At 33.5% G+C, this 60,948-nt stretch overlaps 3 protein-coding genes across 5 annotated transcripts; 1 reads left to right on the forward strand and 2 right to left on the reverse strand.

Annotated features, from left to right (window-relative positions):
• Positions 1-375: 375 nt before the first annotated feature.
• LOC133312681 (protein DYAD-like) lies at positions 376-3,799 on the reverse strand. 2 transcript variants are annotated; one of them, XM_061513924.1, is made up of 8 exons: positions 3,705-3,799; positions 2,360-2,722; positions 1,897-2,283; positions 1,751-1,808; positions 1,582-1,665; positions 1,149-1,444; positions 899-1,016; positions 376-804 (listed from the first exon to the last, which is right to left on the reverse strand). In XM_061513924.1, exons 2-8 carry the CDS (start codon positions 2,620-2,622, stop codon positions 709-711), a joined length of 1,302 nt encoding a protein of 433 aa, XP_061369908.1. In that variant the 5' UTR covers positions 2,623-2,722; positions 3,705-3,799; the 3' UTR covers positions 376-708. The 2 variants fall into 2 exon arrangements, with proteins under 2 accessions (XP_061369908.1, XP_061369907.1); XM_061513923.1 differs by having other exon boundaries at positions 1,745-1,808.
• Positions 3,800-17,386: 13,587 nt separating this feature from the next.
• On the forward strand, positions 17,387-31,166 carry LOC133312678 (uncharacterized). 2 transcript variants are annotated; one of them, XM_061513917.1, is made up of 15 exons: positions 17,387-17,475; positions 18,281-18,431; positions 18,748-18,845; positions 19,460-19,521; positions 19,619-19,710; positions 19,804-19,927; positions 20,402-20,488; positions 21,019-21,109; positions 21,807-21,914; positions 22,155-22,255; positions 22,490-22,555; positions 22,646-22,733; positions 29,997-30,057; positions 30,647-30,710; positions 30,899-31,166. In XM_061513917.1, the coding sequence occupies exons 1-15, from the start codon at positions 17,412-17,414 to the stop codon at positions 31,028-31,030; spliced, it is 1,389 nt and encodes a 462-aa protein (XP_061369901.1). In that variant the 5' UTR covers positions 17,387-17,411; the 3' UTR covers positions 31,031-31,166. The 2 variants fall into 2 exon arrangements, with proteins under 2 accessions (XP_061369901.1, XP_061369902.1); XM_061513918.1 differs by having other exon boundaries at positions 17,395-17,475; positions 20,402-20,473.
• An 11,044-nt stretch (positions 31,167-42,210) lies between these two features.
• Positions 42,211-43,659, reverse strand: LOC133312689 (transcription repressor MYB6-like). The gene is made up of 3 exons (XM_061513932.1): positions 43,513-43,659; positions 43,240-43,369; positions 42,211-42,950 (listed from the first exon to the last, which is right to left on the reverse strand). The coding sequence occupies exons 1-3, from the start codon at positions 43,643-43,645 to the stop codon at positions 42,251-42,253; spliced, it is 963 nt and encodes a 320-aa protein (XP_061369916.1). The 5' UTR covers positions 43,646-43,659; the 3' UTR covers positions 42,211-42,250.
• Positions 43,660-60,948: the final 17,289 nt, after the last annotated feature.

Below are 60,948 nucleotides of genomic sequence, written 5' to 3' on the forward strand. Positions count from 1 at the left end.
TTTGGGCGTGAATGAGTGCAGTAAATTTGAATATAGTTTCCAAACTGCTACCTATTTGTAATTAATTATTAAAAGCGTAATATTTTAATTTTTTTGCCTGGTTATATGATATATTATAGACTGTTATATCTATTAAATATAAATTATATTATATGTATAAAAATATTATTTAATATCAAAACGTGTCCCAACGTGTCGAAATATGTCATTTTTTAAAATTAACGTGTCGGCTTATCATGTCGTATCACATGTCAGTGTCCGTGCATCATAGGGCCAGGCTGTAGGCCCCTGATATGTTGCCTGGACCATTTATACCACTAATTAGAAATTGTATATATATATATAAAAAAAAATAGCAACTTATCCCCCAAATAATAAGGTTAAATACATATTTTCAGAAGTCACTCTAGCTAATAAGTTAAATAAGTCCTATCATAAAACAAAACTAATAAACTGCCACTTAAAATAACAATCCTACTTTACTGTAAAAGGCCAGTGAAGTATATCAACAACTTGCATCCCATTCTGTGGGTGAGACTCAGATGCGGCTTCTATTAACTTGAGTGGTTGGAAAAGTATTTAAGGATTAGTATGTTAATGCTGTATAATATCTAAACCCTAACCTCTTAAGAGTAAGAAAGGAAAACAAATCCGCGAGAGAGGATGGTTAGAATCCTAATATTAAGGCTTGATGCTACGAAGTAGAGTCTACTTCATTGCCAGCATACCATATACAGTATTTGATACCTGCAGTAACTGCTGCTCCATTTTATCCTTCCATGTAAATAAATCCATAAACATTTCCTGTGAGATAATATTACACAAAAGACATTAAGCTGAAAAATATAAAAATTCAAAAAATATTATATACAAGGCATGCACATACTATTGACATCACCTGAAACAATACCAATGAGTTGTCAATGCCTGATATTGAATTGACAATCGTAGAAGAATCAGGGGTCACATTAGGTTGATGTTCCTCTAGCTTCTTAGGTACTAACTCCACCAAGTCGCTATAATCATGAAATAAAAAAAATGAGGGATACTGAAAGAACAGAAGCAGCATTTTTTTTTTCCTCCCTTGTTCTCTTTTGTTCCCTGAAAGCGAGTAGGGAAGGGATTTTAAAAAATTCAACTCGTATTACCTCTTCATGTCTGTCAGTTCTTCACTGGGCGGCAGAGTTGGTAGGGTTGAGTTGGGATCTTGAAGTACAACCGCTTGTGGAACATTAAGTAGCTCAGGATTCCCAAACCAAGGTGCAAATTCGTCTCCCTGAATATTGTCTAGGTTGGTGCTTTCTAGCCAATCTTCCCATCTTACCGAAGGAGGACTAAAATTGGTGTGTTCACTCGATCTTTGTAGATCACTCAATTTATTTGTTATTTCCACTAGTTGTTGCTCAATTTTGGTTTTCCAAATCAACATGCCATCATACATGCCCTGTCAATATATAAAACTACAGTAAGCAGGAGATCACATTTGTTGACAAATTAACCAACTAAAAGAAAACACATTCCACATAACATGAATCCCATTTCTTAATGGGTAAAAAGTGTGGCAATATACTTCTTAGATACCTGTATCCCCTTCAAAGAAGTCATGATCTCAGTTACACGGCGCTCAGTCATAGCTTTCCACTTGCCAAAATTTTTCTGTGTCCCCTGCCAATAAATCTCAACATAAATCATTAATACAGTGCTACTCGAGACAGAAAACCATTGAATTATTAAATTATTCAACCTTCACCTCCATCAGACACATTTCGCTTTTCTTTTGCTTCTTGGCACTGAGCTCTTGCATATCTCTGTTACGCAAATTAACTTATTAATAGTGAACATATAATAGTAACCATACAAAATTATTTATGAAACTTTAGTTTCCAAGTTCAATACTTCTTCATTTGGGCCATTTCTATTTGAAGCATTTTCAGTTCACCAATAGAATCAGTATTCTGAGAAGGGACACAGCCTGCCCTAAATGTAGATGGTGGTGGTATCCAGCAAGGGTCCTGCACGGCAGCCTCCTGGTGGACCTTTTCCAAATTAGCACTCTCCAACCAATACTCCATGATTCCTTCGGTGTTGAACCATCGTTTGAACCGCTCAGTTCCTCCAGGTGTCACTTTACCATCAATGTGCTCCAGTAAGTGGTCTAATAGTCCAGCATCACCAATGTGCTTACGGGCAGCCATTCTTAGTGCAGGTAGGGTTATTGGGTTTTCAAAAGTTGCACCTTCATCTTTTAAGATATTCCACATGCTTTGCTCAGCCAACTTATACCTACATTACATAATTGTCTCAGCTTAATACATGATAGAAGTCAGTAACAACAGAAAGGATATCACACACTATTTACCTCTCAGCTGACCATATTTCTCTGCTTTCCTGCTTCATTGTCTTAAGCTTGCTACTACTTTGTCTCCCACATAACCCTGCTTTAATCTCTCTAAGACGATCAAGGCTGAGGCGCTTTCTTTTCTTAAATGTTGGCATGAAGATAGGTTCAGTTTTAAAGATTTTTTCTTCATCTTCCTTAGGAATACTGGAAGAAAGTTTCCTTCCATATTCATCATGCTGATCAATGGACATGACTTGATGACGAACACCCCTATGACCCATCCCTGCAGCTCTCAGTTGAACTCTCTTAAGTTCTTTGTTGATCCCTCACAACTTCTGTACATTCCACAAGCAGATATATATCTTGAGTGCAGTCAGTCAGCTGCCTTACAAAACAATAAAATAAAATAATCAAATCTTCAGAACAATATGAATCCAACAATTTGCATCATGGCATCATCATTTAAAAGTTCAAATAAATCGAGAGTGGAACCAAAATGCTGAGAGCAACAGCATTACCTTTTTCAAGTTATATATAATATCACACAGTAAGCACAGATTGTAACTATAAATTAGAACACAATTTTAGGGATTGATTTCAATAGAGTTGAAAGAGTGTTGTTCCTCCCTGTTAAAATTCATACGGAGTTCATCAAGACTCAATGGACAAAGTGAACAAAAGCATGTCATTGGTGGAAGGAATTAAGATCTAATATAAATGTATCACACAATCACCAATCATTTACACTACAGTCAATTTATCCAATATGACTAAATGTTGTCTGAACTACCATCCATCCTGCATAAGTTCTTTGATAGTTCAATCATAATGTGTGTATGTGGCTTCAAAGTTGGAACACTATAATACTACTGCAAAAGCAGTCATCAGCACGCTTTTACCAATTGTTTCTTATAAAATCGGAACACTATAATCTGAAGTGACACACGAGTGCCCAAACAGCCTCCTCTTCAATCTTTGCATTGCATATTCAGAAAGGAAAAAATAGGTAAACGAACCTTATAATAATCAAATGTTGGGTATTCTCAGCAATCAGATCAAACAGTAATAACAGAATAAGAGTTACCAACCCAAGAACTACTCCGTAGGTTAAAAAAAACCTTGAAGTGAACAAAAGTACATTGGCATCAGACCAAACCCCAATTCAGACACGAAATTACAAAAAATAAAAAATAAAAAAATATTCGATTCAGAGACAATGCCGTAATCGCAACACCCCAATACCTGATTGAGACAGCAATCAAGCAGTGACACAACATGAAACCTAACGAATGCAGGAACAAAACGGAAACAAAAGAACAAGAGGAAATAGAGAATCGCAGAGAGGCAAAAGAGAAGGGTTTACGGTAAGGCCGATACAGTGCGATGACTACGCCCGAAATTCTGAAGCTAACGTTACTTCACTAGCAACGCAACATGGTTTCATGCCTTTCTTTTCTCACTCTTTTAAATACTAAACTAAACCCTAACCGCCAAAATCCATAAATTCCTCGAATCATTAATAAGATTATAATAATTTATAAATGGGGAAGGATATTCTCAATTTGTGTTACTACCAAGTGACTACCAATTAATTTTACCGTTAGATTGATTATATTGATCCAACGGTTATATTTATTTCTATCTTTGTATGGTCATAATTCTCCAAATTTAATACTTTATATTTATTTTTACCTTTGTATGGTTATGATTTCTCATATTTAATGCTTTCACTTTAAATATGGGAAATCATGATCATACAAAAATGAAAATAAATATAACCGTTGAATCAACATAATCGATCTAACGGTGAGATTGATTGGTAGTCACTTGGTAGTAACACAACTTAGTTGTCACGATATCCTTCCCTGTAAATAAAAAAATCTAATCAAATTCAACGAGACAAACGCCGTCTTATCTTTTCCGATACTGTAATGTTTTGTTTTTGGGAAATTATTTTCTTACCTTACGTGGCATAAATAATATCACAAACTGGGTTGTAGAAACTTGGCTTCTTTTACGTGAAATACTGAAATGAGATCAATATAACTTTTTATTTTGATTTTACTTATAATCAGGTTAAGATTAAATCAGTTTCATATTTAAAATGGGGATTAATCATTGTTTCTTATTTTGTAGTAGATAATTTTATTTTTTACACATATATAAAAGTATGGGGGCTGTGAAGAGAAGAGAAAAAAAAAAAATGAGCCCTATATATTTTTATGTATGTATAGGAAATAAAATTATTTCCTATAACATAAAAAATATTACTCCCAATATAAAAAGTTAAACATGATTAAGTCATAAAAATTTTAAAATATAAAACAAAAATTAAAAGAATGATTTATAATATATTATCAAGTTAAGCAAATTATATTACTTTCAGTAAGATTTTTTACTAATTATATATTAGAAAATAGAAAAAGTATTTGTCATTTTGAATAACATAATTTTGTGTCATTTTAAATAAAATGACATCGTTTTGACATATATCTGATGATTTTTTACATTTTATGTCTTTCGCAAAATTAGAAAGAGAAAATGGACGAGAGATAAGGTAAAAAAATCACTTATTATGCAACAAAGATTCAAAAAAACGTCATTTCATCTAAATTGACATAAATTTATGTCACTGACAAATATTTTTTCTTTAGAAAAAACATATTTTTTTCATATTATATGTGCAAGGTAAGGTAGTCTAACTTTGAAAATTGGTCTGTGTTTTGTGTTTTTTTTTTTTAAGTTCAAAGTTAAAACACAAAACAAAAACAACTCAAATATGTTCTCTAAATTTGATTCTAAAAACTAAAAAATAGTTATAAATTTTAGAACTATTTTTATAAAATAGACCTTATCAAACCTTAAAATCATAATTTGAAAACACAATTCAAACAAGCTTGTATTTTCTAAAACCAAAACTCGTCACTCTCAAGGAAAGCATTTATTATGCTCCAGAACATCATTTTTTGGGTGGTCCCTTGATGTAAATGAGAGGGTAAAAATAGCAAAGAGGAAAAATAACAAGGATAAAAAGGGAAGGAAAAGATTGATGTTGTGAGAAGGAACACCAAGTTATTAGGCGGTCTTTGACCATAAAAAATATTTCTCACCCTCGATTGAAAATGGTTATTAGGTAAGCCCACATCTTAAATACCCAAGATTAAATCTTGACCACCCAAGATAATTTTATTATTAAAAAAATAGGGATTAATCCTTTATATTAAACCATATACTTTTAGGTGTATGAGATAGTTTATCTTACAATACAAGAAACATTAACATTTAAAAAATATATTCAAACCATTCATCTAAAGCTTTCTTCTGGGAAGGGGTAGATAAATTTTTTTAGACAAAAAATTAGATGAATATAAATTACACCCATGCAAAGCCAAATTATCAACCACGTAGAGAACATAAAGTGCAATTACATATCGCCTTATAAGAATTGAATCGAAATCATGAGTCGATCATCTCATGTGTAAGTTAATATGACCATATCAATTGGAAGATCATAACCTTTTATTGGCAAATCAATGGTGATACGGAATGAGAGAAAAATATATATTAAATAATGAAAGACAAGATCATGACTATTGATTTGCCCATGAATGATTAAGATCCTCCCACATGACATGGTCATGTAACTAATACATGAAATGACTCATTCTCATCTGAATCACAATTACCACGGGCAGGAAATCCATCGCGAGATAGACGAGTCTTTGGCTTGAATGATTTTGAGTTTGAGCAAAGCATTCAATAGCGAAACTCCTATGCTTGGTCGCAGATGTGAATTTAATTGTATAAACCTTGGGGAAAATATTTTTGCAGTTAATGCAGATAAGTTATCTGCATTTATTCCCAAAACGACGTCGTTTTGGTATTGAAATCTTAAAAAATTATGTATAAAGACTATTATAAACCTAAAATAAATTCAAATTACAAAAACACCATGATTTCCGCCCCAAAACGACGTCGTATTGGGCTTACTGCAGATAACTTATCTGCAGTAACTGTAGAAAAAGCGAACCCATAAACCTTTTAGATTTAAATCAGTTCAATATTTTCAATTATAATTTTAATTAATAAAAAATAGTAAAGACATAACATGATCTCAATTCATGATATCTCAATCTAATTGAGATACAAATCCATTATAATAAGTGGCTTACCAAAAAAAAATCCATTATAATAAGCCAAGCTCATTTCAAAGTACAAGAACAAAACCTATTAGAAGAAATCACCCAAATCTACCTATAGATTTAACCACCCCAGTCTACCTAAGTAAATTGCGTCCCAATTTCTAAATCATTGTCAATTGCAAAACACACTTTCAGCTTAACTTCAAGTAAAAAGTACAAGTCTCCAATTATCACTAGGTCTAGATAATTGCTCTTATATTTCCAACTTTGACAATAACTAAACAAGAACAATTTCAGAGTTACCTTGCATGCTTCTAATCAATAAGGTACAAATCAAACCTAAGAGGTGGGCTTAATGGATCTATTTATGTCTTGGTTGTCAAATTATCTTGAATGTGTCTTCAGAAGAAAACTCACAATATATTTAATATGTTTTTTTTTTCTTGAACGCTCACTTGTGAAGTATCGGCACTTCAAAAATCCTAACGTGTCGTGTCCGACACTCCGACACTTATCGACACTCTAATACTTGTTGCAGAGACTCAAAAAAGGTTCAAATGTTACATTGTGTTGCATTTTGAGTTTCAACTATTAGATTCGTTAGATTAAGATTACGATTACAATTTTATTGAGTTTAATATAAACATTTGGGATATATTATGTTCCTTTGTAAAATTGATGGGTATTATAAATTTAGATTTATTTTTTTGTTAAATCATTGAATACTAAATATAATATACACTACATAAATTAAAAATATTATATAATGTCAAAACGTGTCCTAACGTGTCGAAATTTAACATCTTTTAGAATTAAAGTGTCGGAGAGTCGTGACGTGTCGTATCTCGTGTCCCGTGTCAGTGTCAGTGCAACATAGACGCTCACAATGAAGAAAATCTCATAATATGCTTTTTATAGACTTTTTTTTATTCAAAATCAATTACTAGGAAAACTCTATAAATTTTTTCACTAAATGTGTTTTTCAAGGTTATCATAAATTGTTAGAAAATATTTGAAATTTTCTTTTCAAAAATAGAATCAAAATTTCAAATAATTTTTTGAAAAATAACTTTCCAAAATTAAATAAAACAGGATTGAATCTTTTCAAAAAGAAATTTAAATTTTGAAATGAATAATTTTTTTAAAGTCAAAAATCAAATCTTAAAAATTTATTTAGATAAAAAATAAAACTTTTTTTTTATCTTCCTTCATTAGCTTCTAAAACTTTAAGATAATGTAACTCAAGACATGATAAGGATTCACATATCCAACTATCACATGAAAATTAAGATTTTTTCCTATAACTTTGATCTTCACAATTTCATGATAATTTTGTTATATTCACTTCTTCATAATTCATCACATATTAAATCTTGCAATAAATGTTAAAAAACTAAATAAATTATTAAATCACTTAACTCTACTTGTTTGTTATCTTCAAAATCAGATAAAGTGTGATACGTGTGCATCCTGCTACCTTTGTTCATGGTAAAGATGCCAATTTAAGATGCAAGATTAACGGACCCACATGTTATAAAAGATAATAAAATACCAATTATAAATATTTTAATTGTAAAAATGAAAAATGTACATAAGACTCAAGGGGCATTGCTATAATCGATATTGTTGCCAGTTATGCCATCTTAATGTAAGAAGATTATCACTCAAAAGCATTTTCCTTGGCGCACTTGACAAGGATAATAGGATAGGATAATTTATCCTATCCTGCATTTATCAGTTGTTTGGTACTTTGATATGTCAATAAGATATGATAAAGTTTTGTGATTAGCTTTTATTATCGTACCTAAAGTCTGATAACTTATCTCAAATGAGGGCTTGGGTTAGAAAGTGATATGATAGGATAACAAAAATCTAATTTTTCTTTTCTCCATACAACCCTGTACCCATCTTCCTCTACACCAGTGGCGGACTCAGAAAATTATATGAAAGGGGGCGAAAATTTAATAAATTCAACTTATAAAATTTTAAATAAAATATAATTTAACAAGTATACTAAATTGACGAATTTAACACAAATTACTTCGTTGCCATGTGCCATGTCAACAATGAAAAGTAGGAGAATCACAATCTTAAACCAAAAAACATGTACAGCGGTCTCGAGAGATGCACCCATTAAATAATTTTAATAACAAATATAATCACATAACTAAAATAAATCCGAAAAGAGGAGGAAGCTCGTAGAACCCAACCTAAAACTAACATCATAAAGTTCCATAATGCCCACATCACTACAGACCCATATACTTCAGTTATCAAGCACCATAAAGCTAAACAAATAAATTTCAAAAATTATTGCAAACTATAATTATTTTATACCCATTTTTTTCTTTCACTTTCTGTTGGTTTTTGAGCATTCGAACAACATGAAACTACAAAAAAATCAAAACTTTACAAAGAGAAAGTGAAAACACTCACAACAAGAAAATGGGTATCAAGTTTCTTTCTCATGCTAATAGATTTTGGATATCAAATGAAGCAAAATAATAAGACTCAGAAAGTGAAGTCGAAAGCTTTGAACAAAAAAACTGTACCGATCATCAACAAGATGAAATCAATGCAACTCATTTCAGATCCAAAAGGCACACAATACTTGTTTTGCTAAAGTAACCAACAAGTTATGAAAAATGAAATATACTATGTATTTTTTTGGGAATGTAGATATTTTTTTCAGATTTTAGAGGGGGGCAGCCGCCCATGCACGCCCCCCGTGTAGGTCCGCCCTTGCTCTACACCCCTGAACACTTCCCATTATGAAACTCCTCCCCTCCCCTATAAATGTCGTCATCGATTCCAGCTATTGTCCAGCATAATATCACCATTGTACCCGATCAACTCAGCCACCATCTCCCCCCATACATAAGGTCGATTTTGATGAAAACAATGTGCATATACCTTCAGGCTTCGACTCGAATATGGCAACCTTCAATCTCACCTCTATGCTGATCAGTGTTGACTAGCTTTCACCCTTTCCTTTCTTGCTTTTTCTTCTTTGTTGTTCCATACTTTTTTGGATTTGTCAAAAAATCTGGGTTCTCGGCAAAATGGGGTTTTTGTTTCGGTTCTACTATCAATCTTGAGTATTTATACATAGAGGTGGGGGATGCTGTTTGTTTAGGAAAAAATGGATCAACATAAGTGTCTCTTCTGCAATGTTTTTTGTGTGTGATAACTTAGAGGGACTAAGCCCACCAAAAATAAAAAAAAACAGACAAAACAGAAACAAACTACTGAACAACTAACTTACGTGGTTTGCCCATAGCAGCAAGTTCAGCCAAGTACAACAACTGAATTCCAGGAGGAGGCTTTCCACTGACAAAATGATCTAGACTCACATTGTTATTCAGATGAAGTTCGCCGTCCAATCCGCACAAATGTTCCCTTCTCTATAAGTGTGATTAGGGTTGGCAAAACGGGTCAACCCGGCCCGACCCGACCCAACCCGCATTCAACTCGAAAAAAAGAGTCAGGTTAGGATTGGTTTGAAAAAAAAAAAAGCTAGAAAATCCAACCCAACCCGACCCGAGTCGGGTTAGGATTGGGTCAAAAATATGGCTTGTGGGTTGGCTTAAAAAAATAGCTCGCGAGTTGGCTCGAAAATTTACTCGCAGGTTGGCTCGAAAATTTTTCGCGGGTTGACTCATTTTCAGCCTATTTGAATGACCCTGAAGTATTAATGCACCAGTTATGTGACTTCCATTAACTTAAACAAATGGTTACAAAATGAGAAATAAAAGCAAAATATTTTAGTTTCGAATTTTCTTCACAACAAATTTGCATCAACATCAAGAAATAATCAGAATCACTTGCTACCAAGTGGATAAGATATTTGAACCAAACAGAGCCAGCACAGCCTAACAATATAAAAATGGCAGGATGTGAGAAGATTAAAGACTTAGGTTTAGAGAAGGAAGAAAAATGATGACAACATATGTGAGTTTTATCAATTTGTGTATATTATATTTTGTATTTTTTTATTAAAAAAAAAATCTCAACTCGCGAGCTGGCTCATTTGACTCGCGGGTTGGCTCGTTTTTTCACGAGCTAGCTCGGGTCGGGTTGACAGCTCATTTTTTCCAACCCAACTCTACTCATTTTTGGCGAGTTACGAACCAACCCGATGGGTTGGCTCGTTTTTGCCAACCCTAAGTGTGATGAATTTTGACGATCAATCTATTCTGCAATGCTTAATACAATGGATACTTGGTTCTCTTCAATTGTATTGGCATTGTGTGGTCAAGCTTTGACAACGCCACCGTTACCACTGCATCGTCTCATATCTATGTTAATTACTAATTTTGGATGTGGCATCTGAAAAAATATTTTGTTTAAAATTATAAATTGTAGAAGTGAAATAAATTTAAAAAATTTTGAAATTAATTTTAAAAAGTTATATAATATTCTATTAAAAATGATATTTTAGTATATTTATATTACATCTTGATGATATTTGATTCATCTCAAACACATGATATGATAATTTTTTTTCTATCAAATTGTTAAATTAGTGCACATCAAACCCAAATAAGATATGAGCTTATAATGTCCATGTCATTTCATGTACTTATCGAAATCTCTTATCCTATCCATTTTTGTCCTATCATGTCCACCAAACGAGCCCTTAGACTTTAATAATAACCCTACTCATAAGGTTCCTTAATATGGAGCTTTTATGGTGGGTATGGAAGTTGTAACTTGTCACAACAGGGATGTAATTTGTATTTTCAACATTATTCAAAAGCAATTCTAATCATACTAAACAAAATAGTGAATTTTCAACAAATTCTTTTTATAATTTTGTGCATGTAAGTAGATAAAAAAATTTGTAATAAAAGGAGTTTTTTTATAATGAAGAAAAAAGTCAAAAACTTCAAAGAAGATTTTTTTTTTAAGTTGTATCAGATTTTTTTTAAATGTGTGTGTGTTTTTTTTTTAAATAAACAGCTTTTAAGATAAAAAAAATTATATAATCATCAAACAACTTATAACTTTATTTTTAACTCTTGTTGAAAAATAATTTGTAGCTTAAAAAAAAGTTGACAAATTCGTATATTTTCCCCTAAGAAGCTGAAAATTTAGGGGGATGTATTGGATTAGGATTTTAAAAGACTTTTTTGAGATAAAAAATCTTATAAATTTTAAAAGACTATTTAGAATTGGAGAGACTTTAAAGACTTTTTTTACAATCAAGATTTTATAAGATTGAATTTTAAAGAATTTTAATAGAATTTATAAGATTTGAAAGGACAATATGTATTTATAAGATTTTAAAAAACTATATGAATTTTTAACAAAGATTCAAAATTACAAGAGTCAATAAAAAAATGGTAAGGTTATACTTACAATCTATTTTTGTTTACAACCATATCTTAACTGTTGATTTTCGTCAATCAACGGTTATCATTCATTGTAAATTAAATATTAATTAAGGAGTTTGATTTGAGAAAAATAACAATCGTTGATTGACGGAAATCAACGGTTAAGATATGATTGTAAAAAGTTGTAAACAAAAATAGGTTGTAAGTATAATCTTCCCCATAAAAAAATAACAAAGAAATGCAATGAAGTTAATAAAAAAAAAGTAAAACCTAATATAATTTTCTCAATCACGACATAGTATAATTTGTAACAAACTTTCAAAATTAATAAACAACATCTTTTCACATATCTAAAATTATACTATTCCTCCATGCATTAGCATTTTCTCGTTCTTGTTCTTGGGTTGACCAATGGGGTGAAAATTATCTTCTTCATTTGGTATCAAAGCTATACATATCTTATCTTACTATATAGAAAGGAGAACCAAACTTTTGAAAATTAGCTGAGGTGTCGCATTCTCCTTAATTCTCAGCTTTGTGTTCACACTGGAGATATTTTGAAAAGTTACTTCTTTTATAAATGTTTTTTATTTCGCAAATAAAAAAATTCTACAAAGGAGGGAGAGTTTCTTTTAAATCATTATAAAATACTTGGTGGCAGTCAGCTGTATTAATGATGTTCTCAATTCAAAATCTTACTATATAGAAAGGAGAACCAAATTTTTGAAAATTAGCTGAGGTGTCGCATTCTCCTTAATTCTCAGCTTTGTGTTCACATTGGAGATAGTTTGAAAAGTAGTTACTTCTTTTATAAATGTTTTTTATTTCGTAAATAAAAAAATTCTACAAAGGATGGAGAGTTTCTTTTAAATCATTATAAAATACTTGGTGGCAGTCAGCTGTATTAATGATGTTCTCAATTCAAAATTCAAAATTGAAATTTGAAATGGATGGGAAGTGTATTAATTGAAATTGAAATCAGTCACCTAACAATTAAGTTTCCTCCACTATTTTCTGCATTGGAAATGGTGAAGTGTATTCTACAAGCTAAATTTTTTTTTTTAAATAAATAAATTACGACTTTGCCTATAAATAGGGAAGTGTTGCTTCTTTTTTTTGTCTTGCTTGCATTTTTTTTTCGTTCATGTGTGTAGGGATTGTTCTATTGGTATAATTTTCTGTTTATTTAAGAACAAACCCTATGAATTCGTTTTCATAAATTTTATACTGACTGATTTATTCATTTTTCAGGATGGAAGGATTCATAATACTGCCACCACATCTCATTTTCTCAGTGCAGCGGTAAGATATTTTTTTTTTTAAAATCGTAACAAAATTTTCTCACTGCATCTCATTGTTCTTTGTTCCTTTTGGATTTGTGAATCTGAACTTTTTTTTATTGAATAATGTTCGAAGCTTTGCGTGGATAGATCTGCATCTGTTATGACTTTAAAGTGAAAACAGTTTAAAGGTAAAATCATAGGATATTTTTCTTAGATCTGATCTACATCTGTTATGGTTTTTTTATTTTCCCACTTCTCTCTCACTTTTCTTTCGATTCTTCCAATTCATCTCTTGCAATCAATCTTGAACCTGAGATGGATCGGTATTTTGTTTATCTTTTGTTAGAGCGGGTTGGTCATGGAAGTAGATTTGATGATCATTTGTTCGGCAAACGATCTTGGAAGCATATGTCCTCAATGTTCAATGCGAGGAAACAAGTGAGCTGTATTAATGATGTTCTCAATTCAAAATTCGAAATTGAAATTTGAAATGGATGGGAAGTGTATTAATTGAAATTGAAATCAGTCACCTAACAATTAAGTTTCCTCCACTATTTTCTGCATTGGTAATGGTGAAGTGTATTCTACAAGCTAATTTTTTTTTTAAATAAATAAATTACGACTTTGCCTATAAATAGGGAAGTGTTGCTTCTTTTTTTTTTCTTGCTTGCATTTTTTTTCCGTTCATGTGTGTAGTGATTGTTCTATTGGTATAATTCTCTGTTTCTTTAAGAACAAACCCTATGAATTTGTTTTCATAAATTTTATACTGACTGATTTATTCATTTTTCAGGATGGAAAGATTCATAATACTGCCACCACATCTCATTTTCTCAGTGCAGCAGTAAGATTTTTTTTTTTAAATCGTAACAAAATTTTCTCACTGCATCTCATTGTTCTTTGTTCCTTTTGGATTTGTGAATCTGAACTTTTTTTATTGAATAATGTTCGAAGCTTTGCGTTCAAAGATTTGCGTGGATAGATCTGCATCTGTTATGGCTTTAAAGTGAAAATAGTTTAAAGGTAAAATCATAGGATATTTTTCTTAGATCTGATCTACATCTGTTATGGTTTTTTTATTTTCCCACTTCTCTCTCACTTTTCTTTCGATTCTCCCAATTCATCTTTTGCAATCAATCTTGAACCTGAGATGGATCGGTATTTTGTTTATCTTTTGTTAGAGCGGGTTGGTCATGGAAGTAGATTTGATGATCATTTGTTCAGCAAACGATCTTGGAAGCATAGGAAATCACATGTTTGATATGTGTTGAACTCATTCCTCCAATGATTGCTACAGAATGACACTGAATTAATAGTGTTTTCTTATTATAGGTACAAACTGATCTTTTAATTCCATATTTGCTTGGTCTGTTTGTTACCTTGATTTTATTAGTGCTGTTATAGTTAGCAATAAGTTGTATGCATTTTTCTTTTTTTACCCATCCTCATTTTAACATAGTCTACTGTGGCGTATTTATTTTTTACATAACTTATCGAGTAGATAACTGTATTTGATTTGCATAATATTGATCACTTTCGATAGCAGATTTTTGTTTATGATTGATATTTGCAAAGTTGTGTCAATGCTGTAATTTTTTTCACCTGAAATATAGAATAAGATAATAACACAGGTTTTTGTAAGTATAAGGTTTGCAGTGCGATTAACCAACTACGGCGGACGATAAATATTTTGTTCTTTTTCTCCCGGGCATCGCACGGGTAAATTCACTAGTATGATTATAAGACCCAATTTTTTTAATTACTAAAATAATTCTCAATTTGCATATAGAACCTAAAGTTCACGATAAAATTTCGTTTGAATTTTTTAGCAATTGATCTTGAAACCCTTGGGATTTTTGTTCTACGTGATGAGAGTTTTCTAATCATATATCATATGCATATTTTCATTGAATATTCGAAGAAAATTTCGAATCTGAATTTTTGGATTTTATTACATGAAAGTTTAGAAAATTTATCAATTTTTTTCAATCGATACATTGAAACCTTAAATTGTTTTGGGGCTTTTGAAAAATAAGTTTTTAGTTATCTATTGACACAAAAATTGTTTTAAATCGTTTCCCATAGTAAAGGAATTTCGTTCAAGAATATATTGTTATGAAATATAGGGTTCATATTATGAAAGTTTCAAGTTTCGTATTGATATTGTTTCATTGATGTAAAACGAAAATTGGATTGAGAGTTTTAGTTCTCCTATTATTTTTCCACTGTTTTATGTTGTTTTTAATACAAAAATCACACTTTTTTGTGCTAAAAAGAATCGCGACCCATAGCTTGAAAAATCACTTTTTAAACTTTCAAAATTTATAAAAAATGGCTCAAAAATATATTATTTTTGAGATAGATTATATTAAAATCTCGTTACATTGTTGTTTCTATGTTATTTTGTGATGAAAATCGCTCAAAAATATGCTTTTTTTGAGTTTTGACGAAGCTCTTATAGCGGAACCCGATTTCGAGCGGGTCAACCTGCCAAAAGAAGAAGAAAACACTGCAATAGAAAATATCAAAAAATCCTAGGTGTTAGGGTGAGATTGTGAGAGAGGCATTCTATTTATATTTCTTACTAAAGTCTCACGAAATCCACACTAATAGAAAATCCATTAAAATCGTTAGATTTTTTGAATACCACGAGATTGTTTTTCCATTGTTTAAAATCTTAATTGAATATCAACGGATTTGAACGGACTCTAAAATAATTTTTTAAAATTCTAATTGAATACCACATGACTTTTTTTCAATCCATTAAAATCCTAATTGAATACTAATGGGTTTTTTTGTCCAAAAATAATCTTTTAAAATTCTTTGAAATCTCAATCTAATACATCCCCTTAACTCTTATAAGAGAACTTCCAAACCAAACTAAAAACTAAAAAAAATAAAATTTATTTCTCTTATATCACATAAGAGAAATTTTATCTCCTACTCTCACTTCAATTTTCGTGTTCTATTTTTTTCTTTTTTCTTTTAGAAAATAAAGTGGGTCCCACCATTTATTTTGAGAGTATGAGAGAAAATTTATCTTATATCACATAAAAATAAAACCAAAAAATAAACTAGTCTTTGTTTTGCTGCAAGAGAAACTAACCCAAATGGATAAACTTACCAAGTCATGTGGTGAACCTTCCAATTCAGATAAAACGGTGGCTGATTCCGATCTTATAGGACAAGTGAAAAGGGAAATTATCCAATATGAATCAGGAAATTGATTGGTTACCACATGAACAATTGCAGAAATGGAATTAGGTTCTTATTCGTCAATGGGTGTAATATCTCAATGTAAATGTATGGGTGCTCAATGAAACAGTGATATAGACCAAAACTTATTGTGTAGTATTGTATGGTGACTCTAAAATTATGCAAAATAACAACTCATAAAAGTTAAAACTGTATTATATCGCGAAGAGGAGGAATTTATATAGGACGAAAGAATATTTTCTAATTATAAGAGAGAAAATAAGAACGAGGCAATGTTCAGGTGAGGGGAATTATCTCTGATAAGCTCAAAACACCACAAAAGGAGCAAAAGTATATATCCCAATCCAAGCTTCAAGCTTCACTGATCTTCAAGCTTCACTGATCTTCAATCATTTAAAAGAAAAAAATGAAACAGTCTAAACATGAATATGTTGAAGTACAGACCAAAAGAGTAAAAGTGATAATTAATGATGCATCAAGTGGCAGGGTAGGAAGTAAACAAATTCTTCATCAAGAACAAAGAGGAAAAATAGTAAAAAAATGGTTATTGCTCTCTCAATATGCACTTGGAGACTAAGGATTCAAACTCATTGAAATGATACACAAGGTAAAATTAACTCAAGGAACATGTTTATCAAAAGAACTACTCAAAAAATAAATATTGTTCAAATTAAAGCCAAAATATAAACACTTCAGAAACGTTTTCCCACTTTGAATATGTGACGAGGGAGGATCATAAAACTCAAAAGTCAAAACCCAGATTATTCTTACCGTCATATCTTAAAGAAACTTGTATGTAGAGCAAGAACACAAAAAAGATTTGTTTTTTTCTACTAATTTAAGAAATAAATTTTAATTATTCCAATTTTTATTTTATTTATAAAGTTTTTTTTTTTTTTTGAATAATTTCATTATTTCATTCTATTATATTATTTACGCCTACTCTTTTATATTAATTTCCTCATAAATAACATTTTAATATCATTCCTGAAAACGTACGATGTTTCTTGAAACAAATTAATGCTTATAATATAAATATAAATAAATGATAAGCCCTACAACTCAGAGAAAAAAGAGAAGGGCTTTCTGATCAATGGAGGAAAGGGGAGAATGCTCTGGTTCAGCCAAACCCTCAGATGAAATCTGGGCCAAGCTTGGTAATCATTATTCTTCTTCAATCTGTTTTTGGGTATCCATGTCAGACACACATTACAGATATTAATTCAAGTTTCAAACTTGGGGCATTTCATGTTTTTCAATTCCCCCCTATCAGATTTCGTTTTAATTCTTCAAATTTCTCAATAAAGCCTCCATTTTTATTTTTTCTTATGTTGTCATTATAAGTTGCTCAGAAGTTCATTTCATGCAAGGTTCCTGCATAGTTCCGCTGGTTAATTACTCGTACGTGCACTGTAATAATGGGTCGCTGTGGATGGTTCTTTTTGGGCTTTGATTAATTTGCATGGTGTTGCTATCTTCACAATGACAAGAACTTTGTAGGTTTGCAGTGTATTTGGCAGAAGGGCTGGGGGTATAGAAGGAGTAGGAAGAGTTTCTTCTTATGTTTATGTTGGGTTGAAGTGGGTGGGAATGAATGGAGAGGCTAAAGAGGGTAGTGATACTGATATAACTCACTGTTTTATTGGGTTTATACATTTGATTTTGGTTCATGAGGATGTAATTTGAATGCTGTTTACAAGCATTGTTGCTTTAACTGTTGGGGTCAGTTTGGTGTTCCCCTTAAAAATAAGAATGGAAAATATACGGATGAACTTTCTTTAAAAATTTGTAAGAAAACTCGTCCGAGTTTTCATCCCAATTTTGTGAGAATGCCAAATTGATTCTTAGATTAAAAATGAAAAAAAGAAAAAAAGAAAGAAAGAAAGTGAAGGGATAGATTTAGTGTAGAGTGCGAAATTTCCTTAAGGTTCTTTTTTTGATCAAACTCTTTCCTTCTTGCAGTTCCGTCAGACTCGAGATATTCAGATGTTGAGATAAGGTCAGATGAAAAAGTAATATGTTCGGAGATGTCATCTACTTGCAGTGACAAACATAGCTGGTGCAAAATAGTAAGGAATTCTGATCTATGTTCTGCCACAATGGAAAATAAGAGGTAAATTCATGACCAATTAATAATAATTATAAAGTAATTGAGTAAATCATGCTCCCTATTTGCCAAGATAAATATTTGTTAGTAGAAATTATTATTTTGAGAAGAACTGGGAACCTGATGGTGAAGGAATGCCGATTAATGAAATAATTTATACTTTGCATGCTTCCACAACCAACCCCCCTGCCCCCCAAGTATTGAAAGTCTTATGCTCTCTGCTAAAAGGGTCTTGTCTCCTTTCTTCTTCATATTTGCTGTCCTTTATATTTTTTAATTCTTTTTTTTTTTTTTTTGGGTGTATCATGCATTCATACTTTAGTTCAAATACAATACTTGTTGATGGGGCTGAGGTATGCAATGATGACACCCTTGTTATCAAGGATGGAAGTGAAATTATCCCAGCTCCTGATAGAGAAGGTCAGAGTCTTTTTATATTTATTCTAGTGTAACAATTCTTTTTGCTGACTACATATATCGAGCAGAAAGTTGTAAAATTATGTTGTAATCTATGATTCAGTTGTTACAATTCCATAAAGTAGTGTTGCTGTTGGGCTACGGTCAATACATTGATTTGTCTCAAGCAAAGATATATTCCAAGTTTTCCTTGGGTTGAGTAACATGTTATCCTATTTTCTTCAATAAGCATCAAACTTGGTTTGACAAAAGTGGTCGTATTAATTGTTCGCTGCGTTAAATAGCTAATTCAATAAAGGGATTTGGATTAAAAATGGTGTGATTGATTGGTCAGCATATCACCTTGGGCAGTAACATTGGCCTAAAATAAATTAATGGCATGTAATTTGTGCCATTTTAATCCTAACCCACATTATGTTAAAAACAAGTGGAGATTTCTTTTCTCAATAGTGTTTCTGGTTGGCACGATTTTTGGGTCTTTCGAATTATTAGTAATATCTTTATTAGAGTTGGACAAAATTTTATGCTAATTATTTGGTTTTTGATATCATTTTTCAATATTTATAAGCTGATTATTAATTACTTTAATTCCATTTTCTCTCTCTTCATGGCATTAGGATTTGTTAGCTACAGATTTCATGTAATGTCTAGTCCAGAAACCTGCCAGACGCAGCTAAAGGTTGACAGTTTCTAATTTGTTCTGCCTCCTTAATGTCTCCTTCAATACTGTTTTTATCTGTAGCAATGCTGATGACTTGTTTGTGTTTCTATTATAGATATGTGTAGATGTCGACCATGCAAAGTGTAGCATTTGTTTAAACATATGGCATGATGTTGTCACTGTTGCTCCTTGTCTTCATAATTTTTGGTATGGATGATAGCCTTTTCTTCCTCTTTTCTTAGGATTGTAGTTCCGTTTCAGTTCATTGACTTTAGCTTGAATTGCTATTTGACATCACAGCAACGGTTGCTTCTCAGAGTGGTTAAAGAGGTCAAAGGAAAAACGCTCAACCGTACTTTGTCCTCAATGCAGAGCAGTTGTTCAATTTGTTGGAAAGAACCACTTTCTGCGTACCATTGCAGAGGTAAATTTCATGACACAGCATTTCATAGAGATTGAACTGAATTGTAGATGACATATAATTAAGCATATTTAATTGTAGTGTGCTTGTCCACTTATGGGCAGCTGCAAAATAGCGGGAAAGGATGATGTTGGGCATGGATTAGAGGATTGCTTGATACATAAATCAAAGTTTAAGCATTATTCTGATGCATAATTACCAGGATGACTAGCCTGAAATATAGTTTGACCGCAAGCTATCATACTTCTAGTTCAGAGTTACAAGGGTTCTCTTTTGTTTCATTGTCATAACTCTATTTTGATTGATCTATTGATTTTCTTCTCTTCTTTTACTCACTAGTTTATCTTAATTGTTTTATTGAAAATATGTTTTATATATAAATTGTCAAGTGGTGTGCATTGATCCATGTAGTTGATGCACCTGGTACAATAAGGCTTTGTTGTTGTTTTCTCTCAGTAGTCTTTTTTTCTTTTCCAGGATATTGTAAGAGCTGATTCTTCCCTAAGACGCACGTCTGATGAAGTTGCACTTTTGGATACATATTCATCTGTACGATCAAACCTTGTGAGTAAAATGATTCTTTTAATGGTCAGAATTTATTTCCCGCTGCTGTGTTATGCAATTCTTGTCCAACCATTCTGAATTTTTAAACAAAAAATGAAGACAGAGCAAACGGCACCTACAGCTAGCCAGGGTCCGCGTGCGGATCCTAGGATACGGCACCGGATCCTTGTTTTTTTTTTTTTTTTTTTAAAACGCCGTGGGGCCCACTTTTCTGTGTCAGCTGTAGAGAGTGTTATCTATGGCGGCTGCAGAAATGATAAGCCCTATATATATGTATGTATGTATATGTATATATATGCATATATACATACATATATATATGTATGTTTGTGTGGATGTGTCTAGTTGTTGTAATAAAGTATTCTGTCCTTTGTTATAGAATTTTATTCGAAGTCAGTTATGATTAAGGTTGTTTGCCAGGTTCTTTTATTTAACTTGAGAATAGTTATTGATACCCCCCTTTTTCTGGATTTTGAGATCTTATGTCGATGGTTTTATTGTTGATAATGTTCTTCTGCTAATTTTATTAGGTCATTGGATCTGGAAAGAAGAATCGAAAGAGGGCCCATACACCACTGGATGATCAAAGTGATGGCACACACCATCAGTGCCCACAGTGTGGTATGTAATACAATGTCGGATGTGCAATGATGTCCCTAGGACAATGCAGTCTATGCAGCATAATATTTCCCCCCCATCAATCTCCTTAGCATACAGTGCTAATTGTTCATGGCATTCTATTTCAGTTATGTTATCCATAAGAATGCCATGTTCGTAGTCTGTTCTGGCCGGCATAAAAGAGATCTTTGTGGTTTTTTGTGCTATACATTGGTTCAAATTCCTTCCTTTAAGGGTTTTACTACTCCAGTATTTCACATTGGTATATGATTTTTTTTTAATTTATTTATATATATATATATATATCAAAAGCCCTTGTATTGTGTACTTAGTATTCAATGAATCTTAGAAATCATTCAAAACATGCATTTAGTTTGGAAGGGCATATTTTGTTTTTGAATAGAATGGTACTTGGACTGCTGATACTGAAGCTTTTCTTTTTGAAATGGCTTATTGAACCAGATGATGTCATTTAAACTTCGTTACTTTGTCTTTCTTTTTATGTGTCATCCCTAGACCTGAAAAGGATTTGAATTTTGTTTGTTTGGGTGCTCCCTATTAGCTACCGTGATTATACTCTGACTTTCTTGACAATTTACATCATGTGTCATAGAGAGAAAAAATCTAATTTGTTACCTTTTCCTTTATTTCTTTGTCTCATCATGCTCATTGAGTTCAATACTTCACTTACAATTTTTAGTTACTGAAGTTGGTGGGTTTCGTTGCAATCATAGCACTGTTCATCTCCAATGTCAATCATGTGGAGGAATGATGCCTTCCCGTACTGGTTTTGGTGTTCCTCAATATTGTAAGTTATCATGTGTGATTTAGCTAATTGCACAGCCATGTTTCTGTTTTTTGATAAATCGCCTTTGATTGGGGTCAAGATATTTCATGCTAGCTTGTAGCATTGTAGTATCTTGTAGGTCATTTAAATTCACACTGATGAAACGTAGTATTTTATTTATTTTCCATTTTCTTTATGGTGATATGTAATATTCACATTCATTCAAAATGTCAGATAATTCATGCTTTTCATTACTTGTAGGTTCAGGATGTGATAGACCTTTCTGTGGAGCTTACTGGCATGCGTTAGGGGTAACTGGGAATGGCTCTTACCCTGTTTGCTCCCAGGATACTTTAAGACCTGTATGTACTATGTTTATCACAATTGATAATTGTTATGAAAGTTGCTTTTTAGAAAGCCCTTATATTTTTTGTGTTACAGGGTGGATTTTTTAGTTGATTTCCACCATCCAATTAACTGTGCAACAAAATGTTTCCTCGCTTGGTTCTTCTTTGCCTTGGGAATTAAAGGCTATGAATATCATATAATGGTCGCTTAGCCACGTCCTTTGTCTGCTTTTTTTTTTTTCTTTGCAGATCTCAGAACACTCTATCTCGAGAATCCCTTTGTTAGCGCATGAAAAGAATCTGCATGAACAGAACGTACAAGCTTTCTGATCCCCATGTTTTTATCATTTTTGGTCTGTTTTAGCTGATCGTTTTTTACTATGATTATCATTTGTGATTTTCTAGATCACTGAAAGTTGCATTAGACAAATGGGGAGGACGTTGCAGGATGTTATTTCAGAGTGGATAGCAAAGCTGAACAACAAAGAAATTGGTAAAGTGATAAATTCGTCTTCTCTGTAAATGGTTCATGAGAAGTATTCTTCCGGGATTTTAATATTCTTGTTTTGCATTAGCTTGCTATGCTTAATGAAAATTTTCAATCCAGTGGTAGATTGTTAGAAACCCTCAATGGAAATGGAGAAAATAAAAGGATGATTTTATTGATTGACTGGAATTGAACAGAACAAGCGAGAAACTTTCCTTCAAGGGTTTTCCCTTCACAATGGGTTTCCACTTTTACAGCTGAGCACTTGCTTGGTTCACCTGAAATATAATTTTCTTGAATGACTCCTTTCTAGCATTATGATAAGATCAACAATGAATAAATGGCAAAATACCACAGTAGCTAGTATTGAATTTAAGGAATTGACAAAATAAGGTCTCTGTTATAAGAATTCAACTATTACAGATCCAGAAAATGACAGAAAACAGAAATAAGAGCCAAATAGCTTCGCAACAGAATTGAGACGCCATGAGCATTGTCCAAGCCTAGCCTAAATCCCATGACCTCAATCGGTGACTCTACCCATGCAAACACACACCTAAATAACAAACTTCTACCCTCACACTACTGTAACTAATTCACTCTCCCATTACAACGTCAGCTTCACGCTCCTCAGCTACACGCTCCTCAGCTTCACGCTCCATAGGTGCTGCATCATCATTCATTGAGGCCCAATTGAACTTCCTTCTATTTTTACCACGCACATAAACCATAGTGGGCTTAGACGGGCTGGGTTTGGGCCCCAAAGGCCTATCAATACTTCCCCCAAATTAAGCACCTTGTCCTCAAGGTGGGCAGTAGGGAACAAAGCCTCCAAAGCCAGAAAGTTCTCCCAAGAATTTTCAAAAGAAGGCAAATCCTTCCATTTAATCAAAACCTCCAAACTGCCAGTAGCTGAATGCCTCCATTGCAGAACATCCTCAGGCTCTACTTGCAACTCCCAATCAGTAGATAACATAGGAGGTAAGGACTGAACATTAGGCACAGGGTGAATGGCCTTCTTCAAAAGAGAAACGTGGAAAACAGGGTGAACCCGACAACCATCAGGTAAAGATAAACGGTAAGCTGCCGCCCCAATTTTCTGCAATATCTCAAAGGGTCCATAGCAACGAGGACTTAGCTTCTCATTAATTTTTTTAGCAAGAGTTTTGAGGCGATATGGTTGGAGCTTCAAGTAAACCAGATCACCAACTTCAAAAACAACCTCCCTGCGATGCAAATTAGCCTGTGCTCTCATACGATTCTGCGCCCTTAGTAAATTAGCCTGGAGCTCATCTAAAATGGAATCTCTCTCCGTGAGCAACTGAGACACGGCATCAACAAAACTAGCGCTGTTACCTACCCGTAAAATATGCGGGGGATCCGATCCATACAATGCCTTGAAAGGCGACATTCCCGTGGAAACTTTATAAGTAGTGTTATACCAAAACTCTGCCCAATGCAACCATTTAGGCCACTGTTTTGGCTTGGAATGGCAGAAACATCGAAGGTACGTTTCCAAACACCGATTAACCACCACCGTTTGGCAGTTCGTTTGCGGATGGTAGGCGGAACTATAATGTAACTTGGTACCAGCGGCCTTGAACAAATCTGACCAAAAATGACTCATAAAAACCTTATCTCGATCCGATACAATGGCGATGGGAAACCCATGCAGCTTCACTAGATAGAGAATAAACAACTCAGCCACATCTTTCGCAGAATAAGGATGAGCTAAAGACATAAAGTGAGCGTACTTAGTGAGCCTGTCAACAACAACGAAAATAGTATCCAAACCACCAGCCCGAGGAAGACCACCCACAAAATCCATGGAAATATCACTCCAAACTTGAGTCGGAATAGGCAAGGGTTGGAGCAACCCAGCTCGTGACAAGTTCTGCACTTTGTTCTGCTGACACACAGAACACTCTGCCACATATTTTTTAATGGAACTGCGCATACCTTCCCAAAACACAACCCCTGCAATTCTTTTAAAGGTGCGAAAAAACCCCGAATGGCCCCCTAAACCAGAATCATGGAACTCATGGAGAATTAAGGGAACGAACCTGGAAGTCTTGGAGAGCACCAATCTGCCTTCAAAAAATAAACGACCCCCGTATAAGGTAAAACCAGGCTGTGAGGTAGGATCAAGTAGCAGAGCTTGGATAATCGCACAAAGCTTGAGATCTTGCTGCACCTCTTTTTCCCACTCCTCCCCTTCAGGCAGTTCCATCTTAGTGATGGCAGCACACTGCATACGCCTGGAAAGAGCATCAGCCACGACGTTATCCCTTCCCGGCTGATATTGTATTTCAAAGTCGTAACCCAGCAATTTAGAGGTCCATTTCTGTTGTTCCTCACCCAAGACTCGTTGATCAGTCAAGAATTTGAGACTCTTTTGGTCCGTGCGCACAATAAAGTGCCTGCCCATCAAGTACTGACGCCATTTTTGTATAGCAAAGACAATGGCCACCAACTCCTTCTCATAAACAGATTTAGCCAAGGCCCTACTCGAAAAACCTTGGCTGACATAAGCTAACAGGCGACCCTCCTGCATTAAGATAGCCCCTATACCCTTGCCGGAAGCATCAGTTACAACCGTAAAGGGTTTGGAAAAATCAGGTAGAGCTTGGACTGGCACCGAGCTCATTCGCTCTTTTAACTCTTGAAAAGCAGAATCGGCCTCCGAGTTCCATTTGAAACTGTTCTTTTTAAGAAGGTCAGTCAGAGGCTTAGCCAGCTTACCATATCCTTGCACAAATTTCTGGTAATAACTGGTGAGACCCAAAAACCCACGCAAACCCCTGACATCCTTAGGAGAGGGCCACTCCCTCATAGCATGAATTTTATGCGGGTCAGCCGAAACTCCAGCGGCCGAAATAATATGACCCAAATATTCAACTTGTTGGCCAAAACTGCATTTTTTCTATTAGCAAACAATGCATGATTGCGTAGAACCAGAAAAACCTGCCGCAAATGGTCAACATGTTCTCCTTTGCTGCGGCTGTAAATTAAAATGTCATAAAAAAAAACTAATGCAAATTTACGTAGAAAGGGTTTCAACACCTCATTCATCAAGGCCTGGAACGTGGAGGGAGCATTAGTTAAACCCAAAGGCATAACTAAATACTCATAATGCCCCTCATGCGTCCGGAATGCGGTTTTGGGAATATCTTCTTCACGTACGCGAATCTGATTGTAACCAGACTTCAAGTCAATCTTGGAGAAGATTTGAGCCCCCCAATCTCATCCAAGAGCTCATCCACCACTGGGATAGGGAATTTGTTGGGCACTGTCAACTTGTTCAGCTCTCGGTAATCAACGCATAATCTCCAACTACCACTTTTTTTTTAACAAGAATGACAGGACTTGAGTATGGGCTGATACTAGGCCGAACAGTCCCAGCTCTGAGTAGCTCACCAACCAGTTTCTCAAGTCCCGTTTTTTGATAGTACGGGTAACGGTAAGGCCGAGAATTTGGAACTGAATCACCAGAAACCAATGTGATAGCATGATCATGAGACCTCTGCGGGGGTAAACCAAGAGGCAAGGAGAATACGTCTGCAAACTCATTGATGAGGGCCTCCAGCTCAGTCCAACCGGACCATTGGGAATCAACAGCAGGGGAACTAATCTCAGTCTGCACATAGAACCCTTGACCCCCAACCTGAACCGCCTTCAACACAGCCTTAATAGAAGATACTGTCCGTGACAAGGAGGGGTCACTAGTGATAAATTTTTCACTGCCCTGATCATTGTATTTGAAGGTCATGTCCCGAAAATTTGCTTTGATTTCATCCAACTCTTGTAGCCAATCCATCCCTAACACCACATCCGCACCACCCAGATCAAACAAAAATAAATCTTGCAAGATGAAGTTACCTTGCACCTCAATCTCCACTCGGCGGCAAACCCCCTTGCATGTAACGTTATGACCGTCACCCACCTCCACTTGATACGGGTGTGTATCTTCCACCAATAACCCCAGCTACTGCGCTACCTTTGCCTTAATGAAATTGTTGGAAGCCCCACAATCAATCAGGACAACCACCTTGGAGCCCGAGATTTGGCCCCAAACCTTCAACGTTTGATTCGACGTCAACCCCATCAAGCTTTGAAGAGACAACTGGAGCGCGAGCCTGTTCTCTTCCTCCTGCTGGTCAGACGGTAAACGTTTTAGCATATCTGGAGCTGCGTCTGCCTCCTCCTCTCCATCGTCCATGATCAGTAGGTTGAGATGCTTGACCGCACATTTGTGGTCCAACCCCCATCTCTCATTACATTTGAAACACAATCCCTTTCGTCTTCGCTCCAACATCTCCTCTTGAGGCAATCGACGAAAAGTGCTCGTTTGAGCTATGGATCCTTACGAAGATGAATTACTGGCGTGATTGCTTAGGGAATTCAAGCCCTTCACAGCCGAGTTAGGGTTTGCGAATGAGTTAAGTGGACTGGAGCCCCCTTTCCAGCTCCGACTTCCGGATTGGGCCCAATTAGCAGGCCCACTATTATTGCGCGTTTGGGTTGGCCCATTCTGAGATTTTGAGGACCCACCAGCCTTAGACCCACCCAAACCAACACCTTCTTCTAGCCACGCCATATTTCGCTGGTCGATCTTCTGAGATAATTTCATCATCGCCGACAAACGGAGCCTCGGCGACATGAGCACTTCCTCCCTGACACTCGCGCGCAACCCATTCAACCAAGCCCCTTTGATAAACTCCTCATCCGCATATCTCATCATCCCTACCACCCTCTCAAACTCCGTTCTGAAAGTGGCTACCGATCCCGTTTGTTTCAGGGCATATAAGGGCCCATACGGGTTATCTTGGATCTCAGGCTCGAATCTACTCAGAACTTCTCGTCAGAACTGAACCCACGTAGCATTCGGATTTTCTATCTCCCACCATTGGAACCACCCAAGTGCCTCACCGTCTAGTACCATCAACACCGCTCACACCCTATCAGCCTCAGCCACTTCATTCACTGAAAAATAACGGTCAACCTTGCTTAACCAAGCACAAGCATCTTCACCAGTAAACACTGGGATTTCCAGCTTATTGGAACTAACCTCATTCATTATAGGACGACGCGGTAACCCGTTGGAGTTATCCGACTCGACGTCTGGTCCCCCATTTCCACCTGAACTATTAGTGGGTCGTAGTGCAGCGACAGCTGCTGCAATGGATTCCAATTGACGCAACATTTCGATATGTCTTAAATCGTTAGCATCCATCCGACGAATCAATTCCACCTGACCTGCTTCACTACGTCGAATCCGTTCCTCTAATCCTTCCATATTTCTCATAGATACCATACCAAGACTCCCAGAAACGGGAGCTTTGATACCAAATTGATAAGATCAACAATGAATAAATGGCAAAATACCACAGTAGCTAGTATTGAATTTAAGGAATTGACAAAATAAGGTCTCTGTTATAAGAATTCAACTATTACAGATCCAGAAAATGACAGAAAACAGAAATAAGAGCCAAATAGCTTGGCAACAGCATTGAGACGCCATGAGCACTGTCCAAGCCTAGCCTAAATCCCATGACCTCAATCGGTGACTCTACCCATTCAAACACACACCTAAATAACAAACTTCTACCTTCACACTACTGTAACTAATTCACTCTCCCATTACAACGTCAGCTTCACGCTCCTCAGCTTCACGCTCCATAGGTGCTGCATCATCATTCATTGAGGCCCAATTGAACTTCCTTCTATTTTTACCACGCACACAAACCATAGTGGGCTTAGACGAGCTGGGTTTGGGCCCCAAAGGCCTATCACATTATTTTCCCTATTTATCTAAATGAACCTCCTCTAACTAACTGTTCCTAACTACTTTGCCTCCCCTTTATTCTTCCTCCAATGAAGCTTAAGCCACCAAAGTCTCAAATTCTTGGAATATTCCTCTACAAAAATGGTTTCAGAGTAGTCAAGTGCTCATACACATTTCCAAAAATTCTTCCACCAAACCACTGTATCAAGACTATCATCAGCCCTTCCCAAGACAAATCCAGCGTGGTCTCCCTCAAAAAGTGGAACCAATGGACTGATGAAGGTGAGTTGTACGTCTCTGCCGGCTTCATCTCAAATTGGGCACCTCAAAAAATTTCTCTACCCTGACAATCCATCCCACAGAATCACTTTCATTGAAATTGGGCAATTCCATCTTCATCTCCCAAGAACGCATCCTGTCTGTGAGATTCCATTTCTCCTTTGTCCAAATCTACCCTATCTTGCTTGTTCAATTGAGAAGACAAAATCTCTTGCGGTGGTTGTATTTCAACATCTTTTTTCTCGAGATCAATGTCCTGCTTCTTTATCTATTTGTAGGAACTATTGGATTTATGCAGAAGCGATTTAAGACCTAGTACATTGGTATGCTTACCAAATCATCCTCGTTTAAAAATTACCTCTTGGTGCGCAGATTTCGTGTAGAATCTTCCCTTGTATGATTCCTCTTCACGAACTGCTCACCTCAGCGCTGCAGCACGAACAACCTCCTTGAAGCTGGGCTGTGACAGAACTTCTAAACTATGTCTCAAGGGAAAATGGGAAGTGTGTGGGCATTCTCTCACTTTCAGAGAGATGACCTTACCTCAGCCTCTGCAACCACCAAGTGAACACTAGAGAGGCTGATAACTATAAGTGTAGAATATATATGGGTTCCAAGAAACCCTAACCCTTTGAGCTTTAGGTTTCTTGGTCTCTTCTTACACACTAGGCCCTATTAGGCTTTAGTGAAAGAGCAAAACCCAACACTATTGACCCAGCATCTTCTAGACTCCATGATCACTGGTTATCTTCTTCACAAGTTCCACGGGATTTTGCAATGCCTCAACTCTGGTATCCATCTCCCCAGTTCTAGCAGGTTGGACCAAAATGTTAGGAACCCCAAATGAAAATGGAGAAAAAGAGGATGTTTTTATTGGTTGATTGAAATTTAAAAGAACAGGGCTAGATACTCTCCTCCAAAGGTTTTCCTTTTTACAACTGAGCATGTGCTCGGTTCACCCTCAAATACAATTTCCCTGAAGGCCTTTTTTCTACCCTTTTCCCACCTAGTTATCTAACTAACTGCCCTAACTGTTCCTAACTTTGACTCCCCTTTATTCTTCCTGACAAAAACCCTTTGATACATCTGTCCTAACATAGATTTTGCAAATTATTCTTACTAAAAGTTATTCATTGGTGAAATTGATCTGATGATGTAAACTAACAGTGTCAACAGATCTTACGTTTCCTTTTTGTCTTTGGCAGATACAACACGAATGATGCTGAATCATGCCGAAATGATTACTGCTGGGACATTTGTATGCTGGTAAGCTTTGTCCCGCATCATTGAGGGCTAAAATGGAATTATTTAAATGTTGTAAGTAGCATGTGTAGTCCCAGACTTATGAATTATCCTAAGAGTAGGTTTTAAGGCATTCTGTGTAACGTGATACATGTTATGAAAATTGTTTTAGGTGGACCCATGCTGAGGCTAATAATGTATAACTCAAGCTCTTTTTTATTTACTTGTTTGCATTATTATTATTAAAGTAGTGTGTTATTTTCGTTTGAAGATGTGCCACTCCTTGATTACTGCTGTAAACTAATGAATGACAATTGACTAACAAGTAACATCCTTCCCCACCCCCTTGCAATTTAGGCAAAAATATAGGATGGACTAAGAATTAATTTGCCTTGCGTTTGAATGGACACCTATACTGTATTTGTCCAACACTGAAAAGAGTAACATACTGGATGCTGGTTTGGCTCATGTTTCTATTTGAAGATATTAACACTGTGAGCTGGTTGATACTCTAATTGTAATAAACAACTGACTTTAGTACAGTGCGCAATTAATTGTCTTGAGTGTCATTTCAACCTTTGCATTTTCGTAATGCTTTCTTGTAATCATGCAGTGATTGTTATCAGAAGTTGGTGTCATTTCTCTTGTACTGGTTTCGGATTTCTATTCCCAAATACGTAAGTACCTTCAACTCAAAGCATTATACTAATCAGAAGATTCTGGCTCTACTAAATTTCTATCACAGTTTCACTATTTAGAGCTTGTAAGAAACTAATTGCATCTCTTAAAATATGAATGAACATTACTGATATTTTTTATTCTAAGTTGACCCTTGTATTTTGGTTTGTGTGCATATTACAAAAAGCTTCTTCCACCGGATGCATCAGCAAGAGAAGATTGCTGGTATGGATATGCATGTCGGACACAGCACCGCAGTGAAGAGCATGCTCGTAAAAGGAATCATGTGTGCCGTCCAACCAGAGGCTCCCATGTTTGATGTTCATATTTTTCTTTTAAGTAATATCTTTGTTTCTAATCCTCACCTTTTGAGTTAAACAAAATGCTGTGTCGGTTATAGTCTTCTTCTTGGATATAGAACTGCTTTTGGCTGGCATCACTGGCTGGATTCATAGAAGTTCAAAATTAAAAAATTGATTGTCTCCTTAATGATTTTATTTTAGCTTTTTAAAAAAAAAAAAATTGAATCACTAATGATAAGGTACTTTATATTTTTAAGAATATACTATAAAGTTTTTTATGATGTGATATTTTTATTTATTGCTGATATAAAAGTGAATATTCGTAATAAATCAGTCATTGATGTTTTAAAAATATTTAAACCTAGGATGTGTTGGGTACACAATTACAATTTAAGTATTAAAGGAATTTTTTTTTCATGAAGTAAACAATAATGGGGTAAAATTTCTAACTCAAAAATAAAGATTTATGGTTACAATTCACCCATTTTTTTTGGTGCTAGGGCTTGACTTAAATCGATTTCAACTGCGTTGGAATTAGAAGTTCATATAAGACTAAAACAGCGTCATTGAGTGATTGGGTATAACAATGTTATGAAGTTATATTAACTTGACTACATGTTCACAAAAAAAAAAAAAAAACTTGACTACATTGTTACCTAATCACTCATTTAATATAGCTTTATTGTTAATTAAAATATTAACATCACAACTATTAGTTATTACCTCCTAAACACGGACTCGTGCTTTTTTTTTTTTGAATTATGCGTGTCGGATACGTGTCCGACACGGACACGCTCCGACACACGTCTGACACGCGGTCAATTCTTCGACACGTGGTCAACGCTCGGTCACGTTTTTTTTTTAGTCTTAATTTTATTTTATTAACTAAAAATAAAAAAAATCATTTATAATTCTTTTCTGTTATGAAATTTAATATGAAAAATTAACAAGGTACGAAAAATTATTTTGTTTATATTTATGTTATAAAATTTGAATATTTGATTAGTTATATGACTTATTATGGACTGTTATATTTATTAAATATAAATTATATTATATTATATATATTAAAAATATTATTTAATATCAAAACGTGTTTCAACGTGTCGAAATATGTCATTTTTTAGAATTAACGTGTCGGCGTATCGTGTCCCGTGTTCCGTGTCCATGCATCATAGGTTATTACAACTTTGACTATCACTCTATCAGGATGTTTAAAGTTAGGAAAAAATGTGTGTTATTTTAAAAGATGTAAAGTTGTGTCATTTTAAGAGAGAGAAAAAGATAGATAAAGAAAGAGAGAGAGAGAGAGTTGACCAAAAAAAATAAAGATGTGGGTCCTATCTCTTTATGAGAGTGAAAGGATATAAGTTGTGTCATTTAAAATGATAAACACTTTTCCTACATATATCACTTTTCGTACCCATGCCAATTTAACTATTCATCTGGGGGGAAAAATCTTGAGTTGCACAAATATATAGAGATTTACATGAGTCTCACCCTGTTTTAATTTTGTTTTCAAAAATAGTTTCTTAATTTTCAGAATAAAAAAAAAACTTAATTATATGATAAGAATTGTTTTATAAAAATAGTTTTAAAATGTATAACTATTTTTTGGTTTTTAAAATTAAATTTATGAATTATTTTTGTTTTATGTTTTAACTTTTAACTTAAAAAAATAATACATAAAATATCTATTTCATTAAGAGTGCTACAAAATAATTTTAAGACAAAAGAAATAAAAATAAAACACAATCAAAGTAACCCATCTTTATAGCACCCAACTGCTCACTCAAATTTGGTTAGGTGATGAAAACATTCTGTACGAAGAACAGTTCTCGATGAACTTTGATCAACATTGCGCCATGTTTTCCTGTTGCACCAACCCAGCAACCACAATTATTGGACTTAAGAGGTTTTCACCAACCAGCAAACGTATCATGTAAAAGACTAACAAACTAGCCGTTACTATATATAAGTACTTGTATCTTTTTTATTTATTTATTATTATAGGAAATGTTATATTTACAAATTTTTTGTTTATAAATTTTTACAAATTACATTAATTATGACCGATCATACTTTTTTTTTGGATAGTACTTGGAATCGAACAGCAAACCTAACACCCCTAAACACACCCAACACCACTCGGATCGCTAGGCTATCCCTAGTGGTGCTGACCGGTCATACTTCAATCAAGAGTGTATGACCGGTCATACTTAATGTAATTTGTAAAAAAAAATTGTAAACGAATCATTTCTTTATTATTATTATTATTATTATTATTATTATTATTATTATAAGTAATGCGTATATCATGTGTTATGTAAGCATTTTTAAATTTAAATAAAATATTAAAATAGATAATCAAAATAAAAAATATTTAAAATTATTAAAAGAGTATATGAGATTAATTTTAAAAAAACTAAACAGTATAAATTAAAATATTTAAAATTACAAAAAATATATATGCATAATCAATTCAAAAGAATTTGAATTTTTACAATTTGAAAGAGAGAATATTGATAATGATATTTGTCAATATTATTTAATTTTACTTTCAAAATATTTAATCACATGGATTCTAATTTAATATAAAAGGTGTACATAATTGTAGTCTTGTACTTGATTTGAAGATAGGATAAATATCATGTTAACTTTGCTTAATTTCTATTTTTTATTCGATAAATGGGGTGGAAAGGATTACTTGGTCATCATGTCGTGTCAAACAATCAACTCTTCTAAAAGCTTAAGTTGTTAGGAAAAGGCACATGCTTAATTTTATTATATCTCTTAATAATATAATTAATTTGTGTTAATAAAATTAACATTCCCTAGCAAAATGACAACAGTCAAGGACGGGGTTTTAGCGTTCTAGTGCTGTGCGATCGTTTCTGCCATGAGAGCTTACCTTACCATTAAGTTATTAAATTATTGAATAAGACTCAAATTAAATAAATAAAAAATACATATATGTAACATTCCAAAGCCAAGTTAAGGATGTCACAATTTCATCCAAACCCCTTATGGGTTCTGTTACTCTGTTAAGAATATAAGAAAAAGAAAGAACAATAGATTGATTACGAACTGGAACAACGATTTTCATCATGAAAAAAAGTGTGATCTTTGGATGTTAGAGCATGGATTTTAATGGGTGCTGTGAATATATATAAGCTGTTGTCTTCAATCGGAATCAACCCAAATTCGTTGGAATGGTTTGATTTGGGTTCAACAACCAAATTATGGCCAAACCCAATCTAAATCCATTATTGTATCTTTGGTTTGGATTTTAATGTTTCATCAATTCGTTCTAACTTGACCCATCTCAATTGATTTAATTTATATTAATCATAATGATGAATTAATATTATATGAAATAAAATATAGTGTAACTGAATATGACAAACCATAAACATAATAGAGTTGAGGATTGAGATAGACCGAACTTCAAATCTTCAATAATAGTAGAGAGAGAGAGAGAGAGAGAGAGAGTTGGAAGCGTGGAAGACTCACGTGGAGATGAAAACGAAAGGATTAGTAGGTAAGAAGCGAGTAACGTGCCACCTTTCTAAATTCCTATACCTTCTAGAATAGTCAGCCTTTGCCTCGTTGGTCCTTAATTATAATACAATAATCATTCGTGCTTTTACTTCAAAACACGTTCATATAATGATTAATATAATTTTTTTTAAGAGATAATTTTATCTCTTATTTATATATATAAATATGTTGGGCTCATATAAAGTTATGTGAAGAAAAAAAGAAAAAAAGAAAAAATAGTGTTTATATATTTATGTGTGTTTAGGAGATAAAATTATCTCCTACAATATCATAAACATTAATCATATAATCAACAGCATGCTAATTAAAAAATGTCCATATTATTATACAAAGAAAGAAAAGCATAAGCACCGTCCTACGTAATTTAATAAAACCGTAAATAATGTAACAAATACAAAACTTACCTTTAAAAAGGTTATTGTCTAAATTATCTTTTTTAATAAATATTCCTCAATCTATTTCTTTTTCAAAGTATATTTCAATCTATATTCCTTTGAACAAAGTTGATTAGGTTAACCACATCTTAAAGTCAAACTTCATATGTAGCGTGATTTAATTATTCAATGCTCCACATTCACTTGAGTAAATGTCAAGTATAAGATTTGAATTCATCAAATTGCATTAGATTAATATTAAATTTAAAACTTGTATCAATTTTATTAAATAAACTAATATTTGAACTCATAAATATTTTCATTCATTTGGTAATTTTTTTTTAAAATCTGTAAAAATTAAAAATATTACACTTATTTTAATAATGTTAATTTCACTATTAACTTTTGTTCATGTTCATCTGAAATATTTAATCCACTTGATTCTATTTTTTTATAATTAAGGAAAGAAAAAGAAAAATTAATAAATATCTTATTGTTATTATAATAATAATAATTTAATTATTTTTAAAATTTATGGTGATTTCAAAATATCATCATATAAATGATAATTATTTACCTTATTAATTATTATTTGATTTAATTAATTCAATTATAAAAAATATTATCAAATTATTGTAATTCATGCGGAGGGAATAGGGTCGGGAGTATAAATAAAATTTAAAACGGATGTCCAAAATTTCACCTCGTGATAGAGTGGGACATAGTGTAAGAAAGTGAGGGACATTAATACCCGATTTTTTAGACAATGGCAAAACGCTCACTTTCGAGACACTTTTGATATAACGGTGTACTTATATCCTGATTAAATGAGAAAAAATTTTAGGACATGAAGGAAAATATAAAAAAATTTCTGATTAAAATGAAAAAAATGTATCCATTTTAGTAAACAGGTATATTGAGTTCGTACACCTATGGTATTAAAAAAATTTCCCTCACTTTCTCACATTTTTCTCCCAGCATTTTTCTTATTGTTAGCTTTATTTTCATTTATTCTCTCAATTCTTTCGTCTCTACATAAATTGTATTATTTTAGTAATATCATTTGGTAATTAAATTAATTAACTTAAAAAATAAATAATTCTCATTTAAATGCTGATATTTTAAAATTATAGAAAATTTAAAAATATTAAATTCATTAATAATAATAACAATAAGATTATTTTTTCCTTATTTGTCAAAAAATAAATTCAAGTGGATTGAATTTTTTGGACAAATAAGGAAAAGATCAATAATCAAATATAATTAATAGTAATAAATTTAATGTTTTTAAATTTATAAGAAATCTATAAAATTTTCCCAAACAAATGAGAATAATTTATGATTTTAAATAATTTTAAATAATTTTTGACTTTTTTAATTTAGTACTAAATTCTAATTTAATGTTAATAGAATACAAATTGAGTCAATTTAATGATATTTATTCAAATAAATATGATTATGCCACATGTGAAGTTAAATTTTAAAATATGACCTATTAAATAAACTTTTGAGACGGTAGATTAGTATATGGTTAAAATAACTCTTTTGTTGCTGGATAATTTGTTTTTTCTACGGCACCAACATCAAAAGCTGTGCTAAGCTTTTGTTTTGTTTTTTCTTTTAATTTCGTAGGCTCCATTATTTTTCTTGTGTCTATTAGAGGTGATAAGTTTTTTCTTGCAACAGAAAAAAACTTATCATCTTTAATATATGAAATTTATTTATCTTATATTATATATGATAATTAATTATCTTATACAATAAAAATAAGATAGTAGGGTTTATTTTAAAATTGATCAATTATTCTTAAAATAACTAGACAATCGATCAACCAAACTACTCAGATAATCTATCAACCATTTAGAAACAAAAATTACTAGGTAAAGTGTAAGTTATCATGCTTAATATTTACTCTTTGACAAATAGTTACTGGTGAGTCTCGGACAAAGTAATTTAATTTGAACTATTCTAGATTGAAATAATTAAAATGCAGATGCAGATAGCGATATCAGCGAGGAAGAGTGAGAATTTATGAGAAGAGACAGAGGGGGTAGGTGTAACAGGTGACGTGAGCAACGTCTACGTACCTAACCTGCTCAGGCTTGAATCATGGCGTTTCGTACTTTCGTATGTTACTGCATCCTTTTTGTGTTTATTTGTTCTCTCTGTTCAGTGTTCTGTCTTTTTTCTCCTCTTCTAGACCGCACCATCCATTCATCTCTCCAGGATGCCTGGCCCCACTCCACTCCCTCACCAAATACTTATCTTTTCTCTTCAATCACGCACTCTTCTCTTCTCACACTTCACACTTCACACTTCTCACTTCTCACTTATTTTTTCCCCTTCACTTTGGGTGGTTGCTAAACATTATGCCTAATCACATGACGTGGGCCACATGCATCCTTATTTATGTATTACAATGGATAACGATTGTATCGTGTACTCTATCCTATCAATAAATAATTCAAATGAAAGATGCACCGCAAAAATAAAATATATTATTGCTTAATATAAAAGTAATTTGCAATTAAGTTTAAAATCAGCAAGTAAATGAATTACCTGGCCGTTTGGTATGTGGCTTTTCTCGGGAAACTGATTTTTTTTAAATTTTAAATTTTTGGATATTATCATAAACTGAATGTAAAAATTATATTTTTGAAAATCAAGACTCCCGAACAAAAAAAAATTCTCCTCTACCAAACGCCCCCTAATTTAGGGTGTATTTGATACAAGTATTTCAAAAGGATTACTGGTAAACCTTCTTTGGTAAACCCAATTACCATGTTTGGTAGAAGAAACAAAAACCAATTCCCGGATATTCAAGGATTACCGGTAATTTGATTTATAAAGAAAAATCACTATTCAAATTACCAAAAATAATATGGTAATTCAGAATACCAAGTAAAGGGAAAACACAACAATAATTTTTGAGACAAAATTACCCCAACACACATAAAAACCTAGACCTAATCTATCAATTACAAAAGTAAAAATAGTTGGATTATTTTTGTAAAATAACCTTATATTCCAAGTCATATTTCGTTCTAAACCAAACATGGAATCAATAATGTTTATCTAATATTTTCGGTAATATTTGGGCGAACCAAACACATTTTTCGTAAGATTCCAAGTAAACTCAATTTCTATTGTATTCCCATTAATCATGATTCCCGGATACCAAAAATTTATCTTGTACCAAACACATCCTTACATTGCCATTTTCTAATAGTTTTTGTTTTTGTTGGGTCTTTCTTCAAGTCTCAAGACATGAGTTTCATGATTTCATTTGCCACTTTCATACTGATCCATCACAATTGTCTGCTAGACTGATCGCTCATCGCTTCATTATTCGGTTTTGGACTGCAACAATAGATCAATCATCAACAGATCAATAAAACGTTTATGTAAACGTGCGTGTCAAATTCTCAGCATTTTTTATCTAGCAGAGTAGTGTCGTGTAGGGAATACGGCTCAAAAGTGCAACTTTCGGTACATTTATTTTGTGATATATGGATAAAAAAAATTATATTATTTAAAAATTAAAAAATAAATAAATGATAGCTGATCATATATCAAAAAAATAAACGACAGATGCAGTGTCATTAAAGTTTTATCCCTAACTAGCGCATTACGCGATCGTACTAGCACCATTCAGCAATATGATAGTAGATCAATCGAATGTCTCACACAATTTATACACAAAACAACGGAACAGTTCAGACTGCCATATTTTTGGATATTTTTACTAATATGTTACTCCAATAATATTTTTTACTAGATTATCACGTGTTGAAGTTCATTATGACCGGTAACTTGATAACGAATGATTTCGTGAGACGTAACACACTTTTCGCAAAAACAGTTAACTGTCACGCATATTTTCGAAGGAAAAGCTGACTGGAATAAGTTTATAAGTTTGCTTTCACGGATAGCGAATTTGGTGTGTTATAGAGCCGGTCAAAATTAATGTATCAATCAGTCAATCACAATAAAAAGAAAGAAACCTAATGAAAATAGCTATTTAATTAATGTACCAATTACAATTAATGTATCAATCACCAATCACAATTATTGTATCAATCATCAATCACAATTAATGTACTACTGATATTAACTTTTGATTGTACCAATCACAATTAATATATCAATCACCAATCATTTTGGAATGCCATAACTTTTGATTGAGATATCCAAATCAGATAATTTTTTATTGGGTTCGCTTTTTCTGCAGTTACGGCAGATAAGTTATCTGCAGTAAGCTCAATACGACGTCGTTTTGGGGCAAAAATCATGGTATTTTTGTAATTTGAATTTATTTTAGGGTTATAATAGTCTTTATATTTATAATTTTTTAAGATTTCAATACCAAAACGATGTCGTTTTGGGAATAAATGCAGATAACTTATCTGCATTAACTGTAGAAATATTTTTCCCTTTTTTATTTTATATATTTCACATAATTTTTTGAGATCTACATAATGATATCTCATTTAACATATTTTATCTCTCACAAACGTCATCGTTCGAACTTGTAACAATGATATGACAAACAATTAAGGCTCGTTTGGTGGATAGGATAAGATAAGAACGAATAGGATAAAAGAGTTGGATAAGGGTAGGATAGGATATGGGGCTGATAAGCCTATGTCATGTCCTGTGTTTGATGAGCACCTAATTAGCAATCTGATAAGATTATGTTATCCTATCACGTGTTTGAGGCGAACCAGATATCATCAGGATATGATACAAATAGACTAAAATACCCTTTTTAACATAATGTCATAATTTATCAAAATCTAATTTTTAAATTTTTTAAATTTATTTATACAATTCTAACAATTATAATTTTAAACAAAATATTTTTAATTAACTTTTTCACTCTTAAGACTTTTTCTCTCTCTTCAAGCGAGTATTTCCCTTTCTTCTTCCATCACTTATGTTCCTTTCTTAAGTTTCTTTCTTTTGTTTCTTTTTTAAGTTCCATTGGCCAAATTTAATCACAAGAGGTTGTTGATGATTCGGTCTCCGCCGACCACCGCTTGAAGACTCTTCCTCTTCTGCGTTTTTTTCTCCCAAATCTAAGTTGCCATAAATCTAGATTTTTTTTCCACCTGAATCGCATCAATGGTGGAAACGTTTGTTTCCACTAATCTTATGCGTTTACACGTCGATCCCAACCAGTTTGAGAGAAAAAACGATATCAAGTATGATTCAGATCCTGTTGGGTAACGTGGGGATATATTGGGTACCCAATATTGATATCCTGTCCTGTTGAATCCTAACTCAATTCCCCCCATAGGATAAGAAATCATGTATTGGATAGGATAAAATGAGACAATAGGATAAGTTAATCATATCCTATTGACCCACCAAATAAGAGATAAAAGTAGGATATGATAAGTTATCCTATTTTATATTCTTTATAAGGTGCTCCAAACAGGCCCTTAATGTACCAATCAAAATTAATTGTGATTGGTACATTAATTGTGATTGGTACATTAATTAAATAGCCATTTTTTGCGTTGTCTTTTTTTATTGTGATTGGTACATTAATTCTAATCGGGCAACGAAATTGTGCCACATAGCACACCAAGTTCGCTACCTCTAGTAGCGAACTTAGTCCAGTCAGCTTCTCCTGCAAAGTGTGCCACATGTCACAAAATTATTAGCTACCAAGTTCGCTACAAATTGTAGTAAATTTCAACGCATGACAATATGATAAATTTTACTATTCGCGTAACCGTTTGGTATATAAATACTAAAAACATGACACATTGGTCACTTTTCCCAAAACAACGTAAGTACGAGGTTATTAATAACAACTAGTGCGTCAACATTAACCATTTTAATTTTACAACAAATTTTTTTTTTTTAGTAATTTTAGAACATTTATTTACATGTCCTAATTTAAGTTTGTAAAGTTTATATCGATATTGTTCCGTCTATACTTAGACAAATGTACAGATCCGCCTATAAATTAAATGATCACAAGCATTAAATTGATATTAATAACTATGCAGTCATGTTGAACCGTGTGTGAAGTACCAAATCTAAGGAATATATGTAAGGAAAAGGGAAAGGGTAGGAGGAGGTGTATATGTAAGGAAAATGAAGAGGGGTTTCGGATACAATATTGCCACATGGCATTTCAGGTAATTTCTTTTTTATATGGGAGACATTATTCCACATTACACCATGTAAGCTACCACATGAAATAACGGTTTGTATAATATGCAAAATAACTCCATTTTAAAAAATTATATTTTTATTATATTTTTTTCTCAATAAAATGGTTTTTTCTCTCAATATTTTGATGAGTAATTTAAAAGAAAATATTAGTTTAAGCTTTTACGGTGTAATCGTGGTAACAAAAATTGAATTTTGTTTACTTTATATTTAAAAGCACAAATTAGCATTGTAAATTTAAAATTCATTAGATCAACTATTTGTTTAATATAAATAATTAATAAAAAAGGACTTAAAATAACTGAACACATGAGAGGTTATTATATATCTTTATTAACAACATTTTCTGTAACCAAAAAATCAAATAAAAATAACATCTACGTATGCCTATTTTATTCTTGGGTTCATCTAATCTCATGTTGTATGGGAAAAGATCTCTCATGTTGTAGTCACACATGTGGTTGGCTCCGCCATTTACAAAAAAAAAAATCACAATTTTCGATGAGTCTATTAGAGATAAAACTATTCTTATTTTACATATATAAGAATAGTTTTTCTCTTTATTTTTATACAAATACAGGATCAAGGCAAAGAGAGAAAAAGCTTTTGAGGGGAAGATTTAGGGATTTGGATGAGCTTTTAATTAGTGAAAAAGTTTTTTTTTTTTTTTTGAAAAAAAAGCACTTCTACAATAAAGTCAGTTTGGATGTTTAAATATTTTTAAAAAAATAAATAAATATATATTTAAAAATTTAAATAGTCTTTAGTTTTTATAAAAAAAAACACTTCTACAATAAATAAGCTATAAAAAATAACTTTTTTTATAAGTCAATCCAAACGGGTCTGTCTACAAATAAGACAGACAATAAAACCCCTATAAAATCAACATGTGGCAAATTTATCGGCGAGGATTAGGGAGAGCACCAAAATTTATAGGCCAGAATCTTGATTAAGGCGTCTGTTGGCATTTAAAATGAACTTTAACCGAAATCATCTGAAAATTTCTCAAAAACATTTAAAATTCGACAACTATACTCTCCTAGGTTGGTCGTTGTTGCTAACTAATAATAACAGGCGTGACGATAGATGTAAGGACTCTATCCAATTATAAAAGCTCTAAATATTAATATTCTTGGCTCTGTAAAATCTACACATTTTAATATCGGTGGCAGGTGGAGTAACTGTAGTAGTAGTAGCAGCAGCACCAGAACCCATAGCTTTGCAGCTACAAGCTTGGTTACTTTGTAACCCTAAACTGTAACACAGACACATATCTTGGCTACTAATAATGTTCCCACACCACGTGTACATAACTTGTTGTTGTTCTTGTTGCTCTTGTCGTTGTCGTTTTAACATGTCTGGGTTCATGAAATTAGAATCTTGGGGCTGAGAACAGAGGCCTAAGGAAAGGTCCAAGTTGAGTTGATGAGGATAGGCTTCCTCTGTGGTAACACCACTGCTACTATTAGAGTCTTCACCACCTGAAGAATCAGTACCAACAACCTTTACATCCGAATACGCACTAAATAACTGAAAATCATTGTTCTTGTTAATGTTGTTGTGGTTGCTGCTGCTATTGCTGTCATCGTTACTTCTTTTCTTGCTTGTGGTGGTGGTGGCTACAGGAGAAGGTGGTGAAGCTGTGGTGGTGGTGGCGGGAACGATGGCTGTGGAGGAAGTTGTGATGCTCTTGAGTGGTCGATGGGTTTGGGGGTCGATTCCACGATTATAGAGTTTACGCTTGATGTGGGTGTTCCAGTAGTTCTTGATCTCATTATCGGTTCTTCCTGGTAACCTCGCAGCTATCAGAGACCATCTGAGAAATAATCATAATGACAAACATCATAAACCCATTTCATAATTTTTTTTCCATTGAGAAAAGGCAAAAGAAGAAGAAGAATCGTCATGTTAAAGTCTTTTGAAGTTTAGAAAGTACTTTTAATTTGTTTCGACAACATAAAAAAAAAAAAACCCATTTTTTTTTTTTTCATTTTGATGATTTCACACATAAATATACATAGAACTTGGTCATATAGTAGTTGAGCAGAAAAGATGTTAATTAATTAATAATAAGGAAATAAAAAGAGAAGGGATTGTGTTCATACTTGTTTCCAAGTAAGCTATGGAGGTTAATGATGAGCTCATCTTCTTCTTCAGTGAAGTTTCCTCTCTTGAGATCAGGTCTTAGATAATTTATCCATCTGAGTCTGCAACTCTTGCCACATCGAAGCAAGCCTGTATGTGTATACATATATATAATTAATAATCCATTCGAACTATATATTATATATAGGAAGGTACGTACATTTAATTATATAAAGTTGTCGTAGCTATATATATAGGTAGGTATATATGGAGATGGAGAAGCTAGGTGTTACCTGCAGCTTTCGGAAGAGATCTCCAACAGCCTTCACCATGAAGCTTGATGTAGTTGATGAGGCGTTGATCTTCCTCTTTGGACCAAGCTCCTTTGTTTGTGTGCTCTTTCTCACAACAAGGAGATCTTCCCATGTGGACTTAATTTGCTCAACGAAAGAGAGAGAGAGAGAGAGAGAGAGAGAGAAAGAGAGTGAGAATTGTGGAGAATGGAAAGTGGTTATAATAGGGGACAAAAGAGGGTAGAAGGAATATAAATGGGAGGTGGTGGAGAGGAGGAGGTGCAATTGACTCGGGTGGGTACCTTTTTTTCTTTTTTTCTTTCTCGAAGTATTGCAGAGAGAGAGAGAGAGAGAGTATATTTGACCGAGTTGGTGAGAAAGACGAGCGGCTACAATTAACTTAATGCTTCATTGGGTAGGTAGCTCTACTATTCATGTCTTTAAACTTCTTTTCATTCTGTTATCCTCTCCACCCCCCTTTTATTTGCACTTTTACCCCTATTTCTTCTTCTATTCCTACTTTCACCTCTACACCTCTATATTTGTCTACTTCAAATGCTCTTTTATAACCATTGTGTTAGTTTTTTCTTTTATTCAGGTTAAATAATTTAAAAAAAAAACATTTAATATACAATTAGTTAATGTGCTTAAAGCACACATTAACATTTTTTTTTGAGACTCTCCTATTAGTTATTCTGAGTTTCAATTAATATGGGTCAAATTTTTTGTGAACTCTCTTAACAAACAAAATTCTCTCAACACTTATTTTTTCAATTCACAATATTCTAATTCGACATCTTAAATACAATTTTTTTTTCTTTTTAAAATAAGTCTACAAATCTTTTCCTTATTTTCAGCATCTTTATTTTTCTATTGATCCAAAATACATTATTGTGTTTTGACTATTCTAAATATTTTAAAGAAGCTACCCTCGTGGAATTGGTTGGGCATGACCTCAGCTTAAAATTAAGACCACTCGAATTACGTAAAGAAAATAAAAAAAGATTAGACCACTGGCCATTACGATAAATAATCTATATTGCAAGTTTGAGAAAAATAAAAAAAATGATACCAAAGGAGAAAGTAAAGAGTGTCAAGACCTACCAGAGCAAAAGCTTTTTGCCTACATTCACATGACTCAATTGATTTATAAGTTTAAAACCAGGCAACGCCTACCAAACATTTTCTTAGGTACACTTCCAAAACTCACTATTATCTTTGATGATTCGTCTCCCCAACTTTTCATGTGTTGGTCTTCCACCTTTCCACTTTCTTTCTAACTACTTGTTTTCTTACTTTATATATTTTGTTTCATTAAAAATATTTCTAGAAGCATTCTTCAACTTACTCCACTTACTCTCGTCAATTCAGGTTTGATTTGAGTAACTAACTTCCCCTACCATCCATTATTGAGATTAACACTACTACTGCTCGTCAACAGTGTCCTTTTCTTTTAATTCTTCCACCCACTGGGAAAAACCAAAATACAAGCACAATATATTCAAATTGCCTTAACGTTAACAATTTGGCCTATTAAGTCCGAAACCAGACTCAAAATTGAATACATGAGACTTTTAATTAAGTAGTATTTAATTAGTTTAACTATTTAAATTTTTAATTAAATCAGAGACGTAGTGATCAATTGATAATCTAATTAATTGAACTAGGCGATGTATATGATGTGATTTCTAGAACATTGACATGTAGCCATGCATGTGATGTGTGATGTTATGCTTATTCTAATTAATTCACCAAATATTTATTGATGTTATTAGTTAAGAATAGCATAATAAAATATAGAGAAAATAAAACAATACTACACAGCCCAAGAAACTCTAATCCCAAAAAATAAAAAATGGTTTGCCTCTAAGGATGGTCCCCTATATCATGCGACGTGTATGCTTTTTAAGTTAACGTCCCTTGAAAAAAAAAATCGTTTATAATTAAGGAGATATAATGACAGTAATAGTATGAGTTCATCGCAACAACACATCAAATGAATCATTTATTTATTTATTTATTTTATGGGAAATAATTTTCTTATGTTGTAGGAAAATGTTTATCTTATGTTGTAAAAACAAGATTGCAAGTGGGACCCATAGGTAAGAAGAGAGAAAAAAAAAAAGAAATGGGACTCACCTAGCTTTTATGTGTGTAGAAAATGTAGTTATCTTATGTAAAAGTAGATAAATATAACCCTTATTTTATTATATAAAATATCGCCACTGATCAGTATCTTCGCAAATAATTGTCATTTTCAAACTTCAACCAACCTCCTACCGCATCAGACACAGTTATGTCATTTTGAGCCGGCCATGTCAATTTTTACGAACATGGTTGGTAAGCCTCACCCTCCAACCTTAGTTTTTTGTTGCTTCTAGAAGCACTTGGAGAAAAAAAGAAAGATGCATTAAATTAAGGAGAAGAATCTGTGAGGTTGGTGACCCACCTTCTCCCATCCATGGTTTTCCCACCTCATCGATTTGTTAGAGTGGGCCATTCATTTGTGTGCACCTCTCATGCCACACTTCATTCTCATGCTTTTCAAGTTCTTCACCTTATTTATAATCTTATTTTAAAGTTTTGTGGATTTATTTTTTTTATTTTTTTATTAGAGTATTTTGAATATGACCACGAGTCTAGTAATTTGTCACCACTAGCTTGCAGGATTTTCCCAGGTGGGTCCCCAAGAAGATTAGATTAGGATCCCGAAAAAGTGAAATCCAGTATATAATTCGAAGCTGTTCAACGTCATATGGCATATATTCCATAATTAATAAATTGATTATAGAAGCATCCAATTTGGTTGACTCATTCTTCCATGTTGACAAACAAATCCAAGTATTAATGGCTTAATTATCTCTGAATAAAATGCCTAATCCGAACCTTCCATTTAACTTAATATTTTTCCATCTGATAGAAAAATCTTTTACCACACAAACTAGATATGCAGAATCAGATTCCATATTGTTTTTTTTTTTCTTTTTTGTAAACAGAATCCATATTGTTAGAACTAGGGGTGTAAATGGGCTGGACTAGGCTAGGCTTTGACTTAAATAGGCTAAGCCTGTGTAAAAAAACGTTGTGTCTGGCCTAGCCTATTAGCCTGTGTAGCCTCAAATTACAAAACTGTCATAACTTATATTTAAAAAATAAAAGCCTTAGCCTAGGCCTGTTTAAACCTATTAAACATTCAAAAATTAAAAGAATGAATAAAATAATATTATTGTATTATTCAAAATTATTAAAATAATAATTTTATTTATTTTATTTAAAATAAATAATATGATATAAGCTAGCCTGTAGGCTTATAGGCCCGACATGTACAAAAAGGTCTATGGCCTGTTTTCTAAATAGGTTTTTTAAAAAGCCTAGGCCTGTTCTATTTTACTATTTGTAATAGGCCAAGTCTGGCCTAACATAGGTTAGGCTGTAGACCCCTGTAGGCCGACCTAATCCATTTATCCTCTAGTTAGAACTAAAGAGTTCAACTAAATGCACTTTTTAGGTATGGTACGCGTGAACCAAGAAAAAATAAATCATATTGTATATTATATCATTTATATATATGGAGAATTATATCCTGTCCACAGTAAACATTCCTACCTCCAAGTGATAATGTCCCAAGATTTCATAGTGACACATCTAATTACCCCAAAATTTCACTTGGGGCTCGGTAGGTAATGTGACCCATATATATTATAAAGTCCACATCCAAATGATGATGATGTTTCAAATTTTTCAAGCCAGAAATCACTTGGCCATATATTGCTTGGGGTTGTGCGTGCTATATCTACCGTTGAATATAAAGTCTTTTAACATATGCATTCACTATTGTATAATTATGTTGGAGTAGATTATTCTTATCCCCAGTTTATACTTACCAGATCTTATTATCATCACTACTATTGTTGGATCAAATTAAGTTCCAGGACTATTAACTTTTCACTCAACTTCTCTATTAATCTAACGATAATAAAAATAGAGCTTTACTTCTCTCATGTAGTACGAAAGAAGTTATCTTATGTTGTGAGACAAATAAAGTGGAGCCCACCAATTTTTTTTTTAAAAAAAAAAAGAGAGAAAAAAAGACACATTTTTTTATGTGAGTGTAATGATAAACCTTTAGTTTATCTTGTTTTATAGAATAAATTAATATAAATTATCAAGTTGAATAAGTAAAAAACTAGGGTTTTAATACAATAATCATGAACTTTATGAATTATCAATTAAATGATATACATTTGCTATTTTGAAGGGATTTGAAGATAAAAGGAGGAAGAATTAAAGATATGAAAGATGAAGATCAAAACAAGAAGATTTAAAAGATCTCATCAAGATTATCAAGTTGTTAGAGAGAGGGCTCAATTCGAAGCTAAAGCCTCCAAAAATCAGCAAATGGCCTCTGCCTAAGCAAGCTTAAGCCCCAATTAGCAAGCTAAAGCCTCCTGTATAAGAAAATATGTTCGGCCTTAGCAAGCTTAAGCTCGCTCTATCAGGCTTAAGAGCGAGCCAAGGAGGAATTTCAGACGCGAAGAGCGCACTTAAGCTCGCTCCAGCAGGCTTAAACGCGCTATGTGAAATTTTCATGGAATCTTCAGCTCCCTCCAGAAAGCTTAAGCGCGAACGTTACTTCTACATTTGTAAATTAGCAAGCTTAAACGCGAATGAGCAAGCTTAAGCGCCCCAGAAACCCAACTTAGGCCCAATTCGAGTTATTCACTTAGGGCACGATTCTTGGCCATTAAAAAGACATTTGGGGTTCAGAATCAAGAACTTTTCATATTCTAAGAGAGTCTTTGGTACTTGGAGGCAGAGGGAACGCAGAGAAACACTCGGTTCATGTTCGTGAGCGACGGAGACAGATCAACATCAAGTTTGCATAGGGGATATTGAAGATTCACCAATCATCTATGGAGTTTGGGAAAGCTTTTATATTGTCTTTCATTCTTGATATTGTTATGTCTGGCTAGTTTTATAATTGTGGTAAAGGTCACAACCCTTGATGTGAACCCCTTGTAGTTTGGTAGAAGTTTATGTTTATTTATTTAAATTGAATTTATCTTGCCTTGTTCTTCATTATATAATTCTATTGGAACTGATCAATCTATTAGGATTGCGAGGGTTAGGATTTTCATTAGGGATATTAGAATTCTAATTCCTGACAAAGGGTAAGATAACTGTTCATGTACGCACTAAGGATAGGCTACATGAACCGCAAACGTTAAAGATTCATTGATTCTAAGGGTTAACTTGAAAAGAGATTTCTAAAGGATTAGGATTCTAATAGAGTTAATAAGGTTAAAGTCACTAAGAGATTAGGGCTTAACTAATCTTGTAAAAGATGATGAATCGTTTGATCAACTGAATAAGTAAACGTAAATGTAATCCAAGTTGCAAGGTGGGGATCGTAAAGGTGTTTGTTTCTCTTTACCGCAATATTTTCTCAAATATTTTCTCAACCTTTAATCTTTTGTTCTTTAATTATAAAAGAATCTGTGAACCATTTACATTTATTTTGAATTGTTTTCATTTATTTCACAAACCACAATTGTTCTCAAACTATTTTGATTAATCCAACAAGAGAGGAATATTTATAATAACTTCGGTGCCTCAATCCTCGTGGAGAGGATACTCTACTCATTATTTTATTACTTGGTACGATCGGTACACTTGCCGATTTTACGCAACATGTAACATGAGAGATGAATCTCATGTATCCTATAAAAATAATACTAAGAAATAGTAAGTAAAAGGGTGGTAATTATAACCAGCCTCAATTATATGTGTATCAATTATGAGGTTTAAATTTTTATGTTACTTAGGTTGTTTTCTCATACAAATAATTCCTATAATTTACAAAAGGTCTTTGCTTCACGTCCCAGACACAAAGAAACGGTGCTAAACCGTAATTTAGGGTGGCTGCATATTTTCCTTGTGGGGGCTATTAAGATAGATTCCTTTCTATTAATATGTCGTGGATTTTCGCTCCAACTAACCCGTAGGTTTTTTCTTTACAAGAAGTACATATTTTTTTGCAAATCCAAGACTCCGCGGTAACCCCTCAATCAACTACTTCTATCTCTAAGGAAAAAAAAAAAACACTCAACCGCAAAGCACCATTGAGATGAGAAAAAGTAGACTGCCTAAAATTTAAAATGCTGTCTTTGACGTTGAACATGTCTAACAAATTAGAGTTTTGCTTCAAACTTATCACTGTTAGATTAAGTTAATAAAGGCCTAAACCATATATTATAAACCTGACATAAAGAACCATATTTTAAAAGGGTATGTTTTTCTCATGTTACATGAGATAACGTACCTCTCCTACTCATACATTAAAAGGTGTGCTTACATTTATTTATTTTTTACTTTTTTTTAAAAAATGAGTCCCACATGCTTTGTGTCTATGGCATGAGATAGCAAATCTCATGCAACATAAGACTTATATTTCCCTATTTTAAAAGGCCAAGAAGGGCTAATAACTAAAAAAAATTCCTTAATTAGCCCAAAAAAATTAAGTCAACCAGGTACCCAATATTTTCAACTCCCACATAATATAGAATGATCTGCTAAGATATCCCCTCATTCCCTGATCCTTAACAATCAGGCTTCTTTTAAAGGGTAACTAAGTTGCAATAGCTTACCTATCCAGCAAGTAATCGTCCATCATCAATCATAGCCAATAATCTAATTTTTCTCGTAATCAAACCACACCACATTTAAAGTTGATTTGGATAATTACATAGGCCCACAAGGATCGAGACCCAAACAGCACAATGACCGAACCGCCTTAAGCTTGCTATAAATGTAAATGGTATATATCCAAGTATGATCATCTGATTCTCATTAAATACATTAATACTGACTTGAGTATTCAAAATATCTTTGCACATAACACATTCATATTGAATTGAACTGATCAAAAGTGAACTGGTGCACCTATGTTATAGTGTGCCCTTTTAAGGGTAAATACTCGATTCTATTCTTTGGGTTTAGCATTTGAGCATACATACTCTGCACTTTATAGGATCCAATGATAATGAGCTTTAAATAAGCTGGGCCTCTATAGGACACCCCAGTTTCCTACCCAAAAGATACAATAGGCCCAACGCTGTTATCGAAAGGGAAATAAAATAATTAGTTTGAATTACTAGAAAAAAATAAAACGATTTGAATCTGTACAATAATAATATAATTATGGATGGTCGTTTCAAGAATAAACCCATTTTTAGTCTGACTATATCTCATATTTTTCGTTTTCGAAAAACAGCTACTGACAATATTAATTTAATTTATATGCAATTGAAACAATTTTTTTTAATAAAGCATTTTTTTCCAGCTTTCTAAAAAGATAAAATAATTTTTTTTTATAATTTAAAGACTTTCATGGATTTATGTAATTGCGGGCATGAACAACTGTTGTAGAAATTAAAAAGATAATTATCAGTCCGCAATAGTTAACATGTAACGATAAGAAGCGCACTCATTTTCAATACCTTTTTTTTATGGCAAATTCATCTTGGAAGCAGAACAAGTTACCCACCCCACTACGCAAAAACGAGATAATGTAAAAACAAAATCGCTTTTTCCGATACACAATTCTCTTCTTCTCTCTATAATTTTTTTGGATTTGGTATTTGTCATTTTAAATAACATAAATTATGTTATTTTAAGAGAGATAGACACAGACAAATTAAAAATCATGAGAAAAAGAAAATAGGTGATTTTTTTAATTTAAAATTTAAATTTTGTGTTTATATCTCTCTTAAAATGAGATAATTTTAAGCCATGTAAAATGACAAATATTTTTCTCAATTTTTTTTAAAAAAAAATTATTTTGTAAAATAATTAATAAAATAGATATTTTCTAAAGTTAAAAAGTCAAACCACGAAATTTGATTCTGAAAACAAAAAATAATTACAATTTCTATTTATTTATTTTTTTAAAAAAGGCATTATTAAACTGGTTTTTTTCCCCTAAAATTCAAAATATTTTTCAAAACAGATTTCAAATATGCCCTTAATTATATTGATGGAAAATAATATTTCTCAAGAATGAAGCGTTAATCTTAGTTGAAACCAGAGCGAGCAAACAGAGGATATCAAAACAAATCAGTCAAAAGAAAAGCATATTTATAAATCAAGCAAGATTATCAAAAAAAAAAAAAAAAGACACGAACAACTAACAAGCAGTTAAGGGAATTTATTTGCTTATTATTGTTTCCTAGATAGTGGAAACAACAAAAGGGTGAAACTAGCTAGAAAAGGTAACCAGAGAGACAGAGGTCTGGTCTAATTATTTCTCATTGGCATGCATGCACCGATTAACAACAATAGCATATTTTACGGACACTACTGCACTGGCCACCACGGTAACCTTCATCACGGCAAACCCCAGCGCAGTTGTGGTCGCTAAGGCACAGCCCTTTAAACCGCTGACTCTTTGCCGCACAGTGCCTTCCCTCCGTTTGCATCACCATTTCTTCTGCATTAATTAGGCCATTAACACAAAATTCAATACTTCTAACATTTCATACATATCAACTATATATTATATACATATAAAACAATAAATGTAAGTTATTGAGTTGCACAAGAGAGCGTTACGAGAAGCAAGGAGAACAAGCAAGAAGAAGATTAGCCCAAATCGTGCCCTGTCCATCGCTTCCAGTGCTCACAATCTTCACAAGAAACAAATAGGTTGGGTACACCCCTTTTTATAGCGAAGGATGGTGTGAATTGTGAGTGCTAGATAGTTCGAAAATTAAAGTTTATACTTTAATGTATTGTAATAGCGTCGCGGTAAATTCATCTTTGGTGGTGGTGACAAATGAATATGTTAATTGTTGACGTGTAAGAGCGACCGATTCACATTTTAATACGGTGCATCCTCGCTTGAGGACACGATATTCATTGGGAAAAGCACATTTTTTGTGTGAAGAGAAAAATGCATGTTGCTATTTGTTTCTCCAATGAATTGTGCTAACTTGTGTAACAAATGGATATGTGGTTGACGTGTAAGAGTCACCGATTGACATTTTAATACGGTGCATACTGGCTTGAGGACACCAAATTCATTGGGAAAAGCATATTTTGTTGTTTCTCCAATGAATTGTGCTAACTTGTGCTAATAAATGAATATGTCACCGATTGACATTTTAATATGGTGCATCCTGGCTTGAAAAGTATTTTTAATATTATAATGTATTAATCATTCGATATAATTTTTATCAGATATGGAAAAGAAAATTAACATATTTTATATTATCTTTATTTTTATGATTATTTTCTTTTTTTTTCTTTTTTTTTTTCTTTTTGATAAGAATATACCTATTTCCGTTGTTAGCGGATTTTACTCCCTGGCTTGAGGACACGAAATTCATTGGAAAAGCACATTTGTTGAAGAGAAAAATGTATGCTGCAATTGGTTTCTCCACGTAGGCATCTCAAAATACGAGAATGGAAATCGTGGAAACTGGAGAGAGGTTGTGAAAACGGTGATGACTGTCGTAAGCTTTATTGCCTTGTCTCACATGCATGTATAGGACAGCAACAACCGACTCAGGAGAAATTCAGAGCCGAAGAAGATCAGGCTTTTTGACCTTAGTAATCTCGTTTCATAAAATTTTATTGAAATAATTTTTTGGAGAAATTCAGAGCCGAAGAAGATCAGGCTTTTTGACCTTAGTAATCTCGTTTCATAAAATTTTATTGAAATAATTTTTTGGAGAAACACATTATCTATATAATGCATAATGACACGGTATTGTGAGAATCACTTTAGGACGTTACATTTTAGCAACCGCGACCTTTGCATTTGTTTCTGACAACTGAAACGTGCTATATCTGGCAATCACGTCATATTTCCAAGACGCAGTACCCTCTCAGCTGCGTGTCAGTGCGTCCCATCCCAAAAAGAATTCAACAGGAAGCGGTAGTATATAGCCGCGTTCCAGGTTACAAGTCAAAAGGAGATATATATATTTCATCTAAAATTTAGGCATATTGATATATTCACGATAAAAGAGTTCAAAAAATTCAATAAAAGCAACGTGTTATTTTCGTACAAAATGATCTTTATAGTTGCTAGCAATTTATTATTCTTTACTGGTTGGAAGACTAACTCTTAAACCAGAGAATAATTAATTCAAAAATTTACTAACAATTTATTATAATTTTAAGGTGTTGGATGAAGATCTTTATAATAGTTTATATTATTCACTTACACACTTACTATAATTATAATTTTAAGGTGTTGGATAAAGGTCTTTATAATAGTTTATATTATTCACTTACATAAGTGAAAAATATAAACTATTATAAAGACCTTCATCCAACACAGTGGCGGACCTAAGTTAGTGCAAGTGCACACATAAATTTTTTTGAAAAAAAATAAAATAAAATATATTTTGGGTCATCAACAAAAATTACAGGATCTAATTTAATCTTTTAAAAAAAAAGTCGACTCGTGATCCCTTTAAATTCCAAAATAGACCCATGTTAATCCTACTAAGGGATTAATGTGAGTCTTTTTAAATTTCAGAGGACCATGATTTTAATCTTCTGGGTCTATTTTTGAATTCTGAGGGATCCCAAGTAGACTTTTTTTCTAAGAGATTAAATTGAGGCCCGTAATTTTTATTGATGACCCCAAATGTTCTATTAGAACAGTTTAGTTGACTCTTGATTACTTTTTTTATATTAAGTTAAAGTTTTCTTTTCTTTTTTGTTTATATTTTTTTTGTATTTTAATATATTTAAAAAAAAACTAGAAATTTTTCCTTTTATTATTTTATTCGTGTGCAGACATAATTTTTTTTCCTAAGTTCGCTATTGATCCAACACCTTAAAATTATAATAAATTGTTAGTAAATTTCTGAATTGATTATTCTCTGGTTTAAGAGTTAGTCTTCTAACCAGTAAAGAATAATAAATTGCTAGCAACTGTAAAGATCATTTTGTACGAAAATAACTTGTTGCTTTTATTGAATTTTTTGAACTCTTTTACTGTGAATATATCAATATGCCTAGATTTTAGGTGAAACATATATATCTGCTTTTGACTGGTAACCTGGAACGCGGCTTATACACTACTGCTTTCTGTTGAATTCTTTTTGGGATGAGACGCACTGACACGAGGCTGAGAGGGTATCGCGTCTTGGGAATAGGACGTGATTGTCAGGGTATCACGTTCCAGTGGTCACAAACAAATGCAAAGGACGCTGTTGCTAAAGTGTCACGTCCTAAAGTGATTTCCTCAGTACCGCGTCATTATGCATTATATAGGTAATATATTTGATCAAGAAATTATTCCAGCAAAACTTTATGAAAATGATATTATTAAGATCAAAAAGCCAGAAATTCATGATGGCAAGCACTTTATGTTGAAAACCAGCTGTATATGTCAATTATTTAGTGTTTAAATTATAAATAATAACGCTGATTATGTTAAATATTTAAATGCATTAATTATATCAATGTCCCCCTCAAGTGTATTAATGTTGAAACATTGATTCTTTGCAATATAATTTTAAGAAGATTAATGTTGATTCAAATGTATTAACTTCGAACACTTTGATGCATAAGTTTTTACATGGGGATGAACGAACAATGATAGTTTTTGAGATCTTCGTGATTTTTCTTATATTTGATATTATGCAAAATTATTGTATCCACCTTCAGGAAAATTCGAGAATAAATCTTTTCTTATAATTGTATATATATGCATACGTTATTTTGAAATTTAAATGCATCTTCTTCTTTTTTACTTATTTTCTCAATTTAATTATTTTTAATGTTGATTGATGTGTAATCTGCTATAATATATTTATATTTACTTATACTAATTATTATAAGAGTTAGATATTTTATTATTTTGATAATTATAATAAAAAATCAAAGAGTTTCTCTTTATTAAATCCCACTGTTAAATATTTTCTATGAACTTTCGCCTTATATTAATTAAAAAAAAAAAAAAAAACACTTGCGTATTTACCTCAAGGATAAATTGAAGATCGAATGTCTAATTTAAATAACCAGCATTATTCCAAACAAAATGTGATCAAGAGCAGAACAATTATATATGGCCAATACAGTTGGGTTTAACACAGTTATCATGGGAGAGTTAAGCAAGAATTAATAATAACCTTGATAAAATTTAATTATTATACTATGGATTGAACAAGAAAAATCTTAACTATATGATCGCTACTTAATCACCGATATATCACCACAATCAAATGCATCACTTAGTGGTATTTATTTGTGACTGATTTATTAAAAGGTGTGTGTATAGTTGGTGAAACCTTCGCCCCAGTAAACATGTGCACAGTTGGTGTCACTAATGCATACACCCTCGAACCTGTTGCTCTGTGACTGGCACAGTCTCGCCTCTGCTATCTTCACCGCCACATCTACTCTCATCTCATTCATAAAATTAATCACATCACACAAGACAAGAAGTTAAGTTCATTACTTAGTTAACTTAATATGTGTCCCAAAAAATGATCAAACACGTAACATAATTTATGAATCGGACACGGAATCTTACCAGCAGCTAATACAATGAGGAGCAAGAATAAAAAACCAATTTTCCTCTCCATGAAGTTAACAGCTAGCTATATCACCCACTCAAATTCAATTGTAGAACCCCAACTTCAGTGCTTACTACTTAGCTAGAAATGAATCAAAAATATTGTGGCTCTTTGGGATCTTCTTATGATAATAATAATGGGATTATGGAACTTGGCTTGAAAACGTGTACGAGGTGCGGGCATATAAAGAGGAAAAATATTTTTAGTACTACATGATAGATAGTAGTTATTTACAGTTATTTTCTGTTATTTTAGCTTCCCTTTCTGCTATATAAAGCAGCCCATCATGTACTCTTCATGTTAATCAAATATCAAATATTTCATTCTCTTATTGCTTCTGTTTTCTCTTTGTTTACACCGTGTGTGAATAGTTCCTTTTCATCTCAAAGGTCTGATATCTCACATGGTATCAGAGCTATTCAACGATCCATGGATTCTGATCAATCATCTCCAAGATCCGAAACAAGCAATGAAAATGCAAAATCAGTCAAGCTCATTATGAAATCTTTCTCAAATCCCATTGCTGACAAGCTTGATGAAGAAAGCTTTCTTCCTTGGGAACAACTTGCCCTTGCTTCAATACATGGGCACAACTTGCAGGATCATCTCAACAAAGACAAGATCCCCACCCGTTTTTCAACTCAAGAAGATAAAGAAAGTGAAAAAGAATCTGAAGAATATGCAATCTGGCATCAACAAGACCATCTTCTTGTATCCTGGCTGCTGTCCTCCATGAATATATCCTTCAAAAACAGAATGGTAGGATGCAAATTCGCCTATGAAATTTGGACAAGGCTTCAAGTGTATTTTGCCTCACACACTCAAGCAAAAGTTAAACAACTGAAAAACCAGCTGAAGTCCATCAAGAAGAAAGGACCAGCATCTGAATATCTCCTTCAAATCAAGAAAATCATTGATTCTTTGGGAGCTGTAGGTTCTCCATTAACTGATGCAGAATATTCTGAAGCCATCCTTGATGGTTTGAGTGAAGAATATACTCCTCTCATCACTTCTGCAATGTCACGATTCCCACCCTTTTCAATCATAGAATTGGAAGCTTTTCTCCTTGCTCAAGAAGAAATGCTCGAAAGATTCAAAAAGACAGATTCTCTCCCTATTCAAGCAAATGTTACACAAACCAATCTGCAGCAAGAAAACAAGACCACCAACACTGAAGGAAGGTTCAACAGTAATGATGGAAGATCCTTTGGAGGAAGAAGAGGCAGAGGAGGCCGTGGCTTTAGAGGTGGAAGATCTCAAAGTCAGTCTTGGAATTCTTGGAATCAACCTCGCTTGCAATGTCAAATATGTGGAAGAGTAGGACACCATGCTCTAAAATGCTTTTACAGATTTGATTCCAATTATCAACCATCATCTCACAGCACCCAGAATCAACAACCTCCTCCACCTCCACCTCCTTCATTCCACAACCCCAAGGCCTATCTCGCAGGACCAGCCTCTCTCACTGACAATTCTTGGTATCCAGATTCTGGAACTACCCATCATCTCACTAATGATTTTGGTAATCTCTCTTCTAGCTCTGAGTTTAATGGCTCTGAGCAAGTTCATATTGGAAATGGCACAGGTATGCGTATTGCACATGTAGGAAATTCTTTCATATCATCATCTGCATCTCCTTTTATCTTCAAACTTGATAATTTATTACATGTGCCTTCCATAACCAAAAACTTAGTCAGTGTATCTCAGTTTGCTAGAGATAACAAAGTGTTTTTTGAATTTTTTCCTGATTATTGCCTTGTCAAATCTCAGGTCACTAAGGATATTGTCCTCAAAGGCAAGCTTAAAGATGGTCTCTATCAATTTTCCAATGTATTAGTGCATAAAAATAAAGTTGTTTCTTCACCACCTATTGCTTTGTATTCTAAACATGTTTCTTTTGATCTTTGGCACAAAAGATTAGGCCATGCTAGCTCTAAGGTTGTCACTTCTGTATTGCAGCAATGTAACCTTCCTGTTTCTGCTAATAAAACTATGTTGCATAGCTCTGTTTGTGAAGCTTGTTGTTTAGGCAAAATTCATCAATTGCCTCATTTTCCTTCTACAACTTATTATGCTGCTCCTCTTGACCTTATATTCTCGGATGTCTGTGGACCAGCCCCTATTTCTGGATCTACTGGCAGTAGATATTATGTGTTATTTGTAGATGCTTTTACTCGATACAGTTGCATTTATCTTTTACAAAATAAGTCTCAAGTTTTTCATGCCTTTTTACAATACAAGTCTATGATTGAAACTTTCACTGGTCTGAAAATAAAATCGATTCAAACTGACAATGGCAAAGAATACATATCCAATGCTTTCACTCATTTTCTGCACACTCATGGCATAATTCACAGACTCACCTGCCCTTACTCCCATCAACAGAATGGTAGAGTTGAAAGAAAACATAGGCACATAACTGAAGTTGGTTTGGCTCTCTTAGCAAATGCCAAACTCCTCTTATCCTTTTGGGAAGATGCCTTCTCTACTGCTACTTATCTAATAAACAGATTGCCTTCACCTGTTACAAGTTTTACCTCACCTTTTGAATTACTTTATCACAATAAACCTGATTACAGTTTTATTAAAGTATTTGGGTGTGCATGCTTTCCCTTACTTCGACCTTACAACAAGCATAAACTCGATTTCATGTCTCACAAATGCTTGTTTTTAGGATATGCTATAAATCAAAAAGGTTACAGATGCCTTTCCCCAACAGGAAAAGTCTTTATTTCTAGAGATGTCATTTTTGATGAGACTGATTTCCCTTTTTCTGATTTATTTTCTAACACATCTTCCATTACATCCTGTACATCTCTACCTTCCTCTCTTCCTAGGATACCTTGCATCACTAGGCATACTAAACCTGTTTCTTCTCCCTTCACTATATCACCAGATGCTACTAATGTTTTGTCAAGTTTTTCTCCTTCAGGTACTGCACACCACATTCCTACTCCCACACCTGCTGATGGTTCTTCCTCCCTCACTAATCAGAATTCCACTCCTCAAAATTCTCACCCTATGCAGACCAGAAGCAAATCTGGCATTCACAAGCCTAAGACATATGCCACTGCCTTGCTTGATTCCTCTTCAGATCTTCACAATTCTGAACCTCTGAATGTAACTCAAGCTCTTAATTGTGCTCATTGGAAGCAAGCCATGAATGAGGAATTTCAAGCTCTTATCAAAAATGGTACCTGGACCCTTGTTCCTCCTCCACCCAACATCAAACCCATTGGCTGCAAGTGGATTTTTCGCATCAAGAGACAACCAAATGGAACAATTCATAAATACAAGGCTCGTCTTGTTGCAAAAGGGTTTCAACAAAGGGAGGGTTTTGACTTTGATGAAGTATTCAGTCCTGTCATTAAACCCTCCACCATTCGTCTCATTCTTTCCATTGCTCTCACAAAAGGCTGGATCATCAGACAATTCGATTTTAGCAATGCCTTTCTTTGTGGCACTTTACATGAAGCTGTCTTCATGCAGCAACCTGATGGCTTTCCCAGCAACAATCCTCATCTTGTTTGCAAGTTAAACAAAGCCCTTTATGGTCTCAAACAGGCCCCCCGTGCGTGGTTCAATACTCTCAACCTTACTCTTCACAAATTCGGATTTCACAGCACCAAATCTGATCCTTCATTGTTCACTCGGTTCACTTCCACTTCTACTACTTACATCCTTGTGTATGTTGATGACATACTCATTACTGGCAACAACTCTACTGAAATTTCCTCTCTTATATCTCAACTAAACAACATCTTCTCTCTTAAAGATCTAGGACAGCTTCATTACTTTCTTGGGTTGGAAGCCGTCTACACCTCTCCTACCACCATTCATCTGAGTCAAACCAAATACATCACTGATCTTTTAGAGAAAGCCAAAATGACCTCTGCAAAACCTATGCCTACCCCAATGCTGACGGGTCAGAAGTTATCAATGGAAGGTGACACTGCTTTTCCAGATCCTACTCTCTATAGGTCCATTGTTGGTGGATTGCAATATGCCACTATCACTAGACCTGATCTTTCTTTTGCTGTCAATAAAGTTAGCCAGTTCATGCATAAACCTCTGGAAACTCACTGGAGAGCTGTTAAACGCATCCTCCGATATTTAGCTGGAACCAGAACACACGGTCTTGTCTTTCATCAATCCAAGGACCTTTGCTTACTTGCCTTTTGTGATTCTGATTGGGGGTCTGATATTGATGATCGCAAGTCTACTAGTGGATTCTGTATATATCTTGGTTCAAATCTTATATCTTGGTCCAGCAAAAAGCAACATGCTGTTTCTCGATCCAGCACAGAAGCAGAATTTCGCAGCTTAGCCTCTACGTTGGCTGATATCACTTGGCTTCAGTCACTTCTTCATGAGCTGCATATTCCTTGTACTACTCTTCCCACTGTGTTTTGTGACAATGCAAGTGCTGTCATGTTAGCAGCAAATCCTATTCTTCATAATCGTACAATGCACTTCGAAATTGATCTCTATTTTGTACGGGATCGAGTTATTCAAAAGCAAGTTTTCGTTCAGCATATTCCTGGCACCGAACAAATAGCAGACCTCCTCACGAAACCTATTTCCGCGGCCACTTTTCTATCCTTTAGAAACAAACTCAGAGTCTTTCCTCTGCCACTGAGTTTGAGGGGGGATGATAGATAGTAGTTATTTACAGTTATTTTCTGTTATTTTAGCTTCCCTTTCTGCTATATAAAGCAGCCCATCATGTACTCTTCATGTTAATCAAATACCAAATATTTCATTCTTTTATTGCTTCTGTTTTCTCTTTGTTCACACCGTGTGTGAATAGTTTCTTTTCATCTCAAAGGTCTGATATCTC

This window comes from Gastrolobium bilobum, unplaced genomic scaffold (genome assembly GCF_033153095.1).
Source record: "Gastrolobium bilobum isolate Gb01-03AN ecotype WA unplaced genomic scaffold, APGP_CSIRO_Gbil_v1 utg11336, whole genome shotgun sequence".
Taxonomy (NCBI): Eukaryota; Viridiplantae; Streptophyta; class Magnoliopsida; order Fabales; family Fabaceae; genus Gastrolobium; species Gastrolobium bilobum.

Excerpts from the sequence above, each read along its gene's own strand:
- LOC133312681 (XM_061513923.1), bottom strand. The coding sequence starts at position 2,622 with ATGGGTCATAGGGGTGTTCGTCATCAAGTCATGTCCATTGATCAGCAT. Across the intron at positions 1,809-1,896 it reads GAAATGGCCCAAATGAAGAA|AGATATGCAAGAGCTCAGTG; the intron begins GTATTGAACTTG and ends TTTGCGTAACAG. Across the intron at positions 805-898 it reads ACTCATTGGTATTGTTTCAG|GAAATGTTTATGGATTTATT; the intron begins GTGATGTCAATA and ends ATTATCTCACAG.
- LOC133312678 (XM_061513917.1), top strand. The coding sequence starts at position 17,412 with ATGGAGGAAAGGGGAGAATGCTCTGGTTCAGCCAAACCCTCAGATGAA. Across the intron at positions 21,110-21,806 it reads CCATCAGTGCCCACAGTGTG|TTACTGAAGTTGGTGGGTTT; the intron begins GTATGTAATACA and ends TACAATTTTTAG. Across the intron at positions 22,734-29,996 it reads GCTGAACAACAAAGAAATTG|ATACAACACGAATGATGCTG; the intron begins GTAAAGTGATAA and ends TGTCTTTGGCAG.
- LOC133312689 (XM_061513932.1), bottom strand. The coding sequence starts at position 43,645 with ATGGGAAGATCTCCTTGTTGTGAGAAAGAGCACACAAACAAAGGAGCT. Across the intron at positions 43,370-43,512 it reads ATCTCTTCCGAAAGCTGCAG|GCTTGCTTCGATGTGGCAAG; the intron begins GTAACACCTAGC and ends ATACACATACAG. Across the intron at positions 42,951-43,239 it reads CATAGCTTACTTGGAAACAA|ATGGTCTCTGATAGCTGCGA; the intron begins GTATGAACACAA and ends ATTATTTCTCAG.